Raw genomic sequence first — 72,089 nt, forward strand, 5'->3', positions numbered from 1 at the left:
ATTCTTCACACTCAGCTACCAGGTAGCTGTACTAAATACAGATTATATTAAGTACAGACTGTAGCTGTACTATAGTCTATCAACTGAAGTCATTTAAGATACATGTCATATTAAATATACATTCAACCTTCACACATTTAGAAATCCTGTGTGAAACATATTCAATATACTGAAAAGAATATGGACTAAAATTTTAGATAAACAGAAGCTTGATTTCAAGCCCTGGCACTTGATATCTGTGTGACCGTGCCTAGTACTTCCCTATTTCTTGGTCTTAAACACATATAAAATGGAGCAGGAGGTTTGTAACTTAACTCAAAGGGTCACTGTATGACCCTTATAGAGATTCCTGACCAGCCACACTTACATTTCTTTGCTGCCCTTTCATCTTTGTTGGCCAATTCCTTCTTTTGATTATCCATAGTTGTACAATGTTACCTGAATCCCTCACTAGGAAACAAGACCTTTCCTATCAAATACCAATAAATAACAAAGTTTTGCTACCAATATGTGAAATTAAATTAAAATGTACTGTGATCGATCACCAACAAATACTGAAAAAACTAATGTGATCTATCACTCAGTTGTGCAACTCTTATTTATATAGAAAATTGTTTACTGAAGAGTTAGCAATGAAGTTTTTATTTTATGCATTTACTCATTGTGTCCCTACCCTAACCTTGTCCTTGGCATCTGAAATTTGAATCACTTTATTGTGAGACTAGTATTATTTAGGTAAACCTTGCCTTTTGAAAATTAATGTATACTAAGGACAGGAAAGCCTGGCCTGCTGCAGTGCATGGAGTAGCAAAGAGTTGGACACAACTTGGCGACTGGACAACAGTGAGAAACAAGGACTGTTGTATATGTGTGCACCTATTTCCTTTTATCCATAAGAGAGGGTGGACTTCATCTGTTTTATTCTCTGTTGCTTTCCTAGCACTCAGAACAATGCTCAATGTGGAATAAAAGAAAGAATGAATGTTATCACATGCCTCAAGTGCTTATCACAGAGCCAAGAATGTATAACAATTACCCACTAAAAGCTGAATTTCTTGGTATTTACTTAGTGCCTCTGGTTCTAAGAAGAGGTAGATTTGTCAAAATGAATTAAGCACTCAGTGTGCTCTAAATGTATATTTGGCACAGTATAATTCTGAGAAGATAGAATTTAGTTCCTTGAAATAGGCTTTGTGCTTTAGAGCCATAGAAATCTAAATTTGATCCCTGGCTTCAGTATTTCACATCAGGTAAGTTATTTAAACACTCTAGGCTTCAGGTTCCTTATCTGTGTAATTGCAGTAAGTATCTCTACTCACCTAATTAAAGTTTGTGAGGCTTCAGAGAGATTATATATGCCAAGTGCTTAGCCCAGTGCCTGGAACTTAGTAGGCACACAAAATACTTTGGTACTGTTTAGGTTTGTAGCCAATAAGGAAAAACAAAACACTTTAAAAAAAGATATAATGAATCAAAAAATGTAGGTGACAAAAATATTTTATAAGTATACCCAGCTGTAGCTATATGTTGTATTTTTAAATTTAAAATGTAATAGGCTTTCTGTTGAAAATCAAATCTGAAATTGAACAAATTCCACATTCTTTTCTCGGAGGAAACTGTTGTAAACATTCACAAATAGTAGGAGTCTATAGATGCTAACAGAGAGATCAGAGCTACTTGTAAGGTTAAACTGAGAACTAAAGTCAAATAAAAGGCTAAACCAAAGCTAGTTACATAGATTCAGTGTATTATTTAGTTTTCAAAATATGTCAGATTCTTAGTATACAGCCTTTGTTTCTCCATTTGTGAAATGGAGATATGAAAGATACTTACCTTATCTCATTGGTTATCATAAGGGTCAAATGAGATAACACATTTAAATTATTTATTTTGAATCATGGACATAGTCAGAATTCAATAAATCTTAACTGATCATTATTTTGTTCATATAAATTAATCTTGGGCTTCCCTGGTGGCTCAGATGGTAAAGTGTCTGCCTACAATGTGGGAGACCTGGGTTCGATCGCTGGGTCAGAAAGATCCCCTGGAGAAGGAAATGGCAACCCACTCCAATACTGTTGCCTGGAAAATCCCATGGACAGGGGAGCTTGGTAGGTTATGGTGCATGGGGTGGCAAAGAGTCGGACGGGACTCAGAGACTTCCCTGACAATTCTTTTTTACTATGCATTTTATCATTCTATCTTTTTTTTTCCATTAATGCCTTTTTCCTTCACTTTCTCATTACAGGATTAATGTGACAGTCCTCTTCTGATTTCCCTGTCCTCAGTTGCTCCCTAATTTACTTTTTTGCTGAAGGTTTGAATCATTTCCCATTGTACATGAGAAAAACCCAAACTCCAGGCATCCCCAATTAGTGCTTATAAACTTTCCAATTAGTATTCCCCATACTCTTCATATTTCAGTCAAACAAATATACTTCTGTTTCTCTATTTTACTCCACACATAATTTTTTACCCACCATGGACTGACAGAAAGTTTTCTCTGTGTGCCCTCTCTGATTCACAGCTGTCTATGGACGGGCGTTGTGAGACTGCCTCTTAATTCAGGAAGATGAAACAGCCACAGATCAGTAATGTGTGCCATGGACTCGAGTGGGGACAGACTCTCAGAGATACTTGTCATTGCTGACGTGTGTCATTCCCCCTAAGAAGACATTCTTACATGGCTTTCTCTAAGTTTTAACTTTTTCAGAGACTCGGCTCAAATCCTACCTCTTCTATAATTATCCCACCATTCCATCTATCTTGGTCCAGAATAATCACTGCCTTTTCACATAGGATTTACAATGTGAATCCCTTCCTTGGCACTAACATATGCTATTGATATGGTTGCTCATGGCTTCAACCTAAAGATTGCATGATGTCAACTATATTGTGACTTTTTCTAAAACAGATAATTCTGCATGCACTGATCAATTATAACTTTTACTAATCAATCATAACAATAGCTTAGTTTTTTATTATCTTATCATTTTATATACTGTATCCCAGGAAGGCTTAATTATTCGTGACCTAATTGGCATCGAGTTAATATTCTGATATTTACTGACTTCAGTAGAAAGCTTTTACTCGCCAACTTTATTTTTATACAGGTGTTATTCAAATCATAGACATGGACTTAGAAAAGGCTACTGTGTTTTACAAATTCAGTACACTTTATGAGTCCAGATTTTTCTGCTAATAGTGACAATCCAGTTAAATTAAGTAATAGAGTAAATATTAAGCATGTTTATAAAAAGTAACTATGGATCCCATGTTAGAGAAAATCAGGTATAGAAAATCAGGTTTTTACCCCTAGAATAGTGAAAATATAGAGGGAGGCTTTTGATTTCCAGAAAATTATGATGTGGATGTAAAGCCATCCAACTTTACCTCTCTGATCTTCCTTTGTTCTCCAGACCTCTTCAAAGTGGTCCAGAGATAAAGTGTTGAGATTACTCACGTAAAAGTTTAAACCCAGCTGCAACATTTACTAATAGCTTGCTCTTGAACAAGCTACTTCATTTATTTGGGCTTTGGTCTTTACAGAATGGAAAAATGACATAAGGTCCCTTTCATGTAATGAGGATTCAGCAATGGTAAAGTAAAAGTTATATTTGGCAGTTGTAACAATACCATTTACTGACTTATAAAGGATGCATTTATCACTTTAAGTATCATCTGAGTTTTAATATCATTTTAAAATATTTTAATGACTGGAAACACAAGGTCTTCTGTTGTGGAACAGAAATTTAAAATTTTAAATAAAATATTAGTAATTGACTATGCCAAAGCCTTTGACTGTGTGGGTAAACTGTGGAAAATTCTGGAAGAGATGAGAATACCAGACCACCTGACCTGCCTCTTGAGAAACCTATATGCAGGTCAGGAAGCAACAGTTAGAACTGGACATGGAACAACAGACTGGTTCCAAATAGGAAAAGGAGTACCTCAAGGCTGTATATTGTTACCCTGCTTATTTAATTTATACACAGAGTACATCATGAGAAATGCTGGGCTGGATGAAGCACAAGCTGGAATCAAGGTTGCTGGGAGAAATATCAATAACCTCAGATATGCAGATGACACCATCCTTATGGCAGAAAGTGAAGAAGAACTAAAGAGCCTCTTGATGAAAGTGAAAGTGGAGAGTGAAAAAGCTGGCTTAAGGTTCAACATTCAGAAAATTAAGATCCTGGCATCTGGTCTCATCACTTCATGGGAAATAGATGGGGAAACAGTGGAAACAGTGTCAGACTTTATTTTTGTGGGCTCCAAAATCACTGCAGATGGTGATTGCAGCCATGAAATTAAGAGATGCTTACTCCTTGGAAGGAAAGTTATGATCAACCTAGACAGCATATTAAAAAGCAGGGACATTACTTTGCCAACAATGGTCTGTCTAGTCAAGGCTATGGTTTTTCCAGTGGTCATGTATGGATGTGAGAGTTGGACTATAAAGAAAGCTGAGAGTCAAAGAATTGATGCTTTTGAACTGTGGTGTTGGAGAAGACTTTTGAGAGTCCCTTGGACTGCAAGGAGATCCAACCAGTCCATCCTAAAGGAGATCAGTCCTGGGTATTCATTGGAAGGACTGATGTTGAAGCTGAAACTCCAGTATTGTGGCCACCTGATGTGAAGAGCTGACTCATTTGAAAAGACCTTGATGTTGAGAAAGATTGAAGGCAGGAGGAGAAGGGGATGACAGAGGATGAAATGGTTAGATGGCATCACCGACTCAATGGACATGAGTTTGGGTAAACTCCAGAAGTTAGTGATGGACAGGGAGGCCTGGCGTGATGTGGTTCATGGGGTCTCAAAGAGTTGGACGTGCCTGAGTGACTGAACTTAACTGAACTGAGTCTAGCACTGTTTTATTACACTTCTATAGTATCACCATTTCTTTAGTAAGAAATCAAGGAGGTTTAATTTTATAAAATCTACAGATAAACTTTATATTTTCATCAGTTGTTTTATATTGCTAATATAGTTTATATATATATATTTTAATATAGTCATTTATGTTTAGTATATGTATTTATTTTTATCATTGCTGCATAACAAATCACTCCAAATCTTAGTTGCCCCAAAATGACAACCATTGACTATTCCTCCTGAGTCCTTGAGTCACCTGATCATTGCTCTAGCTCTGGGCCAGGCTTGCCTAACTCTGACTAGACTCACTTACGCCCCTGTGGTTAGCTAGCAGCTGATAATGTCATTACTCAATGGGTAGTTGGCTTTTTTTGGCTAAGACAAAATCCATTATTCACCAGCCTAGCCCAGATGTGTTCAGACTGTGGTGGCCAAGTTTCAAGAGGAAGAATGGGAGAAGGCAAATTCTTTTGGGCATAGGCTCAGAACTGAAAAATATTTTTTTTTTCCTGTTCTGTTGGACAAGGTAAGGCATATATACAGTAGAAATTCAAAGTAGAGAGAAATTGATTCATCTTCTTACTGGCAGGAGCTTCAAAAGCATGTTGTAAAGAGCTGTATATGCAGGGAGAGATGGAGACTTGTTTAGTGAAATGGCAACCCACTCTAGTATTCTTGTCTGGAGAATTCCATGGACAGAGGAGCCTGACAGGCTACAGTCCACAGGGTCGTAAAGAGTCAGGCATGACTATGCAACTAACACAATGTTAAATATTAACACAATAAAGGAGAGAAATAACTGTAGAATCATATCAATTATAACTGCTACAAGATCATTATATTCAAGAAATAAGATACAAGTTTTATGTAAAAGAGAAAAAGAAGGACATCTCCTGAACTTGATAAAGAAAATCTTTAGAAACCTAAAGGTGTCGTTTTTGGTTAGCAAAAGCTGTAGTCAATATTTGTATTAGTTTCCTAGGTTTAGCTCAACAAAGTACCACAAGTTAGGTGGCTTGAAAGAGCAAAAATTTATTTCCTCACAGTTCTGGAACTAGAAGTCTAAAATAAAGGTGTCAGTAGGGTTGGATTCTACAGGAACCTCTGAGGGAGAATGCTTCATTATTTTCTTCTAGTTTCTGGAGATTTGACATTGTCATCCCCTGACTTGTAAAACTCCAAGCTCTGCCTCTGTCTTCACAAGGTATTTCCCCCTTAGCCTCTATCTTTGTGTCTCCTTCTCTTCTTATAAGGACACCAGTGATGTGAATTAAGGCCCTATCCTACTCCTGTATGACTGCATCTTAACTAGTTATCTCTGCAATTTGTTTCAAAATGAAGTCACATTCTGAGGTTCTGGGAAAGACTCAAATTTACGTGGACAACCTCCAACCAGGGGCCTCTTTGGTGGCTGAGACAGTAAAGAATCTGCCTGTGATGCAGGAGACCTGGGTTCAATCCCTAGGTCAGGAAGATCCCCTGAAGAAGAGAGTGGCAACCCACTCCAGTATTCTTACCTGGAGAATCCCATGGACAGAGGAGCCTGGCTGGCTACCGTGCATGGGGTTGCAGAGTCAGACACAACTGAATAACCCGCACTTTCACTTTCACATCCAACCCAGTATGATATTATTGCAGTGGATATAGATTATTCAACTACTTTTCTGAATATTTATGTTATTTTAGATGAGATAAAGAAATAAGATAAAGAACCAAAGATTTGGAAAAGAGAGCAAATATCTTTATTAATGGTTAATAGGGTTGTATATCAGGAAAACCCAATTGATTCCGTTACAAATTATTGTAGTTAAGATGATAGTCTAGCAGGATGGCTGACTTCCAGGCAAAATGATGATGCAAACTAGTAAGAAAATATAGTGTGGGAAAAAGAGACCACTCACACAGAGAAGCATCAAAACAGAAAGAAAATCATTATTTAGGTCGTATATGAGGAGGAAACATGCAACGTGGCTTTTAAAGGTAAAAACCCTGTACAGTGTGAAAGAACACTTTCTGAGTAGAAAGTAGTACTGTAAGAATGTTAAGTACACTAACCAAAATGTTCATATGGAAGAATTGTTAGTATAGTTAAAAGATTTTGAAAACAAGATACAATTAGATGGGACCTGCTTTAACTGGGGTCAAAATCATTATAAATATCTAAAGATAAAAGAAATTAGGCTCTGATTTAGAACAAGACTTATAAATCAATGGAACAAAATAATAAGTTCAGGACAGGACCAAGGATGTGGAAATTTTTGAATGGTATATGTAGCATTTCAAATCAGTTGAAAATATTTGTTTTTTGACAGATATGGGTAATTGTAAACATAAATTAGTAAACATAAATTAAGGCCGCTTCATTCAAAATTGTAAAGATTTTAACATTATAATACAACAAAACCACTAGAAGCAAAGATGTTTGTATTGTCTTGCAGTAGATCATTTTCATCCAGTTGCAAAATCTAGAAATCATAAGTGAATGATTGGCATTTTAGACTGCACAAAATGCCTGAAAGGTCTTTATAGACAAAAACATCATAAATAAATTTAAAAAACAAATTACAGTATAAAGGAAAACATTTAGCAACACATATAACAGACTGTGATCCTTTAAACTAGTAAGGAAAAGATATAGTCTAGCAGAAAATAAAAAAGACATATGAAAGATTAATCATAGGGGGAAAAAAAAGCAAATGGCCCATAGTCTGCCACAAAAATGTTCAAACTCACTATTCATCAAATGAATTGAATTGATGAGATTTTTAAAATTATTAGTTGAATAAAATTTGAAAGACTGATGACATGCATGATGATAAGAGCATAGGAAATAGGTATACACATAAATGAGACAAAACAGTGGTTAAAAGCTAAGCCCCTAAAGCTAGACTGCCTGGGTTCAAATCTCAGTAGTGTTGCTTACTGTGTAATCAGGGACCAGTTACCTGATCTCTCTTAACCTCTGTTCTCTCATGTGGAAAGAAATAAAAATAACAATAATAAGTAACTACCTGACCAGGATTTTGGGAACAGGGGAATAATAAGCTAATATATAAAAAAGTTGCCTGGCACACAAAAAATATTCATTGCATACAGCTATAAATGTGAATGTGAGAGAAACATGGTATACTACTTTAGAAGGACAATTTGTGTGTACATATAAAGTACAATAAAATACGCATATGAAAATAGGTACTCATATGAAAAGGTACTATTAAAGGTAGCTCAGAATGTAATTACAAATAAAAAGTATACATTTTTACATGGAAATTGGATAACTACAGTTATATCATTATCTTATTTAGTTTTAAAAAAGCTTATATTTTTGTGTGCGTATATACAGAGAAATGTATCATCAGAGAATATTTCCATAAGCATCTAGCATAATTTTAGCAGGATACTATAGTGACTCTCCAATCTTCAATCATAAAATTACAGGGAAAATATATAAGGGGCTATATCGATTTCCTAAACTCTCAGCTGAGCACTGTGTTTGGAGGAAGAGAGACTCTTATTGGCTCAGCATGGACCACATATTCAGGCCTATGTATAGAAAATGGGAAACACTCGTGGCTTGACTGAAAAGTGTAATTCTTCAAAACTGGGGGAACTATTGACAGAAAAATGGCGAAATGGTTTTGGGAAGCTAAGTGAAAAAAGATATCTACCACATTTTCTATTTTCATGAATTTCCACATATGTATGTGTACTTATGTGTCACACATTCTATCTCTCATACACACATGCACAACACACAATCACTGTTACCATGTATCTTTCTCTATTTAGTTAATAATAGATGATTGACTTTTTATATTTAATTGCAAGAGCAACCCATGTCCATTAATGCCTTTCCTTGTTAAGTTTTTCTGACTTATTTGTTAAGTTGTAAAGTTGCTCTGGAACTATTCCCTATTTGACAAAAGAGTTTGGGTTTGTATCTGATAACTGAAATGGCATTTTTTGTGTGGCAAGGAAATGGATAAATATGAAATAGATGATGGAATAATTTTTATGGATACACTTTCATGGTTCAGTTAAATCATATCTAAATGGGGCTTGTAAAAGTGATATTTAGGGCATTTTCTACCTCCAGGTTAAAATTTACAATGATATTTTGTCATAATAAGAAGATACTTTTATAATCCTTCCACATTTCTTTTTGCACAAAAGCTAATAATTGCTAGACAAAAGAAAAATAGATTGAATGGAATCAAGACTGGGGACAATAGACGATTTAGAAGCCTATTTTAGTAGTAAAAGTGTTTCAACAAGGCAGAGGAAACAGAAATAAATAAGAGAAAATAAATTCAAGGAAATTACAGACTGATTACCCCCATGTCCACATCTACTTTTTTAGATGCAAAGGGTGATGAAATGAAGGAATTCAGATTTACTCGAAGCATTAAAAGATCTTATTAGGGAGGGGAGAATTAAGTTCCCAAATCTTGACTTTGAGGTACTTGTGAAATATCTAAGTGAAAATTCCCAGTTAATTTAAGGGTCTGAGACTCAATATCCATTCCCTCACACTCATCAATCATTGTTTATTTAGCTTCCTTTTTGTGTTTGTAAGGCACTGTTATAGGTTTGAAGGTTACAGTTGAAGAGGTGAAGAGAACAGTCTCTGCTCTCATGAATCTTAGAACCTAGGATAGAAATATACAATAATCAAGGAGACAAATGAATACACAACATGATTTCAGTTATTGAGATGTAATGTGAAGAAAATAAGACAGATTTGAATCTAGACAAGATTATTTTTAGGATTATACTTAAAAAAATTTTTAATATAAATTTATTTATTTTAATTGGAGGTTAATGACTTTACAATATTGTATTGGTTTTGCCATACATCAACATGAATCAGCCACAGGTGTACACGTGTTCTCCATCCTGAACCCCCCTCCTTCCTCCCTCCCCGTACCATCCCTCTGGGTCATCCCAGTGCACCAGCCCCAAGCATCCAGTATCATGCATTGAACCTGGACTGGCGATTCATTTCTTATATGATATTATACATGTTTCAATCAGACCTCCAGTATGAGAATTAATCTTGTCACATTAGTTAAGAGAAAAGAAAATTTAAGGGCAAGTTGTCAACATTGTCAAAACCCACAGAGTATAATAATATAAAGATATAAAAATGTCCTTTGGATCTAGCTATCTGGAGGCTATTGGTGACCTAAATGAGAGTAGTGTCAGTAGGTAAAGGAACAGGTGTTAGACAGAAGAAAGAAGGCATGTTCGGCTTAAAAAAAAAAGAGGTAGCACAAGATAATTTTTAAAAGAAAACTTGGCTGTCAAGGGACAGAGAGAATAGTACTGATGCCAGGATCTAGGGATGCCAGGAAAGAAATTTGTAAATGTTTCCAATTATATTTTCTCATGAATTTACAGAGTGAATAAATTTAAGCAACTTTCATTAGAAGACAAAATTTAGTTCATTGATAAAATGACATATTGTTTTATGGGTGGGTAATAATATTATTTCTTTGCCCATTAATTTCATGGTAGAACAAGATGGACAAAAGCTGAGGTGCTCCATGGTGCATGAAGTACAGAGTTGAAATCTAGTCACTGATAGATTACATGAGAACAGCTTGGAATTAGGACTATTTTCAAAGGATTTCTAAATTTAAAGGATGGGTCTTTTTCCTTGAGCCATTGTTTTCATGATGAGAGATATTTAAAATTTTTCCTTTGAAGAATGGTGAAAATATTTACTTTTTCTGATTCAATATATCTGGAAACAAGTCTTGGTAAAGGACGTCACTCCTTTTACTAATAAGCGTGCAGACACACCTCTAAAACAAGCCAAAAATATAAGCATTATTTGGCCTAATAATTTTAGCCCCACCATATTATTCCCTTCTTGAATGTAGAAGAAATTCTTATTGTTCCAAGCAGCACTTAAAATACATTGTTAAATAATGTCAACAGCCATTATTTTTCTTATCCTTTCAGTGGTTGTTCCTTTATTTCACCAGTTAGTGATGCCATTTCTGATTTTTAAAATAAGACTTTTTAATATTTTTTTTTAAAAAAAGGTTTCATCAAGAAAACCTCTGGTGCTAAAAATTAAATGTCTCCAGGAGTGTTTTGTGTCATTAGAATATGAACTAATGATTAACTATCAGATTGGGTCTCTACCTAGAAACTGCTCAGGAGACCCAGATTTTAATTGACTGCAGCAAGTAAAACAGGGCTGTGTTTGCTATGCTAGGCAACTGTCAAGTCTCAAAGAAGTCTCTGAGCATTTTTCATAACCAATTAATATATGACACCTTAAATAACATGGACTTGCTATTCTTTATTAAAAGAAACTAGGGCAGGGTTGCTAAATGAAAAAAAAATGTTAGAAATATCTGCAGTCAGACAATTGTATTTCTGTGCAGAATTCCTGCAATTATTTTGAAAGGAAACAGAGGTGACCCTAAGATTTTCTACAAACTTCCTTCACAATTTACACCTTACTTTCCATAAGAACAATGTCAGCATTATGTGCATAGATAGTTACTGAAAATTTTCTGACATAATGATAGTTTATCTGGTGAATAACAAATAAATCTGTGTTTGCTTTTTGATCTGTCCAACCATTACTAACTTCTTTACAGACTAAACCATTTTTAATCTGTATATTAGGAGATGTTGAGCTTGCACCATAGCCTTTCCAGGGAAGCAGGCATATATAAATTACTGCTTTTTCTACTGTTTGTGTAACAGGGAGCAAAGGACATGGAAATAGCTATATTAATTTCTTACCATAAATTCAGACTCTATTCCCAACAGACTTTGTATTTTCTCTCCTCTAAAAGTTATTTGAACACTGATTGTTTCAACATTAGAACATATTCTTTATAGCCAAAAAATTATCTAATTGTTGATCGGGTATATAAACTCCCGCAAATTCTGAATATTAGAAATTCTGTAGCCTACCTATGTTACTTGTGATAAACTTGAATTGAAAGAGACATCATATGTTGGATAAAGAAAGAGGAGAAAGAACTGTTGTTATTCAGTCACTAAGTCGTGTCTGACTCTGCAACCTCATGGCCCACGTGCAGCACACCAGGCTTCCCTGTCACTGTCTCCCAGAGCTTGCTCAAACTCATGTCAATTGAGTCAGTGATGCCATTCAACCAGCTCATCCTTTGTTGCCCCCTTCTCCTCCTGCCCTCAATTTTTCCCAGAATAAGGGTCTTTTCCAATGAGTTAGCTCTTCACATCAGGTGGCCAAAGTATTGGATAAAGTATTTTGGATAAAGAAAGTATTTTGGATGAAGAAAGAGGAGGAAGAATAAATTATTTTATTTGATTTTACTGAGTCCAAGTTTGGTATTTTGCACTTGCTTCAGTTCCGTTCAGTTCAATCGCTCAGTTGTGTCCAACTCTTTGAGACCCCGTGAATTGCAGCACGCCAGGCTTCCCTGTCCATCACCAACTCCTGAAGTTCATTCAAACTCACGTCCATCGAGTCAGTGATGCCATCCAGCCATCTCATCCTCTGTCGTCCCCTTCTCGTCCTACCCCCAATCCCTCCCAGCCTCAGAGTCTATAATTACACCCAAATTCTACTGCTTCTCCAACTTTACAATATATCATTGTCCAATTCTCAAAATTTCTCAGAAAGGGGAATAAAGTGGTTATGAAATTACCAGATGGCAAAAATCAATGGAGAAAGTTAGGAGTCTTAAAGTAAAAGTGAAGAAGAGAATAAAGATTGTAATTTGGGAACTCCCCATTTTGTGAACTGTAAGGAATACATTCTGCCTTCCACTAAAATTTTATCCACAATATAGTACCAACATCTATATAGTGGGGATTGAAAGAGTTGCAAGACATTTTTATATTTTGGAACAATTAGAATAGTCAACCATAAAACAGGATTGCAAAGTCCACTTCATACAGTATTTGGAAGAAAACAATATGAATAGATTTGAGAATTAAAACTCAATAAGCATTGTCTCTCTTCCATGAAAAATATTTACTTGTAGATTTCTAGCAAGATTAAGAACATACAGAAAAATGAAGTGAGAAAAAATGGAGAAAAGCTCCTTGGAATATTTGTGGGAGAATCTTTATGAAATCTTTAATGAAAGCTTCCATTAAAATTATATGCACAATAAAGTGTCAACATCTTTATATGGGAATTAAAAGATTCACACATAACATTACTAGATTTGAGATCAATATATAAATTGTGCGAGTATGAAACTGAGTCAAATGAGATCCCATATTTGAGCCATTTGCTTGGCCTTATCTATCTTATGCTAAGATTCATCACTCCTGCCATTGATACTTTAATTCCGTTTTCTTTGACAAATACATTTAAGCACTGTAAGGGCTACATGCGTTTCTCCCTAGAGTCATCTTGAAGGTTTCACTCTATATATGATGGTGTTAGGAGGCAGAGCCTTTGAGAGGTGATTCAGTTCAGATGAGGCCATGAGCATGGAGCCCCCATCCTGGGAAGAAGAGACACCAGTGCTCTCTCTCTCCTCCATATGAGGATGTAGCAAGCAGTTTTCCGAAAGCCAAGAAGACGTTCCCCAGCAGAATCCAAGTGTGCTGGCACCCTGATGTCACACTTCCCAGCCTTTAGAACTATGAAAAAATAAATGTCTACTGTTTCAGTTATTCAGTTTATGGTATTTTGTTATGGCAACCTGAGATGACTAAGACAAGCACCTATTTTATGTCCCCCAATTTGCAAAGCACAGAAGTTTAAAAATGAGTAAGATAGATAGGATCCTTGCCCTGAAAAGTGTCACTGTATTCTTGGATACAGCTTGAGTAGTATGAAATAAATGTGGAGCTGTCAGAGTGATGCTGTCAGTTATATTTACATGCTAACTTGAAAGAAATCAATTCTATATTTATTGGAAAATATCTACATCCTGCACTAAATCTAGTGACATATTGTTGTGTCTCTCCGTGTGTGTATTAAACTGTGTCAGTCTTTCAATTTCACAGTCCAGAAGAGATGAAAACATAGAAAAAAGCTTCACTACAGTCTAGTGGTGCCTAACAAGAAAACTTATTTTCTTGACACTGACATTAATGGAGCATATTTTATCTTGGTACAGAAAGAATGCTAAAAGAACTGGCACTATCTTCAATAAAATATCCTATTACTTGAGATACTTACTGTAAATGTGGAGTCAAGTAGAGAGCTTAAGACAAAGCGAAAAAAAGAAGAAGAAGAAAAGTAAGAGACTGTGGTTCAGAAAAATGTTACTGTATATCAGAGAAACCTGTTCAATAAATAGCTAAATCTGTGAAATTAGAAATTTGATTGGCATTTAGTCTCTTCCCTCAGACTTCATATTTAGAACTAAGCTAAAATTCACTCTCTATTACTGAGAAATGTCTTCCTGTATCTTAAAGTAATCTGTATTTAGAAAAATCAGAATGTCTTATAAATTGTAAAGCAAATTAAAAGAAAGATTTTTAAAAATACAAATTTGCATACCGAGATGTGATGACAAATGATTTTGATGCTCAAAGTGTTTTTCACATTTTTCTTTTTTACCTCACTGTCTTGCATGCTATTTCTTTTACAGTATCTATATATATTCCAGAAAAACATCTATTTCTGCTTTATTGACTATGCCAAAGCTTTTGACTGTGTGGATCACAATAAACTGTAGAAAATTCTGAAAGAGATGGGAATATCAGACCACCTAGCCTGCCTCTTGAGAAATCTGTATGCAGGTCAGGAAGCAACAGTTCGAACTGGACATGGAACAACAGACTGGTTCCAAATAGGAAAAGGAGTACGTCAAGGCTGTATATTGTCACCCTGCTTATTTAACTTATATGTAGAGTACATCATGAGAAACACTGGACTGGAAGAAGCACAAGCTGGAATCAAGATTGCCGGGAGAAATATTAATAACCTCAGATATGCAGATGACACCACCATTATGGCAGAAAGTGAAGAGGAATTCAAAAGCCTCTTGATGAAAGTGAAAGAGGAGAGTGAAAAAGTTGGCTTAAAGTTCAACATTCAGAAAACAAAGATCATGGCATCCGGTCCCATCACTTCATGGGAAATAGATGGGGAAACAGTAGAAACAGTGTCAGACTTTATTTTTTTTGGCTCCAAAATCACTGCAGATGGTGACTGAAGCCATGAAATTAAAAGATGCTCACTCCTTGGAAGAAAAGTTATGAGCAACCTAGATAGTATATTCAAAAGCAGAGACATTACTTTGCCGACTAAGGCCCGTCTAGTCAAGGCTATGGTTTTTCCAGTAGTCATGTATGGATGTGAGAGTTGGACTGTGAAGAAGGCTGAGCACTGAAGAATTGATGCTTTTGAACTGTGGTGTTGGAGAAGACTCTTGAGAGTCCCTTGGACTGCAAGGAGATCCAACCAGTCTATGTGGAAGGAGATCAGCCCTGGGATTTCTTTGGAAGGAATGATGCTAAAGCTGAGGTACTTTGGCTACCTCATGAGAAGAGTTGACTCATTGGAAAAGACTCTGATGCTGGGAAGGATTGGGGGCAGGAGGAGAAGGGGACGACCGAGGATGAGATGGCTGGATGGCATCACGGACTCGATGGACATGAGTCTGAGTGAACTCTGGGAGATGGTGATGGACAGGGAGGCCTGGTGTGCTGCGATTCATGGGGTCCCAAAGAGTCGGACACTACTGAGCAACTGAACTGAACTAAACTGATATATCAGTTTTGTGTCAATATCTTTCTAATTATCACTTATCTTCAATGCAGGAAACTTTACTGTGGGGTGGAGTTGGGGTAGCAAGTCTCCAGATTATTTTGGTTGGCTCAAATTCCTCTCACATAACTTGTATTACCTTCCCATGGGCACATTCTCACACCCACACCCAAATTCCAACCCCGCTCCAATACTCCTGCCAAATTTTTGAACTCTGATAAGGCTATCAGCAGCTTTCTCTACAGAAGCATTGCAGGCCAGAAGGGAGTGGCAAGATATATTCAAATTCTGAAAGGGAACAATCTGCACCCTAGGATACTCTACCCAACAAGATTATCATTTAAAATAAAGAATTTCTCAGACAAGCAAAAACTAATACAGCAATACTAAGCCTAATCTAAAAGAAATATTGAAAAGATTTCTCTAAATAGAAAATAAGCAAGAATCTATAGGGAAGAGAAAATCAATTGTCCAATCTATTGGACAATACAATTGGAAAGTAGATCACTTAAATAACACAGATTAAAAAAAAAATTCGGTGAAAGTGATGATAACCACATGTGTGTATGCTCTCCTGTCTGACTCTTTGCAACCCTATGGACTGCAGCCTGCTATGCTCTTCTGTCCATGAGATTCTTCAAGCAAGAATACTGGAGTGGGTTGTCATGCCCTCTTCCAGAGGATCTTCCCCACCCAGGATCAAACCCTTGTCTCTTAATTCACCTGCATTTGCAGCTGAGTTCTTTACCACTAGTGCCACCTGGAAAGCCCTGGATATTCCTTACACCTAGTAAATTTATGAGACTGATGGAGGAAAATTCACTACATCTCTGCGTTTTTTTACTGACATAGCCATTGTTTTTTGGTGACGCTCCAAAATGGTACCACTGATTTGTTTTAGTTTTTGATTCTTAGGTAAAGTATTAAAAATACTTAGGTAGGGTATTAAAATCCCCTTTACTACTTCCTCCCCTAATTTACTTGCTGTTCCCTCCTATGATTGGTATTGCTTATTCTACCTCCTAGCAAGAGGAGAAGCATATTTTTTTCAGAAGTAGGGGAAGGAAAAATTAGGGTCTCCAGCAGAGGGGTTGACATTTCTAGAGAAGCAATTCTTCAGTTTTCTACATACCTCTTTCCTTCCTAGGCTATTGCATAAACTTCTTTTATAGAGAAGGCCTGGAAAGTGAAGTCACTCAGTTGTGTCTGACTCTTTGTGACTCCATGGACTGTAGCCCATCAGGCTCCTCAGTCCATGGAATTCTCCAGGCAAGAGTACTGAAGTGGGTTGCCATTTCCTACTCCAGGGGATCTTCCCAACCCAGGGATCGAACCTGGGTCTCCTGCATTGCAAGGCAGATGCTTTACCGTCTGAGCCATAGGGAATGCCTGGGGTTAGGGTCAAAAAGAATGGTTAATGAATAACTGTTCCTATATCTTCAAACGTTCTATGACAGTCAAGATACTTGGTTAGGCCTCTGTAATCAGAGGCTCTCTAGGGTAGAGTCTAAAATGAATCTATATATTCATACACTTATGCATTGTGTATATGAAAAAGTACAACTTGAATAAAGAAAGTTCAACATGATTATAGAAACTCTAGTTTCCCAGAAAAAAATTTATTTCAGTTGCCCATGAATGGTAAAGATTTTATAGTTTTATATTTAGTACCTTCAGAGTATGCAGATATTAAAAAAGAACAAAAACTTCCAAGTAGAAAATATATTTTACTTAGTCCTTAAAAATTAAAGGGAATAAAAATCATACAATGTCTGCTCCAAGATGACAATAGAATTAAACTAGAAATCAATACAGGAAGAAAACTGTAAAACTCTCAAATACATGGATATTAAATGACACATTTCTAAAAAAAATCACATAAGTCAAAGAATATGTGAAATTTAAAAATATTCTGAACTAAATGAAAATGAAAGCACAATTTATCAAAATTTGCAACAAAAGTAAAAGAGGAAAATTTATAGCATTGACTGCATATATTAGAAAAGAAGAAAGGAGGAGAAGGGGACGACAGAGGATGATGGCTGGAGGGCATCACTGACTCGATGCACATGAGTTTGGGTGAACTCCGGGAGTTGGTGATAGACAGGAAGGCCTGGTGTGCTACGATTCATGGGGTTGCAAAGAGTCGGACATGACTGAGCTACTGAGCAACTGAACCAACTCTTTGCATAAAATCAATAACCTAAATTTCCATCTTAAAATACTAGAAAAAGAACAATTAAATCAGAATAAAGAGAAGAAAATAAATAATAACAATTATAATAGCAATAAAATTGAAAATAGGAATCAACAGAATCAATAAAATCAAAAGAAACTTCTTTGAAAAGATCAATAAAATCAATAAATAGCTAGCTGGACTAACTACAGAATCAAGACAGGACACAAATTATTTACATTAAAAATAAAAGTGGGTAGTATACTCATTTTCACTATATTGATTCTTCTGATCCATGAACATGGTATATTTCTCCATCTATTAGTGTCCTCTTTGATTTCTTTCATCAGTGTTTTATAGTTTTCTATATATAGGTCTTTAGTTTCTTTAGGTAGATATATTCCTAAGTATTTTATTCTTTTTGTTACAATGGTCAATGGAATTGTTTCCTTAATTTCTTTTTCTACCTCCTCATTATTAGTGTATAGGAATGCAAGGGATTTCTGTGTGTTGATTTTATATCCTGCAACTTTACTATATTCATTAATTAACTCTAGTAATTTTCTGGTAGAGTCTTTAGGGTTTTCTATGTAGAGGATCATGTCATCTGCAAACAGTGAGAATTTTACTTCTTCTTTTCCAATTTGGATTCCTTTTATTTCTTTTTCTGCTCTGATTGCTGTGGCTAAAACTTCCAGAACTATGTTGAATAGTAGTGGTGAAAGTGGGCACCCTTGTCTTGTTCCTGACTTTAGGGGAAATGCTTTCAATTTTTCACCATTGAGGATAATGTTTGCTGTGGGTTTGTCATATGTAGCTTTTATTATGTTGAGGTATGTTCCTTCTATTCCTGCTTTCTGGAGAGTTTTTATCATAAATGGATGTTGAATCTTGTCAAAGGCCTTCTCTGCATCTATTGAGATAATCATATGGCTTTTATTTTTCAATTTGTTAATGTGGTGAATTACATTGATTGATTTGCGGATGTTGAAGAATCCTTGCATCCCTGGGATAAAGCCCACTTGGTCATGGTGTATGATCTTTTTAATGTGTTGTTGGATTCTGATTGCTAGAATTTTGTTGAGGATTTTTGCATCTATGTTCATCAGTGATATTGGCCTGTAGTTTTCTTTTTTGGTAGTATCTTTGTCAGGTTTTGATATTAGGGTGATGGTGGCCTCATAGAATGAGTTTGGAAGTTTACCTTCCTCTGCAATTTTCTGGAAGAGTTTGAGTAGGATAGGTGTTAACTCTTCTCGAAATTTTTGGTAGAATTCAGCTGTGAAGCCGTCTGGACCTGGGCTTTTGTTTACTGGAAGATGAAAATGAGTATACTACCCAAAGCAATTTACAAATTCAATGCAATCCCTATTAAGCTACCAGTGATATTTTTCACAGAACTAGAACAAATAATCTCAAGATTTGTATGGAAATACAAAAAACCTCGAATAGCCAAAGCAATCTTGAGAAAGAAGAATGGAACTGGAGGAATCAACTTGCCTGACTTCAGGCTCTACTACAAAGCCACAGTCATCAAGACAGTATGGTACTGGCACAAAGACAGAAATATAGATCAATGGAACAAAATAGAAAGCCCAGAGATAAATCCACACACATATGGACACCTTATCTTTGACAAAGGAGGCAAGAATACACAATGGAGTAAAGACAATCTCTTTAACAAGTGGTGCTGGGAAAACTGGTCAACCACTTGTAAAAGAATGAAACTAGATCACGTTCTAACACCGCACACAAAGATAAACTCAAAATGGATTAAAGATCTAAATGTAAGATCAGAAACTATAAAACTCCTAGAAGAGAACATAGGTAAAACACTCTCCAACATAAACCACAGCAGGATCCTCTATGATTCACCTCCCAGAATTCTGGAAATAAAAGCAAAAATAAACAAATGGGACCTAATTAAAATTAAAAGCTTCTGCACAACAAAGGAAAATATAAGCAAAGTGAAAAGACAGCCTTCCAAATGGGAGAAAATAATAGCAACTGAAGCAACTGACAAACAACTAATCTCAAAAATATACAAGCAACTCCTGCAGCTCAATTCCAGAAAAATAAACGACCCAATCAAAAAATGGGCCAAAGAACTAAATAAGACATTTCTCCAAAGAAGACATATGGATGGCTAACAAACACCTGAAAAGATGCTCAACATCACTCATTATTAGAGAAATGCAAATCAAAACCACAATGAGGTACCACTTCACACCAGTCAGAATGTCTGCGATCCAAAAATCTGCAAGCAATAAATGCTGGAGAGGGTGTGGAGAGAAGGGAACCCTCCTACACTGTTGGTGGGAATGCAAACTAGTACAGCCACTATGGAGAATAGTGTGGAGATTCCTTAAAAAATTGCAAATAGAACTTCCTTATGACCCAGCAATCCCACTGCTGGGCATACACACGGAGGAAACCAGAATTGAAAGAGACACATGTACCCCAATGTTCATCGCAGCACTGTTTATAATAGCCAGGACATGGAAACAACCTAGATGTCCATCAGCAGATGAATGGATAAGAAAGCTGTGGTACATATACACAAGGGAGTATTACTCAGCCGTTAAAAAGAATACATTTGAATCAGTTCTGATGAGATGGATGAAACTGGAGCCGATTATACAGAGTGAAGTAAGCCAGAAAGAAAAACACCAATACAGTATACTAACACATATATATGGAATTTAGAAAGATGGCAATGATGACCCTGTATGCAGGACAGCAAAAAAGACACAGATGTGTATAGCGGACATTTGGACTCAGAGGGAGAGGGAGAGGGTGAGATGATTTGGGAGAATGGCATTGAAACATGTATAATATCATGTAAGAATTGAATTGCCAGTCTATGTCCGATGCAGGATACGGCACGCTTGGGGCTAGTACATAGGGATGACCCAGAGAGATGTTGTGGGGAGGGGGGTGGGAGGGGGGGTTCAGGTTTGGGAACTCATGTACACCCGTGGTGGATTCATGTCAATGTATGGCAAAACCAATACAGAATTGTAAAGTAAAAAAAAAAAAAAAAAAAAAAGAAAAAAAGAAATCATCTAAAAAAAAAAAAAGAAAGAAAAAGAAAAGGGGGTCATCACTACAGATCCCATAGAAATTAAAATAATAAAAAAGAAATAAAATGAATATCTCTATGCACACAAATTTGATAACCTAATGAAATGGATCAATTGTTTGAAAGACACAGTCTGCCAGAACTCACAGAAGAGACAGATAATCTGAATAGGCTTATCTGTTTAGGAGATTGAAGTCATGTTAATGACTATTAAGGAAAAAAATTCCAGGTGGCCTCATCTGTGAATCCTATCAAATATTAAGGAAAGGAGTATACCAATTCTCTACAATCTCTTTCAGAAGATAGAAGCAAAGGGACTACTTCCAAACTCATCCTATTAAGCCATTATTACTCTTAATGCCAAAATCAGAGGAAGGCCTTATACAAAAAAATCTCTCTCATGAACATAAGGATAAAATTCTTCAATAAAATATTAGTAAATCAGATTCAACAATGTGCAAAAATATATATACACCATGGCCAAGAGGGATTTATTCCAGGGGTGCAAGGCAGGTTCAACAAACAAAAGCAATTAATGTAATTCATTATACCAGCAGGCTGATAAAGCAAAATTACATGATCATATTAGAAAAATTACCTGAAAAATCCAACACTCATTCATTTTAGTTCAGTTCAGTCGCTCAGTCGTGTTCGACTCTTTGCGACCCCATGAATAGCAGCATGCCAGGCCTCCCTGTCCATCACCACTCCCGGAATTCACCCAAACTCATGTGCATCAAGTCAGTGATGCCATCCAGCCATCTCATCCTCTGTTGTCCCCTTCTCCTCCTGCCCCTAATCCCTCCCAGCATCAGAGTCTTTTTCAATGAGTCAACTCCACATGAGGTGGCCAAAGTATTGGAGTTCCAGCCTCAGCATCAGTCCTTCCAATGAACATCCAGGACTGATCTGCTTTAGGATGGACTGGTTAGACCTCCTTGCAGTCCAAGGGACTCTCAAGAGTCCTCTCCAATACCACAGTTCAAAAGCATCAATTTTTTGGTGCTCAGCTTTCTTCAGAGTCCAATTCTCACATCCATACATGACCACTGGAAAAACCATAGCCTTGACTAGATGGACCTTTGTTGGCAAAATAATGTCTCTGCTTCTGAATATGCTATCTAGGTTGGTCATAACTTTTCTTCCAAGGAGTAAGCGTCTTTTAATTTCATGGCTGCAATCACCATCTGCAGTGATTTTGGAGCCAAAAAAAAAAATTAAAGTCTGACACCATTTCCACTGTTTCCCCATCTATTTCCCATGAAGTGATGCGACCAGATGGCATGATCTTAGTTTTCTGAATATTGAGCTTTAAGCCAACTTTTTCACTCTCCACTTTCACTTTCATCAACAGGCTTTTTAGTTCCTTTTCACTTTCTGCCATAAGGATGGTGTCAACTGCATATCTGATATTATTAGATATCTGTCATTGATATTTCTCCCGGCAATCTTGATTCCAGCTTGTGCTTCTTCCAGCCCAGCTTTTCTTATGATGTACTCTGCATAGAAGTTAAATAAACAGGGTGACAATATACAGCCTTGACGTACTCCTTTTCCTATTTAGAACCAGTCTGTTGTTCCATGTCCAGTTCTAACTGTTGCTTCCTGATCTGCATACAGATTTCTCAAGAGGCAGGTCAGGTGGTCTGGGATTCCCATCTCTTTCAGAATTTTCCACAGTTTATTGTGATCCACACAGTCAAAGGCTTTGGCATAGTCAATAAAGCAGAAATAGATGTTTTTCTGGAACTGTCTTGCTTTTTCCATGATCCAGCAGATGTTGGCAATTTGATGATCTCTGGTTCCTCTGCCTTTTCTAAAACCAGCTTGAACATCAGGAAGTTCATGGTTCATGTATTGCTGAAGCCTGGCTTGGAGAATTTTAAGCATTACTTTACTAGCATGTGAGATGAGTGCAATTGTATAGTAATTTGAGCAATCTTTGGCATTGCCTTTCTTTGGAATTGGAATGAAAGCTGAAAATTTCCAGGCTTGTGGCCACTGCTGAATTTTCCAAATTTGCTGACATATTGAGTGCAGCACTTTCACAGCATCATCTTTCAGGATTTGAAATAACCCTACTGGAATTCCATCACCTCCACTAGCTTTGTTCATAGTGGTGCTTTCTAAGGCCCACTTGACTTCACATTCCAGGATGTCTGGCTCTAGGTGAGTGATCACAACATTGTGATTATCTTGGTCATGAAGATCTTTTTTGTACAGTTCTTCTGTGTATTCTTGCCACCTCTTCTTAATATCTTCTGTTTCTTTTAAGTCCATACCATTTCTGTCCTTTATTGAGCCCATCTTTGCATGACATGTTCCCTTGATATATCTAATTTTCTTGAAGAGATCTCTAGTCTTTCCCATTCTGTTGTTTTCCTCTATTTCTTTGCATTGATCGCTGAGGAAGGCTTTCTTATCTCTCCTTGCTATTCTTTGGAACTCTGCATTCAGATGCTTATATCTTTCTTTTTCTCATTTGCTTTTCACTTCTCTTCTTTTCACAGCTATTTGTAAGGCCTCCTCAGACAGCCATTTTGGTTTTTTACATTTTTTTTTTACATGGGGATGATCTTGATGCCTGTCTCCTGTACAATTTCATGAACCTCCGTCCATAGTTCATCAGGCACTCTGTCTATCAGGTCTAGTCCCTTAAACCTATTTCTCACTTCCACTGTATAATCATGAGGGTTTTGATTTAGGTCATACCTGAATGGTCTAATGGTTTTCCCTACTTTCTTCAATTTAAGTCTGAATTTAGCAATAAGGAGTTCATGATCTGAGACACAGTCAGCTCCCAGTCTTGTTTTTGCTGACTGTATAGAACTTCTCCATCTTTGGCTGCAAAGAATATAATCAATCTGATTTTGATGTTGACCATCTGCTGATGTCCATGTGTAGAGTCTTCTCTTGTGTTGCTGGAAGAAGGTGCTTGCTATGACCAGTGCGTTCTCTTGGCAAAACTCTATTAGCCTTTGCCTTGCTTCATTCCGTACTCCAAGGACAAATTTGCCTGTTATAGAGGGAAACATCCTTAATTTGATAAAGGTTGACTACAAGGAAAAAAAAATGAAAGCCTTCACCTAATATAATACTTACTAGTGAGAAGCCTGAAACTTTCCCACTAAGATTAGGTATAAAGCAAGAAAATCCTCTTTAATCACTCCTTTTTAACATCATACTGGAATCTCTGGGTAGCACAATAAGACAAAATCAAAAGGGAAATAAAAGGATAAGAGATTGAAAAAAAATATGTAAAGCTGTCTTTGTTCATAGATGATATGATTATCTATGTAGAAAATCCAAAGAAATAAAAAAGAAAATCCTAAAACTAATAAGCAAAGCTGGAGACTATAAGCCCTAACCCATGAAAGTCTACTGTTTTCCTATATACTACCAATGAATAAGTGGAATTAAAAGTTATAAACATGATACTATTTATATTAGTATCCACAGAAATGAAATAGATATAAATCTAACAGATTATGCACAATAGCTATATGAGGAAAGCTACAAAACTTTGGGGCTGCAGGTGACTCAGTAGTAAAGAATCTTCCTCCCAACGCAGGTGACAAAGGGTTGATCCCTGGGTCAGGAGTATAGATTCTCTGGAGAAGGAAATGGCAACCTACTACAGTATTCTGCCTGGGAAATCTCATGGACAGAGAAGCCTGGTGTGACTACAGTCCGTGGGGTCTCAAAAGACTTGGACATGACTTAGAAACTAAACAACAACAACACAAAACTCTGATGAATAAGATCAAAGAAGAACTAAAGAAATAGAGAGATAGTCTATGTTTATGTCAAGAAGACTTCATATTGTCAAGATATTATTTCTTTTCAACTTGACCTAAACAGTCAATGTATTCTCAATCAAAATTCCAAATTGTTTTGTAGATATAAACAAAATAACTCTAAAATGTATAACAAGAGCAAAAGACCCAGAAAAATCAGACAACGTTTAAGGAGAATAACAAGTTGGAAGATTGAGATTATCTGACTTTAAGACTTACTATAAGGTTATAGTAATCAAGTGGTATTGGCAATGGAACAGTATAGAGAGTGTACAAATAGACTCACATAAATATAGTCCACTGATCTGATCACTGATCCACTGATCAAAAATGCAAAGGTGATACAATGGAGCAAAGATGGTCACTTAAATAAATGGTGTTGGAACAACTGGACATCAACATGAAAATAATAACTCTAGACACAGACTTAACAACTTTCACAAAAATTAACTCAAAGTTGATCACATACTTACATGTAAAACACAAACATGTAAAAATCCTAGAAGATAACATCAGAAAAATAAAAGGGAACATCTTTAACCTGTTGAAGGTACTCTTTTAAAAACCTGGAACTATCAACCTTATTGATGAATGTTACATTTTTCATTTGATGAAAATGACTATTATTAGAAAAGAATGAATGCTTCTTCCTATGATCAGAAACAAGACAAGGATGACCTTTCTCATCACTTGTGTTTAACAGGAGGTTTTATCTGTGCATTAAAGAAAAAAAAAAAAAAGACATTCTGGTTGGAAAGGAAAAAGGGGAAAAGTTAAAAATCTATTTATTCAACAAATACATGATTACCTATGTGAAAATTTTAACTGAATCTTGAAAAAAGCTATTGAAATTGAAAAATGATTTTAGGAAGGTTGATGAATATGATAAATAAAATGACTGAAGAAGTTTATTTCTATACATTATAAATGAACAATCATAAACTGGTATTGTAAAAATGGTAACCATTTACAATAGCATTGAAAATACAAAATATTTATAAATACATTTGACAAAAGATGTGTTGGATCGGAACAATTAAAACTAAAACAACACTGCTGAAAGAAGTTAAAGATCTAAATAAATACAAAGATGTACTCTGCTCATGGGTCATAATTTTCAATATTTTTAATATATCAAATCATCCAAAACTGACATATAGATTCAAAACAATGCCATCCAAAATCCTATCCAATTTTGTATTGAAATTGTCAAACTGATTTTAAAATTCATCTGAAATACAAAGCACACAGAAAATCCAAACAAATTTGAAATTGGAGGACAAAGTTGGGGAAACAGACTACATTCTTTAAAATGTAAATATAAACACACTTAAATGTAAAACCTAAAATTATAAAACTTATAGAATATGAGGATAAATATCTTTTAGAACTAAATTAGGCAATTTTCTTTTACAAATATATGACATCAAAGACATGAACCATAAAATAACAAATTGATAAATGTGGATTAATCAGAATTAAAAACTTCTGGAAGATACTGTTAAAAGAATGAAAAGACAACTTACAAACTGATAAAATATTCACAAGCCATACATCCGAGAAAGCACTTGCATCTGTATCATCTAAATCTTTTTAAAAATAAATTGACAAACAATATGAGCAGAGTCTTCACTAAAGAAGATATATAAGTGAGAAATAAGCATAAGAAAAGATGCTGATTACTATTAATCACTATGGAAGCAGTGAATCAAACACAATGTCTACATAACGGTTAGAGTGACTAAAATTAAATAGACTGACCCTATGAAGAGTTTAGTAGTATGCAGAAGGTTGGACAGTTCTTATTGTTTCTTGAAAAGTTAAACATACGTAAGTCATATTACCTGGACATTTTGGTCCTATATATTTATCCAAGAGAAATAAATACATATATATGTATATTCAAAGACTTACCACTATAACCCTAATATCCTCCAACAGATAAATGGATAAGTAATATATAGAAAATGCTTACAAAATTGAATGCTATTTAGCAAGGAAAAATAACTGACTATTGATAAATACTCCAATAAGTGAAATTCTCTAAATGATATTTTCCGAGTGAAATAAGCTAGTCAAAAACGATGTGATTTCATTTATAGAACATCTAGAAAATGCAAAGTAATCTGCAGAGACAGTTGTTGTCTCTGTGGGAATTGGCGGAGTCAGTAAAGGGCTAGAGGTAGAAATAACAAAAGAATTTGTGCAAATTATTGGTGGTTATAGATATGTTCATTATTTTGATTTTGGTAATAATATCATGGGTGTTTACCATGTCAAAATTTATCAGTTTTACACTTTAAATATATCCAAGTTACTGTACGTCAAATACACCTCAATAAAGTTGTTAAAAATATTCTGGATATTGGGAGTAGTACTTGACAGCTATAATTTATATATTCATATTACCTAGTGTAAAATTTAGAGACAAATAATTAACATGTATTTCTTTATTACTTCTAGCTATGGAACCACAGTTATAAAAAGCTATACTTCCTTTGCTAAGATATTTGTAAAAATGTAGCCTGTGTAATATATCAAAATGTAATTAATTTAATCATAAACTTAATCCTGCAAGTGTGTGTTTACATCTCTTTTAAAAATATCTGATTAAATGCCTGTGTGTGACTTAGAGAGTTGAGTTTGCTGCTTTTTTGTAATTTAAAGAAATTGTAATTGGCATAATGTAATAGCAAAATATTTAGTAATGTTTTATAGATATGTGCCAGGTACTTCCCCTTCAGCAGCTCACAATCCAATTTAAATATGAGATTTACATTAGAAAAAATAAATTCACTCCATCTGCTATATCGAGAAGAGGATTAAGTATTAGAATTGCATATAGTAGAAGCAAGACTTCTCAATTAACAGTCTAGTATTTTGAGTAAAAAAATGGTTGTTTGACAGGTTAGCAGTTAAGTTTAAGTAAGATAAACAAATATAAGGTATATTTTGAGTAGAGAATTAAGAAGACTTGGTGATGAATTGGCTGCAGATTTTAAAAAGTAAGAGAAAGAATAAATTAGGGATGAATCTTAAGTGTAGGATTTTAAGCAACTAGACAGATAATGGTGCTACATTCCACATCTGTAAAAACAGGTCTGGAGTACAGAAAGCAAATACCTTAAATATCACTGCCTATCTGTGCTTACTACATTTTTATTGATATTTATATAGCCTGGGCTTAAAAACACCAGTGATGTAACACTATCTTGTGAGATATCATTCCTAATTTCAAACTATTTTTAGGCTTATCTGAGACTTCTGTGTAATGCCCAAATGTCCCTCAGAGTTCTTAATTGTTTAGGAACTACTAAGTTTTGATGATGAGTTCAGACAGACTGATTCTGACTTGTTTGGAAACTCAATTTGTTTATAACCATAGTAATATCTATGGACTGCAAGGAGATCCAACCAGTCCATCCTAAAGGAAATCAGTCCTGGGTGTTCATTGGAAGGACTGATGTTGAAGCTGAAACTCCAATATTTTGGCCACCTGATGTGAAGAGCTGACTCATTTGAAAAGACATTGATGTTGGGAAAGATTGAAGGCAGGAGGAGAAGGGGACGACAAGGATGAGATGGTTAGATGGACATGAGTTTGGGTAAACTCCAGGAGTTGGTGATGGACAGGAGGCCTAGAGTGCTGTGGTTCATGAGGTCCCAGAGTGAGACACGGCTGAGCGACTGAACTGAACTGAACTGCAGCATGCCAAGCTTCCCTGACCCTCACTGTCTCCTGAAGTTTGCCCAGGTTCCTCTGCCACTTTCTTCTCCTTTTGTTTCAATCTTTCTCAGCATCAGGGTCTTTTCAAAGGAGTCAGTTTTTTGGCTCAGGTGGCCAAAATATTGGAGTTTCAGCTTCAACATTAGTCCTTCCAATGAACACCCAGGACTGATTTCCTTTAGGATGGACTGGTTGGATCTCCTTGCAGTCCAAGGGACTCTTAAGACTCTTCTCCAAAACCACAGTTCAAAAGCATCAACTCTTTGGTGCTCAGCTTTCTTTATAGTCCAACTCTCACATCCATACATGACTACGGGAAAAACCATAGCCTTGAATAGACGGACCTTTGTTGACAAATTAATGTCTCTGCTTTTTAATATGCTGTCTAAGTTGGTCATAACTTTCCTTCCAAGGAGTAAGTGTCTTTTAATTTCATGGCTGCAATCACCATCTGCGGTGATTTTGGAGCCCCCCAAAATACTCAGCCACTGTTTCCACTGTGAAGTTCATGGGGTCTCAAAGTCAGACACTGCCAAGGGACTGAACAACAACATTGTTACTAAATTTCTTTAGCTCAGTGGCCATTAGCTAGGTTTTATCTTTTATTTATTTATTTTTTTTTACATTTGAATAGTTTAAATGTAACTTAGATAATATGAGTATAATCATATTTTGTAATTTTTCTTTATAACATCAATAAATAAAAGGAAAGCAATATCATGGTACTTCACAAGACGATACTACCTATAAGCTGAAAATTTTTTATCCCAGTTGTGAACCAAATTTATTTTACCAGTAGGTGCCAGTCTCAGCTCACAAAACTGAGACTGGAATAATTGCTTATCGGTAAATTCCATTAGAAGCATTTCTGTTTAAAAAATGTAGAATAGCAGAGATTTTATGTCAAGAAAAAAGGCAATTAATGGATTTTGAAGGCAGAACACAATACAAGCCTCCTGAACAAGCCTATGACTATAACAACAACTGGAAATAAGATTAATTACTTCTTCCATAATTTTCATATTGATATAAGGAGATACTGTCCCCATAAGAAGGGAGTGAGACAGGAAAAGAAAAAAATATGTAAAAGATAGTTATTGAAGTGATTTCTCTGTTTACTCTATCTTCACTCCTGTCTTGTTTTTGCTTTTTTTCATTTTCTGATGGATGTGGAATAAAAATACATAATATGTTAAAAAACCAACACGACTGGATTTTTCTGTACTGAGATATAACAGGCTGGAATTCTGAATAGTACAATAAGGGGCCCAGTTGACTACTATCTGTGTAATTATAGACTTTGCTGTCACTGAAGCAAGGTGTATTTATGTACTGGGTCAAGATTTAGGAGAGTCCTTGATTCAGCTGTTTGTGCGCAGCTCAAATACTGACCCAGAGTCACGTTCTATCCACTCCTTGAGCAGGATGAAATTCTTCCTGCAATAATAAATTGAGTCATAGATTTTTTTTTAATATCTTAAGTGAATTAGTCTAAGGGATATTTATAGTATCTGGATTACTAATGCTTTTCCATGTATGCTACAGTACCTCAAACTTTTCTCTGCCTATTAGCTATGTAAAATTATATAAAGACTTAAAAGGGTAGCATAACATTCAAAATTCAAAAGCTCTAGAATAAGGAATTCACTTGCTCCAGGAAAAGTTAAAGCAATTCTGAATGGAAGCTATGTTTGTTAAATACACCCATGCACAGAGGCATTAATTTCATGTACAAAAATCCTGCTGCTATCTGTATGGGTAAAGGTGTACCTGAAGCTTGCCAAACTAGCTCTTCTTAGTGAAATGGGAGACCAGTGAAGTCTTGGATTGATCAAGTATGAGGCTGACTCTTCCCTTCCAGAGCATTTGAGTGTCTGTTGTGGACCTGCTAATTGACCAGGTAGATACACAGTGAGTGAAGAACTAATCCTCATTAAGTAAAATGTTCCTACCCACAGGTTCCCTAATGTATGACCCAAGAAGAGGTACCCAGGTTAGGCAGAAGAAATGTGAATTTATTTGCATGAGCCAAATTCTCCTAGCAATTTTCTCTTCCTCTTATTTTTGCACATAAGGTAGAGTGGGTTAAGACACAAAGTATTTCTCAGTCTTTAAAAGTCACTAAAAGAGCACTGAAATACACTGAAATATGGTGCCAATTAACTCAGAACGTCACCCTACTCTGGATTCTTTGCATATCTAGAGATTATGTCTCCCTGCTTGGGAGAAATGCTGAAAGCAGGTTCAGGTGGAAAATAAAAACAAAACACAGCAAAATCAAGCAAACTATCAATAGAGAAATTTTGATCATTGGCCTATTGTGCAGTTTAAAGACAGGGATGTGTAATTTGATTGGTATAACTTTAGGGGCACCACCTGTCATGAATGGCTGTGAGCTAAAGTTGTTTAGCTGGCTGTGAGCTAAAGTCGATTAGCTGCGGCCAAGTAAAATTCTGAAACTAAATAATACATTGCATGATGCTCTTTAGAAGGACAAATCTTGGTTTTATTTTTCTTCATTTTTATTTTCCACTAAATTATAAACACTTTATACTCTTTGTTTTTTTTTTTTTCTTAAAGAATCACAAAGAAAACTGATGGAAGACAAGCAGAAAATATTAGGTTATACTGAGTTAAGAAAAGAAAGTGAATTTACTTTTAATAAATTACACATCTTATACCAATCTTAATTCATTAAAATAATACATTATTAGCATTACTGTGGTGTGAGTTGGGGCTGCACTCCCTTTGAAGACTCTAGAAAAAAATCAGTTTTTTTCTTTCAACTTCCAGTAGCTCTTCACATTCCTTGGCTTGTAGTTGCATCACTCCAATCTCTGCTTTCCTGTTTATATTAACTTCTTCTCTATGCATGGCAAATCTCCCTTTGCTTTGCTCTTAAAGGATGCCTGTGACTGCATTTAAGTTCCAAGTGGACAATTCAGGATAATTTCCCTATCTCAAGAGCGTTAATTTAATCACATCTGCAAATATAAGGTAATATTCACAGGTTCCAGGATTAGGATGTAGCTGTTTTTGGGGGGTCATTTTTAGTCTACTACAATTATCCATTCTTATTACATTGTCACCAAAGATATGTGCTCACCAATTACTCTTTTGGGTGCTAAAGCTGAAGCTCCAATACTTTGGCCACTTCATGCGAAGAGTTGACTCATTGGAAAGGATTGTGATGCTGGGAGGATTGGGGGCAGGAAGAGAAGGGGACGACAGAGGATGAGATGGCTGGATGGCATCACCGACTGGATGCACATGAGTTTGGGTGAACTCCGGGAGATGGTGATGGACAGGGAGGCCTGACGTGCTGCAATTCACAGGGGCGCAAAGAGTCAGACATGACTGAGCGACTGAACTGAACTGAAAGTGAAATTGTTTGTTGCTCAGTCATGTCCGACTCTTTGTGATTCCATAGGCTGTAGCCCTCCAGGCCTCGTTGTCCTTAGGATTCTCCTAAGGACAGTAATACCCCACTCCAGTACTCTTGCCTGGAAAATCCCATGGATGGAGGAGCCTGGTGGGCTGCAGTCCATGGGGTCGCTAAGAGTCAGACACGACTGAGCAACTTCACTTTCACTTTTCACTTTCATGCATTGGAGAAGGAAATGGCAACCCACTCCAGTGTTCTTGGCTGGAGAATCCCAGGGATGGAGGAGCCTGGTGGGTTGCCGTCTATGGGGTCGCACAGAATCGGACACGACTGAAGTGACTTAGCAGCAGCAGCAGCAAGGACAGTAAGAATAAGGACTCCAGTAAGAATACTGGAGTGGGTTGCTATTTCCCCCTCCAGGGGATTTTCCCAACCCAGGGATTAAAATCTCATCTCCTACATTGGCAGGCAGATGGTTTACCACTGGGCCACCTGGGAATCCAAAAAATGATACTGCAGACACAGTTTTCCTTAGGGAACTTACTCTAGGCTCCTTTCACATTGCATAAGCAGCCATAACACTGTCCTAAGGACTTATCACTTTATTTTTAAAAAGTTAGGTTGTGGTAAAATGAGGAAAAAGATAAGGCCCAAACAGAGGTGTATATAAATCAAAACATTATAGCTGATTATATCTTTTTGAGCTTCCCTGGTGGCTCAGATGGTAAAGAATCTGCCTACAATGAAGGAGACCTGGGTTCGATCCCCCTGATTGGGAAGATTCCCTGGAGAAGGAAATGGCTACTCACTCTAGTATTCTTGCCTGGGGAATCCCATGGACAGAGGAGCCTGGTGGACAACAGTCTATGGGGTCGCAAAGAGTCGGACATGACTGAGTGACTAAGCACAGCGCATAACTTTTTCAGTTCAGTTCAGTTGCTCAGTCATGTCTGACTCTTTGCGACCCCATGGCCCGCAGCACGCCAGGCTTCGCTGTCCATCACCAACTCCCTGTGCTCAAACTCATGTCCATTGAGTCCATGATGCCACCCAACCATCTCCTCCTCTGTCGTCCCCTTCTCCTCCCACCTTCAATCTTTCCCAGCATCAGGGTCTTTTCAAATGAGTCAGTTCTTTGCATCAGGTGGCCAAAATATTGGAGTATCAGCTTAAGCATCAGTCCTTCCAATGAACATTCAAGACTGATTTCCTTTAGGAAGGACTGGTTGGATCTCCTTGCAGTCCAAGAGACTGTCAAGAGTCTTCCTCAACACCACAGTTCAAAAGCATCAATTCTTCAGCACTCAGCTTTCTTTATAGTCCAACTCTCCCATATCTTTTTATTTAATATAAATTCTTCTTCTTGTTTTTATTAATGGAATTTTCATTTTCATGTAGGTTATGTAGGTTGCAAAAAAACACCTAAAAGACCACATAGCTAGGGGTGACATGTGACCAGTTTCTTTCCAGTGAAATTCAAGTAAAAGTGTTTGGGGCATGTAGAGGAAGGTATGGGAGTGAATTTTAGTGAAATGAGAATTCTCTCTTCTGTCTTTCTCGTTTCTTATAATGCAAACCACGGGAAGTCTCCTGAACGATAGGTACCCTTGGAAAAGGAACCAATTTAGTCAAGGTGGTAAAGTAGAAATATTGAAGGAATCTTATTTTATGGGAAAGAAGAAATATATCTCCCTTATTTAAGCCACTATTTGTTTTGAATTTTTGTTTCATGCAGCTGACCCAAATCCTAACTGATAAATTGTTATATGTTTCATTAACTGTGTCATTGTATTAGTGATAAAATTCTCTTAAAAATGTATTCTGTAGAAAATCTCAGCAGTGTAGGGCCACAAAAAACTTTGTAGATTAGTAAATATCAAAGAATTCTCAAAACTATATATAAAGTCTAACTTTAATGGAAATGTTTACCCTAAAAGATAACTTATTTTATTTGCTGAGTATAAAATATTAAAATTCAAAATTACCAACTCTTTTGCAGATCTTACACAGTTTTGATTTTATTGCATTTGCAGTTCATGATTTTCCTAGGCCATTTTTTTCTTTCCAACCTCAAATGTGACCTTTATTGTCTAAATTACCAGTGAGCAGTTAATCTTAAGTTTTGATGTCATGTTTCATAGCTAAATAGTGTGAAAAGTATTCCAATTAATATGGCAATATGTCAGAATGAATATATTCCAGTTAACATGGCAAGATGTTAAAAGGAATGGTTAAGTATTTTGATTTCATGTCTCATCTGCAAGGTACAGCTGCATTGGTTAAATGACAATTTGTCCACATGAATGGAAAAATAACATATCTGTTATGCAAATTCACTTTTATGATAATTCCTTAATACCTCATTTATTTTTCTGTCAATCTACTTTATTCTGTTGCTCAGGTGCGTAAATAGGCTAATCAATCTAGCTGATATGCACTCAGGTTCTAAATATAAACATATCACATATATAAGTTACATATTTTTTTCCTACATTTCCATCAGCCAGTCTTTGATTTCAAAGGTAATGCTCTGAGTCATACTTAATTTTCAGTACCCAAGGTGATATTTGAAAAAGGACACTTCAAGCTCAATTTTGCTAATATTCTTACAAAGTTCCATAGGCATCAGATTTCTATTTAATCCAGACTAGTTGTAGTAGGGGTTTGATAGGGGAGGGGCAGCTTTATATTCCTTTTAAAAATACAGGTATGCTACTGCTGCTGCTAAGTCACTTCAGTCGTGTCCGACTCTGTGCGACCCCATAGACGGCAGCCCACCAGGCTCCCCCATCCCTGGGATTCTCCAGGCAAGAACACTGGAGTGGGTTGCCATTTCCTTCTCCAATGCATGAAAGTGAAAAGTGAAAGTGAAGTTGCTCAGTCATGTCCGACTCTTCCCAACCTCGTGGACTGCAGCCCACTGGGCTCCTCCATCCAAGGGATTTTCCAGGCAAGAGTACTGGAGTGGAGTGCCATCGCCTTCTCCTTTGAGTCTAATCAATTCAGATTGCCAGTTGTAAATGAGGTATCATAATGGTGGTAGATAGTACTTGAATAATACCACTTATCAATACACTCTTTTAGAAAACAGGAGAAAAATTTCATCTATAAAGCAAATTTGATCTTAAGAATCAGTCACATTTTACTCAGATCATCTCTAAACATAAAATCCTGGAGACAGGATGAGTATTGCCCTGTTTACTAACACATAAATCACTATCACCTCAAAGTGATTACACTGTTGACAGTAAGCTCTATATTGCTTTACTTACCCAAAAATGAAAAACAATAAACAAAAAACTTCTGTTTCTAGCATTCTGTATATATTCTTGTTAATATGTACAAATACAGATGGTTTTGAAGTAAATTCACTTTGACTGATCTACTGTAATACAAAAGTTGCTGTTCTTTAGATGCTAAGTCATGTCCAACACTTTTTTGATCCCATGGACTGTAGCCTGCCAGGCTCCTCTGTCCATGGAATTTCTCAGGCAAGAATAATGGAGTGGGTTGCCATTTCCTTCTCCATGGGATCTTCCTGACCCAGAGATTGAACCCGTGTCCCCTACACTGGCAGGTGTTTTCTTTATCACTGAGTCACCAGGGAAGCCAATACAATAGTATGTAAAATATAGTAGTCATTATTACCCAGGCAATTGTACAGAGTTCATTTTCTTAATTAGATATTATTATCCTTCATGTAGAGGCAATCTTTCTTTTTTGGACAGTGGCCCAAAACACTAGTTTTAAGAAGACAATTCCAGTTTTAGGTTTCCTGTTTGAAATATGTAAATGCCCCAGAAAATTTGGAATTAGATGATCTTCAGCAATGTTGGGCTATTGACAAGTTACAATATTCTCTGTGAATAATTATTTTTGACTATAAAGTTGACTTGATACATTCCCTTTCACAACTCATTTACATGTCTTAAAAATATGTACCAAAATATATTAGGCTCAAGAAAAGTTTCTGTTTGCTTTTTGCTCCACCTATCCACACTAAAAAAAGGGTATGTAGCAAACTTATTCCAAGTAGAATATAAATGCTTCAGGTTTTCTCTCTGGGACAAAATTTAAAAAAAAAGGTATTTTAATGCATTTAGAAGTTTTCTTTACATTTGCAGTATTATCTACTGTTATATATTTGTTTATATACTGGGAAATTCTACTTGTATAATGTGGAATCATCATTTCCTTTTTTGAAAGGTCACCTGGGTTAATTACTTCTGGGAAGTTTTGTTAATTCAAGGTGTTTGTTTTTCTTGACTGCTTCTTACATCTTAATTCCCTGTATTACATGCTCTTTTCTTTGACATCTGTTGAATTGTTGTTTTATGTTGTGTGGCTGTTAGTCACTCAGTTGACTCTTTGTGACCCCATGACTGTAGGCTGCCAGGCTCTTCTGTCCATGGTATTTCTCCAGCAAGAATACTGGAGTGGGTTGCTATTCCCTTCTCTAGGGGATCTTCCCAACCCAGGGATCAAACCTGCATCTCCTGCACCGCAGGCAGATTCTTTACTGTCTGAACCACCATGTGACGCTACTGTGTGCTTTTACTCCACATATGTTTGTATACTGCAATATGTTATTTTGGGTAAGCCACTGAATCTTCTTACTTTTCATTTTCCCTGACCTCCATTCCAGATTAGAGGATAGAGTTGCTTCTTTATAAATAGTTAACGATTTGGTGATTACCTCACATTCTTACTTTAAGAGGGGGCCATCTTAACAGATTTTATATGGGGCAGCATTATGCAAATTAGCAGCAACCCATAAATTTAGTTTTGCAAATTATTCAGCTGTCTTGTTACTCTTTCATATTTAGCAATTTAATTTCCATTTAAGCAAAAGATACTGAGGCACAGGAAATGTGAGTGCCTGGGAGGAAATAGAAGCATGTCTAGAACTGAATTATGGTTTTTTATTTTTTTTTAAATTTTGTATGTCTGGTTTATTTTTTTGTAGCGAGAGGGGATTAGCTAATTGGAGTAATGTCCAAATAACATAGCTAAATTGGGTTAGTTCATATTGCCAGAGTAAGTTGACCGTTAGGATTTGTGTAAAATCCCAAATCCCAAAGGGTGTTTGGAGTGATGAGAAAGGAGTTTGCTGAAATCCTCTTGAAATGACTTCAAATAACACTGGGATTCTTGTTTTCTAGGCTGTATATCTAGGCTGTGTATCTATGTTTATGTTCTTTTCACTTCCAATCTTTTAACCACTGGGGAAATAAACTATACAATGATAGAGAGATGATATGGGGCGGGAGGTGGGAGGGGGATTCAGGATTGGGAGCTTGTATACACCTGTGATGGATTCATGTCAATGCATGGCAAAACCAATACAGTATTGTAAAGTAAAATAAAGTAAAAATAAAATAAAATAAAAAGAAGAAGAAGAAGAAAACAAAACAAACAGTCCTGGAGATGGTATTAGAACTCCCATTTCTTGCTTATCTGTTACTATGAAAAAAAAAATGCTTTGTTTTTCTAAATCAGGAATAATTTCAAGAATTTAATTTGCCATTTTAGAAATAGTGTGATTGTAGCATAAATGGAAATATATGTACATCTGAGTCGTCTTGTACACTAAATCTAGATAGTTAAGCAAACAATAATAGCTAATATTTACCGGAGGTTCACTTTGTGGCTGACACTATCTTATAGGCTTTTTCATTATTAAACTTCATAATAAACCTTTTAGGTGGGATTATTATTATTCCAATTTTCCATATCAGGAAATTATGGCTAGGAAGGTTAACTACAAATAGGTAATAAATGATTTGACTAGGGATAACTACTTATTCATTCATGATCAAGCATTTTTATAATGAGCTTATATTGTTGTGACTCTTTTATCAGGTATAGTTGTTTTTGAGTGGTGGTATAATTTTAATATTATCTTAAGATTAGCATTTCTATGGTTGAAATTCATATTTTTCTATAAGCCTAAATTAAGCATAATTAATAATGCTCTATGATTGCAGGTAATTTGCTATTTCCACCTCATTTTCCCTTCTTCCTCTGTCCCCAGTAATATTAGGGTAATGTAAAGTGGATATTTTTTTTCAATAGAACTTTGTCATTTGCTTTAACTTTCCTGACATATTTTGTGCAATATCCAAGTAGTGGGAAAATACATTTATATGTGGGTCTTGGTTAGATATCTATAATGTAACTCATTAGTCTTCTGAGAACGTATATAGCACAGAAATCATACAAGGTTGATATTTTTAAAGCTAATGAGCCTCTGATTAGCATCCGACTAGCTATAGTTAGCAAGATGTATGCCCTTCCTGTGATTTATAGTGATTAACATGATCCAAGATTCTTTCTCATCTCTAAAATTTGTCTTACCAGCTAGCTTAAAGAAACCACACACACTTCTTCTGATGATCCTTGTGGGAAACAGAGTAAAATAAAATAAAATACTATTACACTAAAAGAAATTATTTTCAGTAAAATATATTGTTGAAATATCCACTGGGAAGAAGGAAACAATAAAAATAACATTGTGTAGAATATACTGGCAATCAGGAAACTGCAGACACAGCTTCAGAAGCTCTGGATAGGTAATGATGGGTCTCTAAGTCTTGAGTTAAAGTTTCATTAATTCCTATGTTTATTCATTCATCAAATATTTATTGAGCATATGCCATATGACCTTACTGTGCAAGCTTCCCTGACATATGACCAGGAACAACACAGACAGAGTCCCTAACGCTAAACACTTAGAGTCTGGTGGGGGCAGGCTGGTAATTAAGTAAGCTATAAATTGTGGTAAATGTCATGGCAGGAGAAAGGCATAGCAGGAAGAAATAATCTAGTTGCAAAGCTAAGGAATTTTTATTAGAGGAAATTAATCTAACCTGAAATATAAAGGTTGAAAATAATGGTAATCAGTGAAGTAATAAAGCCTGTGTGTGTTTGTGTTTGCGCTTGCGTGTGTGGTAGGAATAGATGTCCAGTGTTCTGCAAGCCATTTTCTGAATCTGCTTTCTTATTTGTAATATGAAACAATCTGGTCACACAATTTGTAAGGTCTTTCTTGCTTAGGAAAATGCTATGTTTCTCTGAAATCATAAGCACGACATTACATTCAGTTCAGTTCGATTCAGTTCAGTTCAGTTGCTCAGTCGTGTCCGACTCTTTGCGACCCCATGAATCGCAGCACGCCAGGCCTCCCTGTCCATCACCAACTCCCGGAGTCCACTCAGACCCGCGTCCATCAAGTCAGCGATGCCATTCAGCCATCTCATCCTCTGTCATCTCATCCTCTTCTTCTCCTGCCCCCAATCCCTCCCAGCATCAAAGCAACAGTTAGAACTGGATATGGAACAACAGACTGGTTCCAAATAGGAAAAGGAGTACGTCAAGGCTGGATATTGTCACCCTGCTTATTTAACTTATATGCAGAGTACATCACGAGAAACACTGGGCTGGAAGAAGCACAAGCTGGAATCAAGATTGCCAGGAGAAATATCAATAACCTCAGATATGCAGATGACACCACCCCTATGGCAGAAAGTGAAGAGGAACTAAAGTCTCTTGATGAAAGTAAAAGAGGAGAACGAAAAAGTTGGCTTAAAGCTCAACATTCAGAAAACGAAGATCATGGCATCTGGTCCCATCACTTCATGGGAAATAGATGGGGAAACAGTGGAAACAGTGTCAGACTTTATTTTGGGGGGCTCCAAAATCACTGCAGATGGTGACTGCAGCCATGAAATTAAAAGACGCTTACTCCTTGGAAGAAAAGTTATGAGCAACCTAGATAGTATATTCAAAAGCAGTGACATTACTTTGCCGACTAAGTTCCATCTAGTCAAGGCTATGGTCTTTCCAGTAGTCATGTATGGATGTGAGAGTTGGACTGTGAAGAAGGCTGAGCACCGAAGAATTGATACTTTTGAACTGTGGTGTTGGAGAAGACTCTTGAGAGTGCCTTGGACTGCAAGGAGATCCAACCAGTCCATTCTGAAGGAGATCAACCCTGGGATTACTTTGGAAGGAATGATGCTAAAGCTGAAACTCCGGTACTTTGGCCACCTCATGCGAAGAGTTGACTCATTGGAAAAGACATTACATTAGTGAGACCAAGAGAGTCAAGCTCTTGTAATACTTAAGCCATATGCTGCTTCATCAAGAATAATCTTTTAAAGTTACAACGACTCTTTTGAATAAATAAGACAATAGGCCCATTCCAGAATGAGTGGAAATCTTGGATTATGCTAAATGCTTCCTTAACATTTAGTAAATTACTATTGCAATAAGCTAAATACTGTGCTAGGACTTGAAAAGGATGATCACAGTCTCTGAGGTATATAACTTTCTGCCAGAGGGTAGTGTGCAAAAAGAGATACTGGTTCTTATCAACCGAAGAACATACATTTACTCTAAGTAAAATCAAACTGCATGCAGAAAATTAATTTCATACAATCCAGCCTGTCAAAGAACTCTCACTTCATCCTGCAGAGAAAATTCTTTAAAATATTCTGAGACTCAGACGAGATGAATCTGATCTATCATAACTTCAAACTCTTCAGTTTCTCCTAGCAGCCACTAGTCCTCGACCCTGAAAATTCCTCACCTCTAGCAACCTGTAAACAAGAAAAGAGATTAGCAGTAATGGAAGATAGTGAATTTTTCTAGTTAGGTTATGCGGGGAATGGACTTTTGATTGAAGTCATTGGACTAAGCAACATCAGAACTATTTACATAAAAAAAGCATTGGTTCAGAGTCAGCAGGTGAACTGTGGAGAAGTTATTTCACAGAATACTGGAAAGATTTGAGGTGCATTATTACTTGTAAAAATGCATGCAGACTCTATTTTTCCCCCTTGGGATGAAGATATGGCCTTGTTGATCTGAGGCTAGATCAAGCAACAAGAGAGTTTTTTCCCAGTTGATTGTTTTTGGGGGAAACAATAAGCTAGTCTCCCCAAAGACACTAAATATCTATATTCAGCATATGTTTTCAGTTGAAGAATACCCCTATTTTTTTTTAAAGTATGCTTATGTAATTCAAAATTAGTTTCAATGGTGAAGGTTCAGGAGTCAATACCAATTCTGTGGAAAGCACATCTCTGGGCACACGGTAACTAACCATCCATTTTTGTTTGTAAAAAGAGTATGGCACAATATCAAGTAATACCTGGCTATAAAGTATAACTTCAAGAATCACTGCCTCTAAGTTTCTAGACAATGCATTTCTTGTTCCCAATATTTTCAGGGCTTTTATATGTAAATTAGAGAAAACTATTGTTAGAAAAAGAGCTATTTGTTGTCTGGATTAAATGAGATGATGTAGGTAAAGCATTTACCATAGTAATCAGTATACAGCAAATGTTCAATAAACATTAGTTGTTATTTGCACAAAGGTAATGGAAACAATTCCCAATTCCAAAGGAAGGCAGTGCTAAAGGATGTTCAAACTATTGGACAATTGCACTCACTTTCCATGCTACTAAGGTTATGCTCAAAATCCTTCAAGCTAGGCTTCAGCAGTACTTAAATAGAGGGCTTCCAAAGGTACAAGCTGGGTTTAGAAAAGGCAGAGGAACCAGAGATCAAATAGCCAACATTTGCTGGATCATAGATAAAGCAAGGGAATTCCAGAAAAACATTCACTTCTGTTTCATTGATTACATGAAAGCCTTTGACTGTGTAGATCACAACAAACTGTGGAAAATTCTTAAAGAGCTGGGAATACCAGATCATCTTACCTGTTTCCTGAGAAACCTGTATGTGGGTCAAGAAGCAACAGTTAGAACCTTACATGAACTGACTGATTGATTCAGAATTGGGAAAGAAGTACAACAAAGATGTATACGGTCACCCTGTTTATTTAACTTATATGCAGAGTACACCATGTGAAAGGCTGGGCTAGATGAGTTAAAAGCTGCAATTAAGGTTGCAAGGAGAAATATCAACAACCTCAGATATTCAGATGACACCACACTAATAGCAGAAACAAGAGGAACTAAAGAGCCTCTTGATAAGAGTGAAAGAGTAGAGTGAAGAAGCTGGCTTAAAACTCCATATAAAACAAATAAGATTATGGAATCTGTTCCCATCACTCATGGCCAATAGAAGAGGAAAAAGTGGAAGCAGAAAAGATTTTCTCTTCATGGTCTCCAAAAATCACTATGGATGGAGGCTTCAGCCATGAAATTAAGACATTTGCTCTTGGAAGGAAGGCTATGACAAACCTAAATAGCATATTAAAAACAAGAACATCACTTTTGCCAACAAAGATCCATGTAGTCAAAGCTATAGCCTTTCCAGTAGCCATGTACAATGTGAGAATAGCACTATAAAGATGGCTGAGCACTGAAGAACTCATGCTTTCAAACTGTGGTGCTGGAAAGACTTTTGAGAGTCCCTTGAACAGCAAGGAGATCAAACCAGTCAATCCTGAGAGAAATGAAACCTGAATAGTCAATGGAAAGACTGATGCTGAAGCTCCAGTACGTTGGCCATCTTATGTGAAGAGCTGACTCATTGGAAAAGACCATGATGGTGGGAAAGATTGAAGGCAAAGGGAGAAGAGGGTGGCAGAGGATGAGATAGTTGGATAGAATCACTGATTCAATGGACATGAACTTGGGTGAACTCCAGGAGATGCTGAGGGACAGGGAGGCTTGACATGCTTCAGTCCATGGAGTCACAAAGAGTTGGGCATGACTTAGTGACTGAACAACAAAGGAAAGAAAAAGCAACAATAACGACACATGAGTGACATTAGAGGACGTCTCTGGTGGCTCAGCTGGTAAAAGAGTGAGATTAGAACAATTTTCTCAAAAAGATTAATGTCTTACACTTAAAGAATTGCTTGTTTCTCTCCTTCCACCTTATATCCTGCCCACAAGGAGAGAGGGAGGATTAATATATTTAATTTTAAGTAAAACATTCCTATTAATAAAAGTCAATTAGCTTGTCTACAAAATTCTCAAAAGAAATATTTACACCATTTTATAAACAATACTGTTCAACTTTATTCCCAGTGTGGTCTCCTTAAAAATCTTAGAAAATGAAAATAAAATTTGCATTTCAAATAGTCTCTTTCAAAGCTTAAAAATATCTTTTCCTTAAATATGAGTGTTTCTCAACTGTGGAACATACTATTAAGCTTCAAACTGAAAATAAGCATTTGTTGATTTTCAGCAAGACCAGTCAGAGAGTGAAATAGCTTTAGTTCTGCACCAGTCAGGAGGGAAAAGAGCAATAAAATGATTCAATGCATTCAGTTCAGGACTTGCAGTTCAGAACCAAAGAATGCTACAGTCAGAAGATGAGTAATGAACAGAAAGAAAAGCAATAGACACAATTAATCTTATAGTTTTACTGGAAAGTAAATTAAGTATACTCAACATCTTATGATACAAATAGGACATATATCAATAAAACACTAAATTCTTAATGGTTACTAATTGAATATTAATTAGTAATTCAATTAATTAGTTGAATATTAATTCTAATTCTTAAGCCTCTACACAGCTATTGATCTTTTAATAGTTTTATTTTACTAACTGTATATCCTGTCAATTCTATGCTTTAACTTTTAAGAGAGTACATAAATCTCCTGTACATTTTAGTGAGAAGGCATTAACTTAACAGGATGCAAAGTAGCTATTAGAAAAACTTTCAAAATATTTTAAGAATAAATTTTCAGTTGTGGGTATTTTTAAACTTTATCTATTTAGTGTTCACTGTGTGTTGGACATTGTATTAAGAATATGACATGCTCTACAACTAAATTTTTGCGGCAACTCTATTAAGTAGATGACACTACAAATTTTACAAATGAACATTTTAGAAGTTGAGAATATTACCTAAGATTTCATAGCTAAATATGTAGAAAGATCTGGATCCACTGTTATGTTTAATTTACATTACAGTTTGATTAAAAATTAAATTTGAAAAACATAATGAACTCAATACAGAAAGAAAACAGATTAGTGGTTGCCAGAGTGGGGGATGAGGGGTGGGCAAAATGAGTGAAGGTGGTCAAAAGGTACAATCTTTCAGTATAAAATAAATAAGTCCTTGAAATATAATATACAACATGTTAACTAAAGTTAATAATGGTTTATTGTAGATTTGAAAGTTGCCAAGAGAATAGACGTTAAAGGGTCTCATACCCACAGAAAGTGTACATATATATGTATATATATATATGGTGATGGATATTAACTATACTAATTGTGTCAAGTTTTTTGCAATACATGCAAATATATAATCATTACTACATACCTGAAACCAATATAATATTACATGTTAATTATTTCTCAATGAAATTTTTAAAATAAATATACATCCCTATTTTATCTTACCTATAGAGGTAGGCTATAGGTAAGCATAGAGCTGAAGGAAGAAAATATAGGAGAACATATTTGTGATATATAGCTAAAGACAGGCTACCTGAACAAGATCTTAGAGCAAATACTAAGATGAAAAATAGATGCTAATAGATAGCATTAGTAGACAAGAACTGACTAAGGAAAGATATCTGCAACATTTACAACCAATGAATCACCAATATAAAAAATAAAACAAAGTGTAAAAGCAAAGCAAAAGTATAACTGAAGTGTGGCTATAAATTTAAAATGGCATAGAATATGAATACGCATTCATTTAAGGTTCCCCCTCCAAAAAAACAAAATCAGATTTAAGAAGCTATACATTCAAACATTTTACAGAGTTAAATAGATTTTCAAAGTGTATACATAGAAATAGCATCTTCTTAACTTTCCACTCCCCATAAGCCACACTACTCAAGTTTTTAGCTATTTGGCAATTATTTCCATATAATTAAAAATACTCTAATATTTAAAGTCATATGATACATCTAAAGTAAATAATAACAAATTTCTGAGAATCAGGATCTCACAGATAACATTCTCAACAGAAATTAAATTAAATTAGAAATAAAAAATATACTTAAAAATTTCAACTTGTAATTCAGTTTTACTTTTTGCTTTACATTTTCCAAATTTTAGATGCATACAATTTAATGATTGTTTAATTTTTATTGAAATAAGAAATAAAATCTTAAAAATTATAAAGAGGGCTATAAAAATTAAATAAAACCTAAAATTTTGTACAGATGTGAGAGTTGGACCATAACAGGGCTGGGTGCTGAAGTATTGATTCTTTCAAATTATGGTGTTGTTGAGAAGACTTGAGATTCCCTTGGGCAGTAAGGAAATCAAACCAGTCAATCCTAAAGAAAATCAATCTTGAATTTCATTGGAAGAACTGTTGCTGAAGCTGAGGCTTTTATACTTTGGCTACCTGATGTGAAGAGTTAACTCAGTAGAAAAGAGCTTGATGCTGGGAAAGATTGAGGGCAGGAAAAGGGGATGACAGAGGATGAGATGGTTGGATGGTATCACCAACTCAGTGAACATGAGTTTAAGCAAACTCTGGGAGATAAAGGACAAGGAGGCCTGGCATGCTGTGGTCCATGAGGTCACAAAGAGTTGGTCACAACTTAGTGACTGAACAACAACAACAAAATATTTCCACAAAATGCAAAGGAGTCTCTAAGTTAAAATTAACAATTTATTCCAATAATTGGATACTGTAACATTCAGTTCAGTTCAGTCGTTCAGTTGTGTCCGACTCTACCAGCCCATGGAGTGCAAGACGCCAGGCTTCCCTGTCCATCACCAACTCCCACAGCTTATTCAAATACATGTCCATCGATTCGGTATGCCATCCAACCATCTCATCCTCTGTCATCCTCTTTTCTTCCAGCCTTCAATCTTTTCCAGCATCAAGGTCTTTTCCAGAGAGTCAGTTCTTCTCATCAGGTGGCCAAAATATTGGAGCTTCAGCTTCAGCATCAGTCCTTCCAATGAATATTCAGGATTGAGCTCCTTTAGGATTGACTGATTTGATCTTGCAGTCCAAGGGACTCTCAAGAGTCTTCTCCAACACCACATTTCAAAAGAGTCAATAATTTTGCAATAAAATTAAATATCTTTCTTTTATATCAGCAAAACATAATTAAAAAGGAAATAGAAATATTCCATTTACTATTAGACCAAAAGCTATATGATATAGAATAAATTAAGAGTATATTAAGATTTATTACTTAAATATTATAAAACATTATAAAAGAATATAAATAGCTGAACAAAATGGTGAGCTATGGTGTTGAGCTATGGTGTTATGCTATGGTGTTAAACAAGGTATGATGCAATTCTGTGCGATAGAAACTTTCTAAAAGCAAGGCCAATTTTTATCTTTGGTATAATGATTTTGACATGCTTGAGGATATAAAATTATACATGGGTTTATGTGCACTGCTTAATACTGATAGGAAATAAAATTAAATTACTTTGCATATAAATGGAATCGAGCATGTTAGGGCAATGCATAGAAGAATACAGCACCTTGGAAAGGAGGAAGGAGAAAGAGAAAAAAGGGAAAAAAAGCAGTGTATGGCTCAGAGGGAACACTTTGAGAAAGGAGACATACAGGGCTGTCATTACAGGGCTGTAGGTTTCTTTTTCTTTTTTAATAATTTTAGGGCTATGCCTTTAACAATACACATTGTCTTCTCTTTACTCATCAAAACTTCTATCATTTCTTAGTCATTGATGCTATTACACATGTGAAATTTTATTTAGGTGAAGTTTGCGACTGAAGCACAGATGGCTGATTATCAGGCAGAAAACAAAACTAAAGCATACAGTTTATTAATAGAAAATCAGTATTGTGTTTCCCCTACTGTATCAGTCAAGATCCCCAGAGAAACAGAAGCAACAATACTGACAGAATATACATAATATATATGTATGCAAATATACATATATATGTTTCATATTTATGGGAAATAAATCAGTAGTGTATTTGTGTCTGTGCACATACATATGCTTGATTCATTTTAAGAAACTGGCATTCATGATTGTTGGGACTGGCCAGGCTAGTCCAAAAGTTTGTAGGGCATGCCAAGAGCCTGGAAATTTAGGCAGGAATTAATATATCAATATTGAGTATAATGTCCTCTTCTGCTGGAAAACCTTAGTTTTTGCTCTTAAGACCATCAGCTGATCAGATGAGAACCATTCATATGATTGAAGGCACCATGGCTTTTACTTAAAACCAACTGATTCTATATAGGGCTTCCCTGGTAACTCAGTTGGTAAAGAATGCAGTGCAGGAGATCCTAGTTCAATTCCTGGGTCAGGAAGATCCGCCGGAGAAGGGATAGGCTCCCCACTCCAGTATTCTGGCCCGGAGACTTTCATGGACTGTATAGTCCATGGTGTCGCAAAGAATGGGACATACTGAGTGACTTTCACTTTCACTTATGCTTCTCTGATAGCTCAGTTGGTAAAGAATCCGCCTGCAACGCAGGAGACCCTGGTCTGATTCCTGGGATCTGCTGGAGAAGGGATAGGCTTCCCACTCCAGTATTCTTGGGCTTTTTTTGTGAGTCAGCTGGTAGAGAATCCGCCGGCAATGCAGGAGACCTGGGTTCAGTCCCTGGGTTGGGAAGATCCCCTGGCAATGGGAAAGGTTACCCAGTATTCTGGCCTGGAGAATTCCATGGATTGTATAGTCCATGGGGTCGCAAAGAATGGAATGCAACTGAGCGACTTTCACTGACTCGGTCAAACTGACTCAATGTATTAACCACATTTACAAAATATATTTATGGCAACACCTAGATTTGTACTTGATTATAACTGGGTACAATAGCCTAGCCAGGTTGACACAAAAAACTAACCCTCTCACCTGCTAAATGATATTGAATACACAGTTTTAAAAAAGATAACTTGTATGTACCAGTTAATATATCTATTTCATTCAATTATCTAAGTAATTTACATATTTTAATCATTTTATCCTTGTAACAACTCTGTGAGATGATTATGATCCCCATTTTACATAAAAGAAAAATATAACTTAAAAATATTAAGGAAGATCCTAATGAGAACTCAGTTAATAGGCATCAGGGTTGAGAGTCAAATTTAGTGGGCAAGCTTTTTCACTGTTAGATCATCTTTACCACACACACACACACACACACACACCACATCTGTTGAAATACTGATTAATGAGGATTTTCTTTTACCAGAAGTTCTCCTCCAACTTGAGTCTGATCATTTTAGGACATTTTAGGACATTCTTTGGGTAAAAAATGCCTGGTATATAATAAGAGCTCCATAAAACTGTAGCAACTAATGCTTGCATAAACACGCCAGAAATGAATGAATGAATGAATAACATCTGGCCCATTGTGCTATTTCCCTGAATAGAAACTGCAATTATTTTGGTTTAACAGTCATTTTTTTCAAGGAAACAGAGAAATGTTTTGCAACATAGAACAAGATGGGATTTCATCAGTTTGTGATTAACTGTCTATATATGCTAAAATTTAAAACTTAAGGAAATAGGCTAAATCTCTGTACCAACATTCTGTTATCCTAGAATACGTTATTTCTTCGTGTAACAGAAGACTTCCACAAAATTATCCTTCTTTCCACTTCCTATCTTAAATTACTCTGATAAATAAAAGCACATTTCATTTTATACTTTGAGATCAAAGTATCAAAATGCATATATAAGTAGTTGAAAAATAAGCACAAATTCCTTTTACCTAGAAGAAGATGCTGCATCAGCAAGTCCTGATTTTTCAGAAGCGGTGGCTTAAAAGGTTGAAAGTTAACATACAGCAATGGTATAAATTCTACACAATCAGAACTAGAACACGGGGGGAAATCTGGATGGTGTCTTTGTATATAATAATAAAATGCATTTTTATGTATTCCATGAAGAAAAGGTTGAATGTTATAGCAAGGAATGGGAGTGAATAAAGTAGATAAATAGGATGCATTGAAGATAAACTTCACTTTTATGGTAATGAATTTTTTAAAGGTGGCTCTGGGTGCCCTATTTATAAGGCATCAGTCAGTTCAGTCGCTCAGTCGTGTCCAACTCTTTGCAACCCCATGAATTGCAGCACGCCAGGCCTCCCTGTCCATCACCAACTCCCAGAGTTCACTCAAACTCACGTCCATCGGGTCGGTGATGCCTTCCAGCCATCTCATCCTCTGCCGGCCCCTTTTCCTCCTGCCCCCAATCCCTCCCAGCATCAGGGCCTTTTCCAATGAGTCAACTCTTCGCGAGAGGTGGCCAAAGTACTGGAGCTTTAGCTTTAGCATCATTCCTTCCAAAGAAATCCCAGGGCTGATCTCCTTCAGAATGGACTGGTTGGATCTCCTTGCAGTCCAAGGGACTCTCAAGAGTCTTCTCCAACACCACAGTTCAAAAGCATCAATTCTTCGGTGCTCAGCTTTCTTCACAGTCCAACTCTCGCATCCATACATGACCACAGGAAAAACCATAGCCTTAACTAAACTGACCTTTGTTGGCAAAGTAATGTCTCTGCTTTTCAATATGCTACCTAGGTTGCATATGGGGCAGCTTTAAAGCATGTCCTTTGAGTTATTGAGCCCAGATAGGGATCTGAATAATACACATCAAGATAGCGCTGGGGTCCTTGTAGGAGTGAATTTTTTCCTTCATCAAACCTGGGATGAACATTTCTCCACAGTAATTTCTTCATATTAGTTTTAAGTTTCAACACATAGGTCATCTGTTCTAGCATCTGCTCTTGAGACAGCTGGGAAGCTTGACTTCTTTCAAGTGGCATTTTTGTTTATAATAGATTAAACAAAGCTACTTGAATATATCATATATATATATTTATCTATACATTCATCTGTCAGTCATATATTGATCTATGTCCTTGTCATAGATATACTGAATTCACAGTAAATAATTTATTTTATTGAAGAATAAATACAATATGGATCTATATTTCTCATTTTCCATTTTTTCTCCAACTTCAGTTAAGCTGCACACCTTCTGAATCATAAGAACAGAAATTCAGGAGCATGTATGTCTTCAGTTTGTAGGTGAAGCTTCTGCCAGCGTGGGTTCTGATATGCAGGAGTAGCTGACAAGATTGTTGCCCAGCCTGGAGCTCTTGCACAAGGACTGTAATGGTACAATCTATTCTTTTAATAGTCCCTGCAGCTGTTGCTTCTAGATCCTACACCCTAGTGATTTTGTAAATAGTGTAATTGTTTCCTTAAAAAGAACGTCTGGCGAAGTGTGGTAGAAAATTTACAAATTTCCATATCTTGGAGGCAAAATTCTAGGTTAGGTTGTAGAAATTCTCTGTACTGAAGCTCAATATCTTATTTTTCAGAGTGCTTTAGGAAGTACAGCTGGTATTTCTGTTGCATTTATTTTCTTAAGCTAAACATGACTAGACAAGTAAACATTCTTGTTGACAACATTCTGAATACTTAAGTTTTATGTGCAATGGGGCCCTGGAATGGACAGCATCACTGGAAGAGAAAATGAGGTGTGAAAGTATTGTTGAGGTAAATGAAGTGCTCAATCTGGTGGAAACTTCTTCCAAAATCGAACCACTTTCTGAGAATTTTCTAATCCTAGTTTAACCCAGAAGTGATTTTTTTTTTTTTTTTTTGAGAAACAGCCCAAGGTAATTATTTTCCTGAGTGCTTCTGCTTATCCAGTCTCTAAAAATGATTGGTGATAAAAATAAATAGACTTCACAAAATGTACTTTTTTCCCCCAGCTATTTAACCTGATGAAAAGACAGCAAGCAGCAGAGGTTTTGAACAGCACGGGTCAGGGAGTCAGTACATGGAAAAGCAATCAGAACTATCTGAGAATTCTCTCCTGGCCATGAAAACCTGTCCTATACTGATTATTTAAAAAACAAACAAAAAACTTGTCTAATATTTACTGAATGATTAAATGGAAGAAGAACAAGTTTTATTTCTGGTAAACAAAACAAAATCTAATCAACTCTGCCATTTCAGTTGGCCATATTGATAAAAAAAATTATTCTCAAGTACATAGATAATTATGAAAAGAGTAATTGCAATGTTTTTCCTTTACTTTTAACAAAATCTGGAGGATAAAAATATTTATTTACCTCCCATTCCCCCCATGAATGCTATAGAAAGTGATAATTATTTTATTTGAATTCTCACCTAGAACATCATGGATGCCCTTGGTTTAAGGTTAGAAAAACTAAGGTGAGAAGAACTGATTCTTTATCATCCGATTTTGCTACCCAAATGTTACAATAAATTCTGTGCTTGATCCTTGGATAAACATGTGGTTTTAATGAAGCTCTTCTGCATAAGGTGGAAAATTAGACTGCATAAAAAATCATTCCTTAGTTATGTTGCTCCTGAAGTACTTTTAGCATGGTCAACACATTAAGCAGTTTCATACATTTTCTCATTTTATATCGTTTTGCTTTTGAAATGCAGATCTGCAATTCTCTATTTGTATTTCTAGAATTCAAAAAGTCACAAACATGTATTTTTCTCTGATAAATATTACTATGTTGTATATTACATTTTGCTACTGTAGACTCCAGTGTATACTAGTTGCATCATATTAGCTTTCTAAAACACAAAGAGCCCACAAGTCCACAATATATCTAGTAGTAAAAGTTTTCTAGAAAAACTATAAATCTTATTTGCTTTTTCCAAATTTTTGTATAGTTTGCTTTGAGCCTAATGAACTAATTTTGGTTATTGTCTTTGAGAGACTCTCAATGTTATTATTTAAATTTTTATTTATTAACACTGTGTCCATTTAAACACAAGTAGAGTACCTCTTTGTTTATGATTTGATTTGAAAAGGCCCAATAGTTCATCATTGTAAAAATGGGAAACCTTGAGGAAGCCATAGTTTATCTAGTACAAATGGATCTGAACCATGGCACTCAGATTTGACATGTAAGATATAAATTTTTTTTAATATAAATTTATTTATTTTAATTGGAGGTTAATTACTTTACAATATTGTATTGGTTTTGCCATACATCAATATGAATCTGTCATGGGTGTACACATATTCCCCATCCTGAACCATCCTCCCACCTCTCTCCCCATGCCATCCCTCTGGGTCATCCCAGTGCACCAGCCCCCAGCATCCAGTATCATGCATTGAACCTAGACTGGTGATTCGTTTCACATATGATATTATACATGTTTCAATGCCATTCTCTCAAATCATCCCACCTTCGCCCTCTCCCACAGAGTCTATAAGACTGTTCTATACATCTGTGTCTCTTTTGCTGTCTTGCATACAGAGTTATTGTCACCATCTTTCTAAATTCCACATACATGTGTTAGCATACTGTATTGGTGCTTTTCTTTCTGGCTTACTTCACTCTGTATAATAGGCTCCAGTTTCATCCACCTCATTAGAACTGATTCAAATTTATTCTTTTTAATGGCTTAGTAATACTCCATTGTGTATATGCACCACAGCTTTCTTTTTCATTTGTCTGCTGATGGACATCTAGGTTGCTTCCATGTCCTGGCTATTATAAACAGTGCTGCAATGAACATTGGGGTACATGTGTCTCTTTCAACTCTAGTTTCCTCAGTGTATATGCCCAGCAGTGGGATTGCTGAGTCGCATGGCAGTTCTATTTCCAGTTTTTTAAGCAATCTCCACGGTGTTCTCCATAGTGGCTGTGCTAGTTTGCGTTCCCACCAACAGTGTAAGAGGGTTCCCTTTTCTCCACACCCTCTCCAGCATTTATTGCTTGTAGACTTTTGGATCACAGCCATTCTGACTGGTGTGAAATGGTACCTCATTGTGGTTTTGATTTGCATTTCAATGATAATGAGTGATGTTGGGCACCTTTTCATGTGTTTGTTAGCTATCTGTATGTCTTCTTTGGAGAAATGTCTGTTTAGTTCTTTGGCCCATTTTTGATTGGGTCATTTATTTTTCTGGAATTGAACTGTAGGAGTTGCTTGTATATTTTTGAGATTAATTTTTTGTCAGTTATTTCATTTGCTACTATTTTCTCCCATTGTGAAGGCTGTCTTTTCACCTTGCTTATAGTTTCCTTTGTTTTGCAGAAGCTTTTAATTAAATTAGGTCCCATTTGTTTATTTTTGCTTTTATTTCCAGTATTCTGGGAGGTGGGTCATAGAGGATCCTGCTGTGATTTATGTTGGAGAGTGTTTTGCCTATGTTCTCTTCTAGGAGTTTTATAGTTTCTGGTCTTATGTTTAGATCTTTAATCCAGTTTGAATTTATTTTTGTGTATGGTGTTAGAAAGTGTTCTAGTTTCATTTTTTTATAAGTGGTTGACCAGTTTTCCCAGCACCACTTTTTAAAGAAATTGTCTTTTCTCCATTGTATATTCTTGCCTCCTTTATCAAAGATAAGGTGTCCATAGGTGTGTGGATTTATCCCTGAGCTTTCTATTTTGTTACATTGAAGATCTGAATTTGTATTGTTTGCCTGAGGAGCATATATTTTGATGCTGAATTTCTGTAACATTTATATTTTATTCAGTTCAGTTAAGTTCAGTCGCTCAGTCGTGTCCGACTCTTTGCGACCCCATGAATCGCAGCACGCCAGGCCTCCCTGTTCATCACCATCTCCTGGAGTTCACTCAGACTCGCGTCCATCGAGTCCGTGATGCCATCCAGCCATCTCATCCTCGGTCGTCCCTTTCTCCTCCTGCCCCCAATCCCTCCCAGCATCAGAGTCTTTTCCAATGAGTCAACTCTTCTCATGAGCTGGCCAAAGTACTGGAGCTTCAGCTTCAGCATCATTCCTTCCAAAGAAATCCCAGGGTTGATCTCCTTCAGAATGGATTGGTTGGATCTCCTTGCAGTCCAAGGGACTCTCAAGAGTCTTCTCCAACACCACAGTTCAAAAGCATCAATTCTTCAGCGCTCAGCCTTCTTCACAGTCCAACTCTCACATCCATACATGACCACAGGAAAAACCATAGCCTTGACTAGATGGACCTTAGTCGGCAAAGTAATGTCTCTGCTTTTGAATATGCTATCTAGGTTGGTCATAACTTTTCTTCCAAGGAGTAAGCGTCTTTTAATTTCATGGCTGCAGTCATCATCTGCAGTGATTTTGGAGCCCCCCAAAATAAAGTCTGACGCTGTTTCCACTGTTTCCCCATCTATTTCCCATGAAGTGATGGGACCAGATGCCACGATCTTCAGTTTCTGAATGTTGAGCTTTAAGCCAACTTTTTCACTCTCCTCTTTCACTTTCATCAAGAGGCTTTTTAGTTCCTCTTCACTTTCTGCCACAAGGGTGGTGTCATCTGCATATCAGGTTATTGAGATTTCTCCCGGCAATCTTGATTCCAGCTTGTTCTTCTTCCAGTCCAGCATTTCTCATGATGTACTCTGCATATAAGTTAAATAAGCAGGGTGACAATATACAGCCAAAACTAATTTTGCTTTTTGATTTGCTGTGTCTAAATTGTATTTAGTGCATTTGTCTCTGAGTGACTTTTTATCTCAACAGACTGAGTTCATTTTTAATGGAAAGAAATATGAAATTATTGAGTGTTTTCAAAGAATTCATTCATGTAATGAATACTTATTGAACATTTTACTTTATTCAAGCACTGTTGTATCATTGGAAATACAACCATGAACAAACCAAACCAAACAAACAAACAAAAAAAACAGTCTTCAATGAAACTAATATTCTAGCAGGGCAAGACAGTTGATATACAAAATAAGTATAGTAGATAAGAGATCAGATAATCAAAAGCCTCAGAGAAGGAAAAAGAGAATGCCAAGAAGGGGGTCTGTAATTTTAAATGGAGTGGTTTGAATATGGTCAGTGATGGTAATACTGAAATGGTAACATATGAACAAATGCAAAAAGGAAGACAATGATGAGCCATGTTGGTAATTGGAGAAGAATATTTCAGTGAGAGCAATCAGCAGGTGCAAAGAGCCCAAAACAGGAGCCTGCCTTCTGTGTCCAGGAAGAATATGGGAGACTTTGACCAAAATGCATGTTTGATTTTTTCACGAAAGGTTAAAATTTCATTTTCTGAAGTGTTATTTAAATTGCTATTTATAATGAATGCATCTACAGAATCACATTATAGTGCATTCTCCCACAGAAAATGTTTTGGTATTTATTGTAGAAAATAAGATCTAGAACAAACTGGAGTGAGAGTCCTATGCTGCCTCATACTGGTCAGTCTGGTGTGAAGTATTTCATGAAATTTTATGTATTTTGTTTTAGAAAAGCCAAAACAAATAGTAGCAACCCAAAGAAGAGGCTTATAGTGAGGGAATATAAAGCCATATCATGGGAGATGGGAGGAAGGGTAAAGAGGGAAGGGACATATATATACCTATGGCTGATTCATGTTGACATATGGTAGAAACCAACACAATATTGTAAAGCAATTATTCTGCAATTAAAAACAAATACATTTTTTAAAAAGCAACGGAAGGATTAAGAATGCTGGGTCTGCATGTGAAAAGACTTCCAGGAGGGAGAATAAATGAAGAAATGATAGGTTTCAGCAATTTGATGTGTTGCTAGAGCCAGGAGACTCTAGCTATCAGGCTTCCCTGATAGCTCAGTTGGTAAAGAATCCACCAGCAATGTAGGAGACCCCAGTTAGATTTCTGGGTCAGGAAGATCTGCTGGAGAAGGGATAAGCTACCCACTCCAGTATTCTTGGGCTTCCCTTGTGGCTCAGTTGGTAAAGAATCCACCTGCAATGAGGGAGACCTGGACTCAGTCTCTGGGTTGGGAAGAGCCCCTGGAGAAGGCAAAGGCTACACACTTCAGTATTCTGGCCTGGAGAATTCCATGGACTGTATATTCCATAGGGTCACAAAGATAATATAAATGGGATCAGCAAAGTAAAACCCTTATAAATGAAGGTTTGAGCTACTCCAATATATAAACTAGCCAGATCAGATGAGGTTCATTATGATGGCAAAGAAAAAAAAAATGCATGATAGAGAAATAAGTTGTAAAGACTAGCTATCAAATTATGGCCAGTTGCAGAAACAACCACCATATTAGATACCATATTTTTATTTGTTCTACTTCTTATTAACTTTAATCTTTATCTACTAACTTTTCTCTGGAATTATATATAGAATGGGTTGGAGGTCCTTAGATTTATAATTTATTCTGTAGGCTACAATCTATCTAGATGAATTTTTTTGCTTAATGATTGAAATTTATTTTATTAATTTTTATTTCTGTATAGTTATTTTACCATATTTTGTTGGTTTTTGCTGTGCAGCAAAATGAATCATCTATATGTATATGTATGTGTATATATATATATATATACATATCTCCCCTCTTTTTAGACTTCCTTCCCATTTAGGTCACTACAGAGCACTGAGTAGAGTTCCCTACTCTATACAGTAGATCCTCATCAGGTATGGATTTATACATGAAAAAGTGAAAGTGTTAGTCTCTCAGTCATGTCTGACTCTTTGTGACCCCATGGACTATAATCCACCAGGCTCCTCTCTCCATGGAATTCTCCAGACAAAAATACTGAAATGGGTAGCCATTTCCTTCTCCAGAAGATCTTGCTGACCCAGAGATTGACCCCAGGTCTCCTGCATTGCAGGCAGATTCTTTACCATCTGAGCCAAGAGGAAACCCCATTTAGTAGTTATGTATGTCAATCTCAATCTTCCAATTAATCCTAGGCCCCCTTCCCCTCTCAGTATCTGTACATTTGTTCTCTGCATCTGTGTCTCTATTTCTACTGTGCAAATAGTTTCACCTTTACCATGTTTATAGATTCCACATATATGAAATATTATACAATATTCTTTTTTTCTTTCTGATTTACTTCAGTCTGTATGACAGTCTCTAGGTCTGTCCATGTCTCTGCAAATGATACAATTTTGTTCCTTTTTATGGATAAGTGAAGCTGAACTGAACTGAACTGAATATTCATTATATATATGTACCATATCCTCTTTATCCATTCCTCTTTGATGAACAGTTTGCTTCCACATTTAGCTATTGTAAATAGTGTTGCAATGAACATTGGGGTGCATGTATCTTTTTGAATTATGTTTTTCTCTGGGTATATGCCCAGAAGCAGGATTGCTGGGTCACATGGTAGTTCTATTTATAAGTTTTTTTAAGGAAACTTCATACTGTTTTCCATAGTGGCTTTACCAATTTACATGCCTACCAACAGTGTAAAAGGTTTCATTATTCTCCATACCCTCTCCAGCATTTATTGTTTGTAGACTCTTGATGATGGCCATTCTGACCAGTGTGAAGTGATGCCTCCATGTAGTTTTGATCTGCATATTTCTAATAATTATGTTGAGCATCTTTTCATAGTGTTTGTTGGTCATCTGTATGTCTTCTTTGGAGAAATGTCTGTTTAGGTCTTCTGCCTATTTTTTAATTGGGTTGTTTGTTATGTTGACATTGAGCTGCATGAGCTATTCGTATATTTTGGAGATTATCCTTTGTCAGTTGCTTCATTTGCAAATATTTTCTCCCATTCTGAGGATTGTATTTTTGTCTTGTTTATGGTTTCCTTTGCTGTGTAAAAGCTTTTAAGTTTAATTGGGTCTTACTTGTTTACTTTTCTTTCTACTTTCATTACTCTAGGAGGTGGATCAAGATCTTACTGTGATTTATGTCAGAGTGTTCTGCCCATGTTTTCCTCTAAGAGTTTTACAATGTCTGAACTTACATTTAGGTGTTTAATCCATTTTGAGCTTCTTTTTTCATATGGTGTTAGGGAGTGTTCAAATTTCATTCTTTTACGTGGACTTTCTATCCATTTCATTGATCTATATTTCTGTTTTTATACTAGTACCATACTGTTGTGATTATGGTAGCTTTTTTGTATAGACTGAAGTCAGGGAACCTGATTCCTCCAGCTCCATGTTTTCTTTCTCAAAATTGCTTTGGCTATTCGGGTCTTTTGTGTTTCTATACAAATTGCAAAGTTCTAGTTCTATGGAAAATGCCATTGGCAGTTAGATAGAGATTTCATTGAATCTGTAGATTGCCTTGGGTAGTATTAGCATTTTCACAATATTGATTCTTCTAGTCCAACAATATGTTATATCTCTTCATCTGTTTGTGTCATCTTCTATTTCTTTCATCAGTATCTTACAGTTTTCCAAGAGCAGGTCTTTATCCTCCTTAATAAGGTTTCAGTTCAGTTCAGTTCAGTGGCTTAGTCATGTCCAACTTTTTGTGACCCCATGAATTGCCGCACACCAGGCCTCCCTGTCCATCACCAACTCCCAGAGTTCACCCAAACTCACGTCCATCAAGTCAGTGATGCCTTCTGGCCATCTCATCCTCTGTCGTCCCCTTTTCCTCCTGCCCCCAATCCCTCCCAGCATCAGAGTCTTTTTCCAATGAGTCAACTCTTCGCATGAGGTGGCCAAAGTACAGGAGTTTCAGCTTTAGCATCATTCCTTCCAAAGAACACCCAGGACTGATCTTCTTTAGAATGGACTGGTTGGATCTCCTTGCAGTCCAAGGGACTCTCAAGAGTCTTTTCCATTTATTCCTAGGTATTTTATTATTTTTGTTGCAGTGGCAAATTGGACTGTTTCTTTATTTTCTCTTTCTGATCTTTTGTTGTTAGTGTATAGGATTACAAGAAATTTCTGGGAATTAATTTTGTATCTTGCAATTTTACCAAATTCATTGATTAGCACCAGTAATTTCCTGCTTCTCATCTTTCTGATTTTTTATGTAGAGTATCATGTCATCTGCAAACGTGACAGTTTTACTTCTTCCTTTCCAAATTGGATTCCTTTTATTACTTTTTCTCCTCTGATTGCCATGTTTATGACTTCTAAAACTGTGTTGGATAATAGTGGTGAGAGTGGACATTCTTGTCTTTTCCCTGATCTTAAAGGAAATCTTTTCAGTTTTTCATCATTGAGAATGCTGTTTCCTGTGAGTTTGTCATATGTGGCCTTTATTATGTTGTGATAGTTTCCCTCTCTGCCCATACTGGAGAGTTTTTATCATGAGAGGGTGTTAAATTTTATCAAAACCATTTTCTGCACCTGTTGAGATGCTCAGATGAGATTTTAACTGGACTAAAGAAGAAATGAACATCACCCAGAGATAGATGCAGTGACTGATAAAACTTTGTAGGTCTCCATTTCTGGGTAAATGGTATCTGTGTTTTCACTGATACAATAGATAATTATATTATGGTTAGAAATAAAGTATTATTATAGTTTCAAAATTAAGTATGATAAGCAGATATGATTTATGTGCATCTGAGTAGCTGAACAGTAGACTGTGCCGATGCTGTAAGCTAGTTCAATGGAGATTCATTCAAAAACCCCTTTTCTAACTTATCTTCCTACAGTGTAGAACCTAGAGATGTACAACAACAGTTTATCTATTTCCTTGTAGTAAAGCTTTATATATGACAAAGAGTTCTACAAAGGTAGATGCCCATTTGAGATTTAGAGGCAGAAATGAGAAGCATGATGTTGTAGCTGTGTACTTATCATGAAAAATATACTTGTCATTTTGCTGCCTACAGGGTAGTTTTCCCTGGTACCTGTTCTTAGTCTTGGTAAAATTCTCTGAGCTATATTTTGGACAACTATAATTTGATCCAATCTAAGCATTTAATCTCTACTGTACTCAATATGAAAAATAATAATGGTACTAAACATGTATTAAGCTCTCAATGTCTGTAGATATTCAACCAAGTGCTTCATGTACATTATGCCACTTAGTCCTCCCAACAGCTCTATAAAGTTGGGTTTGTATTTTAGTGATTAACATGTCTCCCATGCTAGCTTTAGACCTCTCAGGGTAAGGACTGCAACTGCTGTCACAATCAACAGGTGGGAGAGAATATTTGGAACCTCATAGGCTGTCAATGGACATTTATTGAATTAATGAATAACTGTATTAAGATTTCCTTGCCTCTAGGACAAGGCAAACTCAAGGGTAGGAATGATAGTCTCAGTATTATTATGTATAATTCTGTTGTGGTTGGGAAGAACTGAATGTAACATGTTATACATAAGTTCCCATGGCTAGGACAAATATAAATATTTTATATTTATTTTAAATAATAAAATGGTATAAAAATTCTGCCATAAAATACATTTAAATAGGAAAAATAAGGAAGCAATTTTAAAATTATCTCTTGGAAGGACTAAAATATGCTGCTTATAATAAGGAAAAGTGATCATTTTAGAGCCAAATTCAAGTGATAAAACATTTGAAAACCCAATTTGAATTATACCTGGTTTATGAGCCAATTTCGGGTAGTGTATCAGAATTTATCTTTCACAGTAGGTAATGTAAGTTTCTTGACAATTATATAATTGTGTTATCAATTTTATAGATTTTTCAAATTATTTGACTGTCTTAATGACATTTTGTCATAATAAAACAAATTTCAGATTATCCTAGATTCTAATAACTAAGGAGAAATTAAATATCCAACATCTAAAGTAAACCAGTATATAGGTGATGACTACTAAAAATAAACTAGTTTTACATCTAAATCAAATAATCCTTTATATCTAAATAAATCATTTATAAATAAAATATTTTGCTGTGACATTTCATAATAATTATATATATTTACATATATACTTCCCTGTCATGTGTATTGAATTTAGAGAAAGATAACATAATTACATATAATGATGTAATTACATATGTATAATTGGCTTAAAACCTCATATATATTCATATGTATATATATATTATTTCTTAAAAATTAATTTACCCTATACAAAACTCCTGTGATGTTTTTATATTTATTTTATTCTGATAATAAATATAAATAAATAAATAAATATTATGGCATCCAGTCCCATCACTTCATGTCAAATAAATGGGGAAACAGTGGATGACTTTATTTTTCTGTGCTCCAAAATCACTGCAGATGGTGATTGCAGCCATGAAATTAAAAGACACTTACTCCTTGGAAGGAAAGCTATGACCCTCAGCATATTGAAAAGCAGAGACATTACTTTGCCGACAAATGTCTGTCTAGTAGAGGCTATGGTTTTTCCAATGGTCATGTATGGATATGAGAGTTGGACTATAAAGAAAGCTGAGGGCCAAAGAATTGATTCTTTTGAACTGTGCTGTTGGAGAGGACTCTTGAGAGTCCCTTGGACTGCAAGGAGATCCAATCAGTCCATCCTAAAGGAGATCAGTCCTGGGTGTTCATTGGAAAGACTGATATTGAAGCTGAAACTCCAATACTTTGGCCACCTGATGTGAAGAGCTGACTCATTTGAAAAGTCAGGTCAGTCTGGCTACCACGCAAAGAAAAGATTGGGAGGGACAAGAAAAGCTGTATATAAAATAATGGAAGGTGGGGATAATAGGGGACAGCAGCTATTGTAACTTTCCAGGCATTATATGGAGGATAACTTCAACTAAGACATTATTTTTTTTAATTTTTGAATATTTTTATTGAATTAATATAAATGGAAAGTTATGCTTCAGAAACAGAAAAATCAAGATGATTTAGTTTTTGTACCATTCACAAAAGCCACATGATGTAATTTTTATTGGAGTATGGTTGTTTTACAATGTCACATTAGTTTCTATTAATACTGTACAGCAAAGTGAATCATCTATATGTATAAATAGTAAGGCATTATTGTCAGAGAAATTAAATAGTGGCAAATGTCCATTTGGTTCTTTTTTATAATATCTATCTCTTTATTGCTATTCTCTATTTGTAGACTAATAAAATGGGCTTCCCTGGTGGCTCCGATGGTAGGGTCTGCCTGCAATGCAGGAGACCCAGGTTCAGTCTCTGGGTTGAGAAGATCCCCTGGAGGAGGGAATGTCTACCCACACCAGTATTCTTGTCTGAAGAATCACATGGATAGAGGAGCCTGGTGGGCTATAAGTCCATGGGGTCAGAGAGTCAGCACGATTGAGGAACTAACACTTTAATTCATTTTAACTTAATCAATCTTGTTTGTTTGATTCGTTGGTCATTCCATTATAGGATCTTTTTCTTTGGAAGCTATGCTTGTTCTTAAAGCAGGATAGTCAGTTTTTTAAACATGTATGGCCATTGCAATATAAATTACTTATATTTCACATTTTGTAATTATGTATTCTCTTTTTCAGTACAATTATGTGCTGCTATTTTCTTTTTTGTCTGATCTTCTGACAGAACATAGATAGTTGTCATTTGGTTGTGCCTGACTCTTTTATGGGTAATTCCCAATAATTTTATAACAGAAGATAGCTAAGCTTACTTAGTATTAATCCATACTACAGCCATGAGCTTGAAAAGGGAAAAAGGAAGAGCATCTACAATGTAGAATAAGAGCTATTTATAGCACAGAATATTTTGCCTTTATATAAAGACAAAACTATAAATCCTGCTCTCTTGGGTATTTATCCATTAGATAATCTGCACCATAGGACAGATTTCTTAGGGTCTGATTGGTAGCCCATCTTAGTCTGAATCAGAACCACAAGGGTGTTTATCAAAATGCTGATTGCAGTTTCCTACAATAAAGCTAAGGAAACATAAAACCTGGTAATCTGCAGTGTCAAAGGCACTCAGGGGTACCTAACACAAAACTTGAGGAAATGCTGCCAGAATTATTTTTTTCCTCCATGTGAATTTAATAAACTTCTGAAGGCTGCACATAGTGAAAGCGTATATAGATTTGATAGAAACTTTAAATAGATTTGTCTATTTCCATGAAATGTGACCATTGATAACTAACTTTTGTGTACTCATTGAATGTCAGTTTTCATTTTTATGTTTCTTTTCCTTTAAAAGAAAAGCCCTGATGGAAATGAGACCTTAACATTTGAAAAGTACATATTGCTCTATAATAATGTAATTCAGAGTAAGTGCCTTCATCAGATTAATAAATTATTGAATTAGTGATTGAAATTTAAACATGGAAAACATTTTATTGGTGATTTCAATTATCATATAATAGTATTTTATTTATTGTTGGTAATTATTACAAAATTATAGACACAGCAATGGAATATTTAGTACATATTAATGCTATGAGAATTTTTACTCACACAACAGTTAGATTTATATAATAATGATAAAGGATTGCTGTTATATCACTTCATTTCTTCAACTTAAATTTTGTTCTTGGAAATAATGTTTTGTTCCAGTTTATTTTACAAGGTTTCTGGGAATTCCAATAGTTTCTATAGTTTTATTTTGAGAGAAATGTATTGATATAAACCATGTATTTTAGGCACGCTGAATTCAGCCATTTTCTATAATGTACATGTGGCATCTCCTTCTATGAAACATTATTCTGGAGGGGAGCAGTTTTCTGTTTGGTCTTTAAATGACCTTTATTATTTGGTCCTTTGAAATCCAGGCAATATTGTGAAAGCTAAATGGGCTTAAAGATTGTGTATATCTTAATTTCCTTGGGGATGAAACAGAAGTCCAAAAGACAGTTTTAACTTATTTTTCAGAGAGAAATAAGGAATAAATGATGTGTAGGAAAAGGTGCTATGAGAATTTAACAATGGGGAAATATTGCTTGAAAGATCATGATGAGCCATAATGAAGTTGATTAAGATTCTTTGAACATGATGTAAAATCTAAACTCCTATCCCTTCTTTTACAACCCTGCTGGATCTGGTGTCTACAAACATCTTCAACCTTAAATCTTACTACTCTTCTTATCTTTCTCATTGTTCTCCAATATTATTAGAGACACAGTGGTTTCCTTATTGCCTCAGGATATTTTAACAGGTCATTACCACTTCCAGGAATGTGAAACCCCCGTTCTTTATTTATGGATGATTCTTTGGCATATAGATATTATCTCCTCTCAAAGGTCTTCCCAGTTAGACCCATTCTCCTTTTGTTCTTTGTTCCAGTGCCATGGGGTCACAAAGAGCCGGACATGACTGTGTGACTAAGCACACACACACACAACAGTGCCCTCTTCTTTCCTCACATAGCACTTGCTGAATATTGTATTGTCTTTTTAGTAATTTACTTTGATTTTTCTTAATAAGTAGTAATTTCCAGGATGGCAGAAATATAGTCATCAACTAAACTACTGTATCCCAGACACTTAATGGGAATGCTCAATAAGTATTTCTTAACTGAACATTGTTCTAATATTTCCCAAAGGTATTACACATATATCCACACACAAATCAAGTACTTAACTTTCATTAGCTATTCCCTCCTAGGGTTTGATGTCTAAATATATCAACTCATCACTAACAGCTCAACTAGCCTAAAGAATCAGAATTTCGTTTACCCTATAAAGAAGAATATGTCTCTAGTTTTTATGCTGAGCAATACAGAAAAGGAAGGGATGATTGCATTTGTTTGTTGCTCTATATAATATATCCCTATGGTCCAAATCAAAAACATGTAGAGAATAATAATAAAGAGTTTCATTGCAAATTTTTCTCAAAAAATTTTTTATTATTTTTCAAAATAAGAGTATATCTTGGACATTTTCATATGTTAGTGTTTTAAATTTACATTAAAATGTACTCACCTAAGCCACAACTATAGCTAATGTGACTTTTGCATCTCTTCTCTAGAGTAAAAAACATAATATTCTCTAGGAAATTTTGATTGTACTGGCTAATGCTTGCTTACCTCTCTTAACCCCACATGAATAAAATGAAAATAACTCATGTATGTCATTGTTGTTCAGTTGCCCACTCATGTTTGACTCTTTGTGACCCCATGGACTGCTGCAAGCCAGGCTTCCCTGTCCCTTACTATCTCCCAGAGTTTGCCCAAGTTTATGTCCATTGCATCAGTGACGCCATCCAGCCATCTCATCCTCTGATGCCCTCTTCTCCTTCTGCCCTCGATCTTTCCCAGCAAATTGTGCATCCCCTGTGACAAGTGCTTATATGGAAACATTACTTATTATTGTTGTCCCAAACCAAAAAGACAGCAAATCTACAAGGAGTATCAAAAAGAGCTTCATAGAGGAATTATTTGGGACATAGTTTAACATATAAAATGAATATAGTTGGATCATGGAAAATGGGATACAAACATACACATAAATCCTTCACCTTTGTTAATAAAACTAACATTTAAGATTGATAATGGAGTGGGGAGAAAAGCCCTCTACTTAGACAGTAATAGCTAGACTATAAAATACCAGCTTGAATTATGTAAGATGCATTTTACTTTTGAGAATAAATAGCATATTAAAGCTGTTCACTGTCATTACTGACTACTAAAGGACAAAAAAGTTTCAGCCCTCACTAATCTTACTTTACAGTAGAGGAAGTGATATAAACAGACATCTAGAATGTGTGGTAGTTTGAGGATTAAAAGAGTTGTGGGGAAAGCTGAATTGGAAAGAGGTAAAGGAAATGGGTTTTGGGGGTGACATTTTAAATAGAGTTGTCAAAGAAGACCTTAATTGAAAGGTGATGTTAGTAAAATCTGAAGGAAGTTAAGAGATAAAACCAGACCTGATGAGTTGTATATTATGTTCAATGTTGTAACTGCAGGGCCTAAAATAATGTCCGATACATAGTGACACTCGATAAATATCTGTTGTATATGTGTGTGAATAATATATAGTGTAATAATGAGAGTGTATGTACCAGAAGTATCAAGAAAATTATTTTGGTTGAATAAATGAAAGCACATTTACATTAAGAAAAGCAATATTAGTCTTGTAGGCAATGAAGTGTACGGGAATACTTTGATATAGTATTATTAGGCTCATTGATAATGCCATCAAGTATTATTTATTTGCTGGGGATATAACATGACAAAGTAGTGGAGTAAAGGCAGAGATTTTTCAGACAGTTCAGTTAGAAGAAAGGTGACGGCAAACCTATGGATATGTGCTACTGGTGGCATGAGCGTTCAGAAAAGCTTTTTTATGAAGTACTGACAAAATCTCAGGTGTACAAATACAACTGATGATGAGGTATGGAGTGCAATTATTATGAGTTTCCAAGTTTCTGACTTGATAATTGACATAGTTATATGGTAATTCCAGTCACTTACATAACTGATTCAAGAGTACGAGCAATTTGCCTTGGAAAAAGTAAAACATAAAGTTTTAGCTTTGTACATGCTGAACATGATGTGTCTCGAGTTACAGACTGAGATATTTGATTTATTATACTATAAATATTAGATAAAATACTAGAAACACAAATAGAAGGCCAAGTATTTGTGTGTGAGTATGAAGAAGTTTAGGAAAAGCAATAGAGTGTAATTATTGTGAGGCAAATCATGAAAATTAAGCAGCATTGGCCAGTGAAGAATAGAGTATAGGTCATTTCAGCACAGGAAAATTATCATAAATGCATAAAACCCTGAAAGTTTATGATATGGACACAGAGTAGATAATGCATCTTTTTTATGGGTGAGAAACACAATCAGACAGACAAACATATTGTATATGGAAGCAGTTCCTTATGTTATTCCTTACGTGGACTTTGCTTTGTTATCATTCTTCAGCATTCCCTGCTGGCTGCCATTCAAAGTTCTTCGTAGATGATTTGTTCGTGTAAACCAGAGACACGTTTCTAAAAGCAGTAAAAGACTTTACTGAATTTGACTATTATGAAAACAGGCTATCACCATAGTCACTTAAGGCCTGAAGAGTATTTTGTTTACTGTGGAGTGTTTGTGATAGTGCTTGTCACTTTCCATTACCTTCTGATCAACATGATATCAGAAACGGCACTGCCAGAAGCAATTGACTTTGACATTGGGAATGCATTTAATGGAGTTCAGTTATGGCTATGAGTTTCATATTCTATCCATTTGACTTCCACTATAATCAGTTATTACAACTGTGGGGGACAGTTAAATTGAGTGACCTCTAGGGCTACATGCTTAAAATAACATTTTACTAAATCTATGCAATATATAGGCTGAGATAGTAAATCCTAACTTCAGTTCATAGTAGTACCACTTAAATGAACTTGGCAAATAGCCTATTTAAGAATATGACTGATGCCTTGCAAAAAATGATCTATGTTTATGCTCCAGTGGATCAAACAATTCTAAAGAAAACTCTAAAAGGCTAAGAATAAGTTCTTCCCCCCTTCTTTATTGCCTTTGTCAGACATTTTTAATACTGTTGATACTACTTCAACTGTCTATTATTTGAATAGATAGATTTCATACATATATTGATTAAAAGGTATTAGTAATAAACTTAGGAGTTAAATTTGGGTTATTACTAAAGTTATTTCAAAATGTTTCAGTGTTTGAATTGGTAATCTATAAAATTCAGTCTGATAATAACTGGTCAATAGATCAAGTAGTCATTTAATGAATATTGTACTTAGTTTTATAGTACATCCAGAACTCAAAAAATGGAAAGTTTATTTTGAAGTTATATCATTAAACACAGCAAATAATACATCATACTTTAAAGAAAATGCCAAATGCCAATGCCAAATTATAGTGGACAGTAAATTTCATATGGAAAGAAAGAGGCTTGCAAATTTCCCTCTCTCTCTATTTTTTCCCTCAACTTAACATGACTGTCTTGAGTATATGACTCACAAGCATTTGACTAATAATGTGACTCATGCTGACATCTGATGAGCATAAAGGCACTTTCTTCTCTGAGTTTTTATAACTTATTGCTTATTCTCCACCATTAGCCTGTTTTTGAATGTTTAAACTCTTCATATCCAGTAATATCTGTTTACCAGTTGTAGTTAGAAGTATTTAATTACTAGTAATTGATTTGCCAATCATCACTGTAACAAAGTTCCAGCCTTGAACACAGATTGAATGTCATATTTCACAAAATGGAGTTTTCTTCCCCCTCTTATGTAATGTTTTTTCCATCTCAAATAACGATCCCCAAATAGTAGCATTCAATATGAGATATATAATAGTAATATGTCCCAAAAAAGTCTTGGTAGTGGAAAGTTGGTAATCTGTCTTTACAGTACCCTGTGACAAACCTAGGCATGTGAGAGTTGACCATAAAGAAGGCTGAGTGCTGAAGAATCGATGCTTTCAAATTGAAGTGCTGGAGAAGATTCTTGAGAGTCCCTTGGATGGCAAGGAGATCAAACCAGTCAATCCTAAAGGAAATCAATTCTGAATATTAATTGGAAAGACTGATGCTGAAGCTCCAATATTTTGGCCACTTAATGTAAAGAGTCAACTCATTGGAAAAGACCCTGTTGCTGGGAAAGATTGAGGGCAAGAGAAGGGGCAAAATAGGGTGAGATGTTTGAATAGCATCACTGAGTCAATGGACATGAGTTTGAGCAAACCCCAGGAAATAGTAAAGGACAGAGGAGACTGGTGTGCTGCAGTTCATGGGGTTGCAAAGAGTCAAACACAACCAAGTGACTGAACAATAGTGCTATAAATATGAAGGAGTTGATTCATTTAATGTATCAGTCCTCCCAAAACAATGATTAGATATAAAAAAGGTATTCTTATGCTTCTATTAAGTAGGATATAAGCCCACAACAATTTAAATAACAACAACAATAAGAATCAAATGGGTTTAATGCATACAGAATGTTCAACATAGGACCTGGCACATAGAAAGTTGTCAATAAATCTTATCTAATATCAGCACAATGACTATCACCACTATCCTTATTTGGCGCTCCATAAAACAGAGATCTCTACTCATTCTATTATCTTTATACTAACTGAAATGAAAATAAGAGATTAACTAAATGTAGTAATACATGGAAAGAGAAATATAAATGCTTCCTTAACTGTAATGTAGATATACGAGCTTCTCTTTTCCTATCCAATGAAGGTTCTGAGAAGAGATTGGAGTCAAAGGTTATCTGAGCTGCATTCATCCAGAAATGTTTAGTTCAGTTCAGTTCAGTCGCTTAGTCGTGTCCGACTCTTTGCGGCCCCATGAATCGCAGCACGCCAGGCCTCCCTGTCCATCACCAACTCCCGGAGTTCACTCAGACTCGCGTCCATCGAGTCCGTGATGCCATCCAGCCATCTCATCCTCTGTCGTCCCCTTCTGCTCCTGCCCCCAATTCCTTCCATCATCAGAGTCTTTTCCAATGAGTCAACTCTTCACATGAGGTGGCCAAAGTACTGGAGTTTCAGCTTTAGCATCATTCCTTCTGAAGAAATCCCAGGGCTGATCTCCTTCAGAATGGACTGGTTGGATCTCCTTGCAGTCCAAGGGACTCTCAAGAGTCTTCTCCAACACCACAGTTCAAAAGCATCAGTTCTTCGGCGCTCAGCCTTCTTCACAGTCCAACTCTCACATCCAGAAATGTTTAGGTGTTCTTATTACATACTTCTGTTTCTTTCTCAATGCATTGTTGTATTTCATTTTATTTTGTTTTGTTTTGCATTATCACATAGTCATAAAACAAAGTGTCACTATTAAATTCAAGTAATTAGAAAATAATTACTATATCATATTATGGGCAAATAGTCATAATGGAAGCATATGCAAATTTTAATGCCATTTACTAAATTTTCCAGATCATTAATAAACTTCTATGATAGCAATATGACTAACACTTCAAATGAGCATAATGGCCACTTCTTCTGTAAGTATTTACAACATACTAGTTGACTCATTGGAAAAGACTCTGATGCTGGGAGGAACTGGGGGCAGGAGGAGGAGGGGACGACAGAGGATGAGATGGCTGGATGGCAACACCGACTCAATGGACATGAGTTTGGGTGAACTCCAGGAGTTGGTGATGGACAGGGAGGCCTGGCGTGCTGCGATTCATGGGGTTGTAAAGAGTTGGACACGACTAAGTGACTGAACTGACTGACTGACTTTCTGTGTTTCCCCACCATTAGTCTGTTTTATTATATTGTAACTTCATATGGAAATCAATATAAGTAAATTAATTCTAAGGCAATTTTATCAGGAACTGCCTTACATCTTTGGCAAGAAACAAATTTATGAAACTATGAAAAAAATTTTGTAATCATGCAAAATTTTTTTCAATTCCTTTAATTTGTTCAATACCTACTTACGTCTATCTTATAACAAGTACATGGTTTATGTTTTAAATCAGAATGAAGAACTCACCTGCCAATGCAGGAGACATAAGAGATGCAAGTTTGATCCCTGGGTTAGGAAGATCCCCTTAAGAAGGGCATGGCAACCCACTCCAGTGTTCTTGCCTAGAGATTCCCATAGACAAAGGAGCCGGGTGGGCAACAGTCCATAAGGTCACAAAGACAGTCCATAAGGTTGCAAAGAGTCATACACGACTTAAGCAACTGAGTATGCATGCATAAACTCCTTTTAAAATTCTCATTCTGTGTTTAAGCATTTGTTTCTGCTATGCATTTGCTCATGAACAATTGTGTTTTCTTCCTTTTCAGTTGAAGTTCATTTACACTGCTTTTATAATATTTTTTCCTTTAAAGTTTCCTTTTTATAATAGTCACTATCTTCACTCTTTTTTAATTTTACATATCTAAGCATTCATTTATTAATCCCTGTCCACCCACCTTATTATAGTAATTTGTTTTAAAATGTCCTTAGTCATGGGATGGTCTTGATCCCTGTCTCCTGTACAGTGTCACGAACCTCATTCCATAGTTCATCAGGCACTCTATCTATCAGATTTAGGCCCTTAAATCTATTTCTCACTTCCACTGTATAATCATAAGGGATTGGATTTAGGTCATACCAGAATGGTCAAGCAGTTTTCCCTATTTTTTTCAATTTGAGTCTGAATTTGGTAATAAGGAGTTCATGATCTGAGCCACAGTCAGCTCCTGGTCTTGCTTTTGTTGACTGTATAGAGCTTCTCCATCTTTGGCTGCAAAGAATATAATCAATCTGAGTTCGGTGTTGACCATCTGGTGATGTCCATGTGTAGAGTCTTCTCTTGTGTTGTTGGAAAAGGGTGTTTGCTATGACTAGTGCATTTTCTTGGCAAAACTCTATTCGTCTTTGCCCTGCTTCACTATGCATTCCATGGCCAAATTTGCCTGTTACTCCAGGTGTTTCTTGACTTCCTACTTTTGCATTCCAGTCCTCTATAATGAAAAGGACATCTTTTTTGGGTGTTAGTTCTAAAAGGTCTTGTAGGTCTTCATAGAACCGTTCAACTTCAGTTTCTTCAGCATTACTGGTTGGGGCATAGACTTGGATAACTGTGATATTGAATGGTTTGCCTTGGAGATAAACAGAGATCATTCTGTCATTTTTGAGACTGCATCCAAGTACTGCATTTCGGACTTTTTTGTTGACCATGATGGCTACTCCATTTCTTCTGAGGGATTCCTTCCCACAGTAGTAGTAGATATAATGGTCATCTGAGTTAAATTCACCCATTCCAGTCCATTTTAGTTCACTGATTCCTAGAATGTTGATGTTCACCCTTGCCATCTCTTGTTTGACCACTTCCAATTTGCCTTGATTCATGGACCTGACATTCCAGGTTCCTATGCAATATTGCTCTTTACAGCATCGGATCTTGCTTCTATCACCAGTCACATCCACAACTGGGTATTGTTTTTGCTTTGGCTCCATCCCTTCATTCTTTCTGGAGTTATTTCTCCACTGATCTCCAGTAGCATATTGGGCACCTAATGTCTGGGGAGGCCTTACAAATAGCTGTGAAAAGAAGAGAGACAAAAAGTAAAGGAGAAAAGGAAAGATATAAGCATCTGAATGCAGAGTTCCAAAGAATAGCAAGAAGACATAAGAAAGCTTTCTTCAGTGATCAATGCAAAGAAATAGAGGAAAAGAACAGAATGGGAAAGACTAGAGATCTCTTCAAGAAAATTAGAGATACCAAGGGAATATTTCATGCAAAGATGGGCTCGATAAAGGACAGAAATGGTATGGACCTAACAGAAGCAGAGGATATTAAGAAGAGGTGGCAAGAATACACAGAAGAACTGTATAAAAAAGATCTTAATGACCCAGATAATCATGATGATGTGATCACTCATCTAGAACCAGACATCTTGGAATGTGAAGTCAAGTGGGCCTTAGAAAGCATCACTACAAACAAAGCTAGTGGAGGTGATGGAATTCCAGTTGAGCTATTTCAAATCCTGAAAGATGATGCTGTGAAAGTGCTGCACTCAATATGCCAGCAAATTTGTAAAACTCAGGAATGTCCACAGGACTGGAAAAGGTCAGTTTTCATTCCAATCCCAAAGAAAGGCAAAGCCAAAGAATGCTCAAACTACCGCACAATTGCACTCATCTCACATGCTAGCAAAGTAATGCTCAAAATTTTCCAAGCCAGGCTTCAGCAATATGTGAACTGTGAACTCCCTGATGTTCAAGCTGGCTTTAGAAAAGGCAGAGGAACCAGAGATCCAATTGCCAACATCCGCGGGATCATGGAAAAAGCAAGAAAGTTCCAGAAAAACATCTATTTCTGCTTTATTGACTATGGCAAAGCCTTTGACTGTGTGGATCACAATAAACTGTGGAAAATTCTGAAAGAGATGGGAATACCAGACCACCTGACTTCCCTTTTGAGAAATCTGTATGCAGGTCAGGAAGCAACAGTTAGAACTGGACATGGAACAACAGACTGGTTCCAAATA

At 36.0% G+C, this 72,089-nt stretch overlaps 1 non-coding gene across 1 annotated transcript; it reads right to left on the reverse strand.

The window, feature by feature from the left end:
* Positions 1-16,874: 16,874 nt before the first annotated feature.
* On the reverse strand, positions 16,875-16,948 carry TRNAA-UGC. Its single transcript has one exon. It is a non-coding gene; the product is annotated as a tRNA-Ala (tRNA).
* Between the last annotated feature and the right edge of the window lie 55,141 nt (positions 16,949-72,089).

The sequence above is a fragment of the Oryx dammah genome, unplaced genomic scaffold (assembly GCF_014754425.2).
Source record: "Oryx dammah isolate SB20612 unplaced genomic scaffold, SCBI_Odam_1.1 HiC_scaffold_11163, whole genome shotgun sequence".
NCBI classification, from domain to species: domain Eukaryota; kingdom Metazoa; phylum Chordata; class Mammalia; order Artiodactyla; family Bovidae; genus Oryx; species Oryx dammah.